The sequence below is a fragment of the Puma concolor genome, chromosome D1 (genome assembly GCF_028749965.1).
Source record: "Puma concolor isolate L17-30 chromosome D1, mPumCon1.1.hap2, whole genome shotgun sequence".
NCBI classification, from domain to species: domain Eukaryota; kingdom Metazoa; phylum Chordata; class Mammalia; order Carnivora; family Felidae; genus Puma; species Puma concolor.
In genome coordinates, this window is record NC_141676.1 from 38,066,952 (window position 1) to 38,139,040 (window position 72,089).

Below are 72,089 nucleotides of genomic sequence, written 5' to 3' on the forward strand. Positions count from 1 at the left end.
GTAATGTTAAGTATTGCCTGAGATGAACTGCCAAGTGGAAAAAAATCAGACTCACGAATGATTTGGGATACCAGTCACACAGCCAAGTACACTTGTTTTATGCCCTTGTCTCCAGTGCTCATTTTATTTCTTGCCCTTTGATCTAAGACTTCTGCCATCTGATTCTTGAGGGGATCGACAACGTGTCTTATCAGACTGACTCCTTGTCAACAGAATGGCCGTGCACTGTCTCTGTGATGTCTTCCTCATTGTCCAGGATGCATGTTTACTCTCCCACTTCTGGTCATGTTAGAAAATCACATTCTTGTACATCTTGGAGAGAATGAGGGCAACCAATGCCCACAATAAGCCAAGTACTGGAATATTTTGTAAGACTTTTATTATCCATACTAAAGGGAAGAAACGGAGAGATTGTTAAGAAGAGCTGCTTTGTGGTCCCTAATTGAACAAGCTCTGATAAACTAAGAGACTTTTAGGTTCTCTTAAGCCCAGAGGGATGTTGTTATAGCTTGAATTATGTTCCCTCCCATAATTATGTCCCCCACAGGTTAATCCTAACTCTGAGGACTTTATTTGAGATCAGGTCTTTATAGGTATAACTAGTTGAGTGAAGATAATGTCATACTAAACTAGGAAGAGTCCTTAATCCAGTACAACTGGTAGCTTAATAAAAAGAATGCCATGTGAAGAGACAAACAGACTCACAGGGAGAAGAATGTCATGTGAAGATTAAAGTTATTCTGCCATAAACCAAGAAACTAACCAAAACTAGGAGAGAGGCCTGGAACAGATCATTTCCTAGCAACTTTAGCAAGAGCATGGCCTCACTGACACCTTGATTTCACATTTCTGATCTCTAGAACTGTGATACAATAAATTTTTGTTGTTCTAAGCCATCCACCTTGTGATACTTTATCATGACACCCTAGGAAACCAACACGGAGATGTTTTGGGTTTCTCTCCACTCTGTTCTGTATTAGGTGAGAGGCATAGCTTGGGGACTGTGGGAAAACATGAAGAGAATAAAACAGGGGTCGTTCCTTCAGTAAGTTTGCTGGGGAAGCACAAATAATAAAACAATAATAATAAAGGTTACCTGAAAATAAAAGTAACTTGTCAGTGAGCAAAACAAAACATGGCATACCAGCCTTCCTTTCCTTTTCTATGCCCCTTTCTCCTCATCCCACACAGGATCTTCATGGGGTCACGTGGCTGCTCCTGCCCACCCCCATCCAAGAATGTCCCTATTGGACCTACTCTGCCTAGAGAGCAGCTCTTCCCAGGATTCACTTTACTTGGGCCTATCCCACCCAGAAACGGGTGCCATGATATATCTGACTTAGTACTAGTCCTGGGTTCTAGCCCAACATTCAACAAATCAAAGACTACCTCTGAGTCTTAATTTTTTGTTATTTGAAAAACATGAAAAAAAATGACCCTTCTCATAGCACTGGAGTGAGAATCAAATTTAGGGAGAATGACTAAAGGCATTTAAAAAAAATTTTTTTTAAATGTTTATTTATTATTGAGAAACAGAGACAGAGCATGAGCAGGGGAGGGGCAGAGAGAAGGGGAGACGCAGAATCTGAAGCAGGCTCCAGGCTCTGAGCTGTCAGCACAAGGCCTGATGCGGGGCTTGAACTCACAAACCACGAGATCATGACCTGAGCTAAAGTCAGATACTTAACCGACTGAGCCACACACGTGCCCTGACTAAAGGCATTTTGAAAACCTATAATATATCATAAAATATTCAGAGTTGCTAATATGTTTACATGCAGTTAAATACTTCCCTTTTACTGTGAGCCTTTTGCATAGCTGCCACCTTCCCTGAAATGGAGAAACTTGAAATCCTTTCATTTGCTTAGCACTTTATTAAGATTTACAAACTCTACAAATCAAATCATCCGATTAAATTTCTGCCACAATTTGGGGTGCCTGATTGGCTCAGTTGGTTGACTGTCAGACCTTTGGTTTCAACTCAGGGCATGATCTCATGGTTCATGGGTTTGAGCCCCACATTGGGCTCTGTGCTGTTAGCACAGAGTCTTCTTGTGATTCTCTGTCTCCCTCTCTCTCTGTCCCTGACATACTTATGCTCTCTCTCTCTCTCTCTTTCTCTCTCAAAAATAAATAAATAAACATTTTAAAAAATTACCACAATTTAGTGAGCTCTGCATTTTTACGCCCATTTTGAAGATAAGGATACTGAGCTCAGACAAACGAAATTGTTTTCTCCTAAGTGGTTGGAAATATGGTGTGAAGCCAACTCCAGCATTGCTTTTGGCAATTCCTAGTAAGGGCGATATTTTGGATCACCTATTCCTTTCTATGTTTTCAAAAATAAATTCTTAAGGCAAGCAACTATAATGTCCACCATTACTGATGAAGAACTAGGATTTTGACCTTAAAAGCCCTCTGGTTACACTTCCAGTTTTTATTTATGTTTCCAGACATATCATAAAAGAACCATGCTCTATCAAGAAAAAAAATTAAGGAATACAATGATAAAAAGGCACCAAAAATGATGGAGTATGGTCAAAGATTAACTGGAATCTACCATTTGGATGAGCCTGTTGCTCCTTGAGTTGAGTGCATTCATTTCCTTGAAAAAAGAGACCAACTTGGGGTTACTTCTGAAACAAATATGCTCCTAGATATGAGAGAGAAGACAAAGCAAAATTGGAGACACTTTGTCTTGTCCTTGTGTATAACCTTGAGATCCAGACAGGATTTTTAAAGGGAAGAAAGAAAAAGAGAGAAGTATTATTTCATAAATAATGTGCTTGGTTCTTTCTGTCTAGAGTTGTGAAAGCCAGGGACAAGTGGATCACTCTGCCTTGGACTCATCATGCAAGGTGCGGAAAGCATGAATCATGTATTTGTCGATATATTTTGATTATCCACATCCTGTTCTTGGGTTGTGAGTGGGTGTATATGCAATGAAGGAAACAAGCTTTTACCTTAACATCTGGAAAGACACTACGATCCCCAGAGCACATCATCTTCCCCCACACCATGTCTGCCTTGGCACTCTTGTACCAGCCCCTCCCCTCTCCTATGCAACATCCTGTAAGACAGAAATGCTCATCTCAGGCTCCACTAAAAATTATTTCAAATATAAAATAGCATCTGAACAATATAGTCTAGCACCAAAGACACTGCACAACCAGCCTAATCATCCTATCTAGTCTCATATCTCTTCCTAAGCACACTTGATATTATATTCTCACCACCTTCTGGCTCTTTCAAACACAACACAGTAGTAACACCTCCGTGATCTGCCAGTGATGGGTCCTCTGCTGCTATGCCTTTCCTCCACTTAGAACATGGGCAAACATCTATTCTGCTTTCAAAGTCTAGTTCAATATCTTCTCTCTGTCTCAGACTTCCCTTCTGAAAAGAAGAATTGATTTAACGAGGAGGATAATATTCTGCTTGCATTTCAACTATGACCATGCATTCTCCCATTGATTATTTGTTGAGTTCATAATGTGTATATTAGGCCTTGGATATAGTATGGAGAGCAAAAGATATGCCTCATAGCATTCACAGTTTAGTGGGAAAAATATGTTAATGTTATAGTTATAAACAAACAAATAAATGCCTAATTACAAATTGTGATAAATCATATGTAAAAGTGAAATTATACAGTGGTGTACCTATGTCAGGAATGATTGTAAATATTGACTGATATGCAGAATTTGCTACCCAAATGCAAGAGGTTCTACATACACGAAGTTCTTTCTTTTTTTTTTCTTTTTTTTTTTTTGCTCTGATAACATTCTTTCTACAGTTATTTCTATTTCTATTTGTCTTCTCTTCTAAACCATGAGCTTCTCAAGAGCAGACAATATGCCTAACTCATTTTTCTGTCTCTATAGTTTAGTAATAGGTCTGCACATAGCTTAATAGACGTTGAAGTAATGAATGAGCAAATACTGTAACTCTTGAAAAAATGTTTTAGTATGATAGATTTAAGCTTAGCTGATTAATATTTCTTCCTTTTAAATGTTTAGTTCATTATTTTGAGAGAGAGAGAGAAAGAGAGAGAGCACACACACAAGCAGGGGAGGGGCAGAGAGATAGGAAAAGAGAGGATCCCAAGCAAATTCCACGCTGCCAGCACAGAGCCCAATGTGGGGCTCAAACCCATGAACTGTGAGATCAGGACCTGAGCTGAAGTCAAGAAGAGCTGGACATTTAACTGACTGAGCCATCCAGGTGCCCCACATTTCTATATATTAAATACATCTAACTTGTTCTGTGTGTATACTCATCGACACTTAGGTAGTTTGAGAAAATTTTCTTCCACCCATAGACTAGGTCAAGTCTTCCATTTGAACTTCTCAAAGCACCTATCCATCTCTTTCATAGTATCTGTCACAACCATAATTGATTTTTCTGTTCATTTCTTTATTATCTGTCACCTCCATGTATTAAGAGTTCCATGAAGGCAGGATCCTTTTAGCTCTTTTCCCCACCATATTTCTAGTACCTGCCACATAATACATTCTCAATAAATATTTATTGCTTGACACACTGCCTAACTTCCTGAGTGAAAGAGTGGTTCTTAATTAGCTCAAAAGCTCTGTTGTGAATCCTAAGTTGTAGGCTAACATTACCTTCTGTTAATGACTAGCTTAAATTAAATCCTAAGTTTTGTAAGAGTCAGGAAGAGAGTAGCATCACAGAAAGAAGCCCACCAGGATGAAGCGAACCTCCAGTAACCATCAGGATTTTAAAAATGTCAGATAAGAATATAGACAGAAAGATAAACTTTAGTCTTACATGTAATGGGGTTCTGAGAACAATTACACTTCTTTAAGTTGACTTGAAAAACTCAGCTATATGTCAGTGAGAATAAAGTCAGAAAACTTCAGAGCTTCAGAGCCAGGAGGATCTTTGGAAACCATCAAGGCTAACCAATTCCTTTATTTTGGCAGATTTAGGAGTTCAATCCAGATAATTCTCATTTTTATACTATCCCATTGCAACTGGAATTGAGAATTAATATTCCTTTAGATTAATGGTGATATACTAATTTCTACTCTGCATTCAAGGAGATAGGTACACCCCCCAAAGCCCTTTTTTAATCTTTGAGAAGCAGTCCAATAGACTCTGAGGAGATCTGCTAGAAAGAAGGCTTTCATCTGTGACATTTATTCTCATGCACACTTTTGTTGGCTTTGTACCCAAGAACTTCATTTGGATTCATAAACCTATTCACAAATGTGTATAATTCTACCTTTATCTTGACTTTATAAAATAAAATCATTCCCCGAAAGCTGTTGCATTAAATGCTATTTTGAAAGCTGTCAAATGCTCTGGAATATCATGACAATATCTTCACTGGAAGCCCAGAGATTTAAAAACAAACAAACAAACAAACAAACAAAAACTTGGAGAGAAATAAGACTTGTGTTCTCTCGGGAAAATATCTTTTCTGGTTTGCTTATTTTGTATTTTACAATGCAGAAAATTGTCTGAAAAATATAATAAAAAGTCATATATAAATTCCCAGAATAAACAAATATTGGAATTTTATTATATTCGCTTCAGATCATCTTTGCAAGTTAAAAAATGACAATTTGAAATTTCTCTTATGTTTTTCCCAAATCTATTCTCCTCCTTCCTTTCCAGGTGTAACCACGATGAATACTTTTATGTGCTTCCTTCCTGTCCATGTCTTTATCCTCTTACTACACAGTATATCATCTGATAACTGTATATTATAATTTACATAAATAGCATCCTACAGTGCCTATTATCTGCACTTGTTTTCTGTCACATAAAATCTATAAGCTAGAAATAGAAAAATAATTTAGGTAATCACCCTGAGCCATTTCGTTTTGGTAAAGATAAAAATATCTGAAGATAGTTTCCAAACTGAGGTCATACTTGAAGAATTAACACCTTGCATTTCCTTAGCACAATGGGGAAAGGTGCAAACAAAATGACCCTTGTTAAAAACTAGAGTGCAAGATGCTGTGCTACACGCTTTATATGGTATTTTATGTCATCACAGTCCCAGTTACAAGTTAGGGATTAGAGTGTCATATTATTGGTGAAAAAACAACAACAACTGAGCCTCAGAGAAATTAAGTCACTTCCCCAAATCATACAGCTATTTAGAAGCAATCAACTGTAGCGATCATGAGTACAGGATCTAAAGCCAGATGGCTTGCTCTCATGTTGTTAACTTTACTCCATTAGTTGTATGACCTTGGATAAGTTACTTCACTTCTCTGTGCCTACATCCTCTCATTTACAAAACAGAGTTGACAACAATATCTACCACAAAGGGTTATTTGGAAGATTAAATGAGTTATGTATGCATATATGAAACCCCAAGATAGTGTCTGGAATTTTATAAGCCCCATATAAATGATTCCTAGTATTAATACCATCATCATCATCATCAGATCCCTTACTCACATCCTCCTTTAAAATGTAATCAAAGGTAATAACACCTAAACAAACAATGAAAAACAGAAACTAAATGAAAATGAGGAATGAAGATAAAAACAGCACTGAGTCAAACAGCATGTCTCTAAGCTTCTGGAGAAGGAGACAAAGAAAAGGAGACATGGTGGAGCTCCATGTCTTTTCCTTTCTAATTGCCCACATGCACTAATGCATAGGAAAAGCATTCCTCAAACTCTTGGAAATGCAAGGATCTTCATCTAATGCATATTGAGCAAAGTAATAAAACGTGTCCTCCAATGTGATTTAACAAAACTGGAGAGGTTTCTTCATTTTGTTTGCTCTTGGTGAAATCTGAGGGTTTCATTCAACAAAAGTGGCTGACTTTGGACAAGGGACAGGGTAATAAGTCCAGATTATGCAGCTTTTAGCTGCCTGGCTATATTCATGGGAGAAGCTTGGAGAAGCTTGAGCATTTTAAGGGACTGTATTGCACAGAGCCACCTTCACAAATAAAGTGTTTCTGACAGCAGCTGAATGAAAATTCAGGTTTGAGGTCTTGCATGAGGACGGAGAGCAAAGGATAAAAAAACAACCCTGCTCATTATATCACCACAGTAAGAATGAAATCTCAATCGTCGTTATTTGTCATTAGGACTGACAAGGCAGTATGTGGATGCAGGGGGAACAAATGGAAAGAGAAAATGTACAGGTCATTAGAAACCCAGGGGAGGAAAACAAACAAAAAGAAATGTGAAGGAGAACAGGAAAATGAACATAAGAAGTTCAGCCCATCCGTCTCTTTTCCTGCGGAGACTCAGACCCTGGAGATGGTTGATGTGGATCTTCCTGCACAGCCTGGACCCCATGCAGCGTGGAGATCTCTAAGGCTGAGAATAGCTTCCTCACCTGTAACTTAAAAAAAAAAATTGACATGGTGCCAGGGTTGGTGGCTCTGTTGGTTAAGCGTCCAACTTTGGCTCAGGTCATGATCTCAGGGTTCACGGGTTCGAGCCCCGTGTCAGACTCTGTGCAGACAGTTTAGAGCCTGGAGCCTGCTGCAGATTCTGTGTCTCCCCCTTGCGCTGCCCCTCCCCTGCTCTCATTCTCTCTCTCTCTCTCTCTGTCTCTCTCAAAAATAAACATTTTTTTAAATGTTTAAAAAAATTGTCATGGGGAGCACCTTGAAGGCAGCCCACCTTTGGGAACTTGGGGGATTAAGAAAATATTTTCTCAGCAAAGTCCTGGTGTGCAAAAGCCTTTCCTCTCACCTCTGCGTGGCCTGTCTGGGCATCTGGGCGTGCTGCAGACACTTCAGTGAGGAGATTGGACTTAAGGATCCATGAGAGCAGGGGCTGATTTCTCACCACGCTATGGACAGTGACTTGCACAGTGTAGGTGCTAATAAACCTTTGTTAAATGAATACGTAAATTAGTAAATGAGCCACAGAAAAGCCAATTGTCAGGAGCACTGTCTGTAAACAAACACGGGAATAATAAGCTACAGATAGTAATTTAAATATCCATCACGGTTATAGAGGTTATAAGTGTGTATATGTGACTTTGCATTTCCCCAAATCATCCACACAAGCAGAAAGATAAAGGGAAAAAAAGATGTAAAATTAAAATTTTCATAAATAAGATACTGGTTACGTAGACTAAATATGGCTCATGTTATGTAACAGAATATTAGACTCTAGAACTCTGTTGTTCAAATAGGAGACTATGCATGCAATATTGTTCAGTGGAAAAATTGGTTTGCAACGATAGATCAAGTATGACTTCAAATTTGAAAATTGCAAAACCTTTTTGTCCATTTTTTTTATAAAGATTCCAGAAATGTTAACAGTGCTTATCTCTGGATAGTGAGATTATCAGTTATCTTCACTTTCATTGTTTTCAATACTGTCCTTTACCTAATGAAGCTCCCCTCCCTTATACTACATTTATAATCAGAAGAGTAATAAAGTGATTTAAAGATAAAAATAAATCACTCTTTTGCTGTGGCCAAATAGTCTGTATCTCATTCTAATACTGCCTAGGGAATCTTTAGGAAGTTAATTATGCTGTCTTACACCTGGTTCCCCTACTTGGAAAATACAAATACTAACACTGATATGTGGCATTTCAATTTTACAAGGCAGATAGATGTGTGGATGAAATGGGGTAACACATAAGAAAGCATTTTGCAAATTACAACATACCTGAAACATATAACACTCCACATGGGGATAACCATTGGGATGAGGAGGAAAAGGGGAGAATGAAGAGAAAGGGAAGATAAGAGGTAAAAGCACATGAGGGTGGCCCGTGGTAATATCTGGAGACAATAGAACGCTTCTCTTACAGAACTGTAAACTTTTGTATTACAGAATTGGGGAAATTATAGACTGTTAGGTCCAAGACACTTTCATTCCTGCCAAAGATATGCAAAGATGGCATGTCAGGCTCCATAAAAATTAGTCTGGGTGTCTGGGTGTCTGGCTGTTGTTTCTTTGTGCAGAGGATTTCGGGAAGACACAATACATTCCTTCACTTCCCCCCCCCCCCCCCCCCCACACACTGAGCTTATGTAAGTCATGGATATGGGGTAGTGGTTGAACTGATAAATATTCTCCAATTAATTTCTTAAATTAAGTCCTGGCTAAAAAAGAAGATAAAAATAAAAACAAAGCACAGCTTACTGTGCTACTTCTTTCCACACCCACAACATGCTCTGTGTCCCTTGATCCAGTCAGTTTCATGTATTGACCCTCAGTGTCATCATTAGTTAAACAAAGAGTGTTAACTAAATCATCCCAGAAGTCCTGTTGAGTAGTAAAGTTCTATGACTCTAAGATCCCAGTGCTATATAATTATGGTCTTCCCCTTCCACACATCTGTAACATTGGGAATCAGAGCAAAATGATCACTTTTCCAGTAACACAGACATTCCACTGGCCGCTACCTTGATAAATCTCTCTCACCGCTTGCTGGTTTGGCTGACACATTATACCCTATGATGCTGTTACTCTGTTTTACCTTGGGAAACTTATTTAACCTTTATTAGCTTCAGTTTCTTCCTTTGTAATCTGGGAATAAAAAGAGTAACTACTGTGGGTCATTGTGGAGTTTTGTGAGATACTTTATGTAGAATGGTTAGGACAGTGTCCAGCACAACCAACAAATGCAATCCAAATTGTATAGTATCCTTGACGTGACAACTTTTGAATTTTTTCCTAAAAATTTTTAAGCTCAGCACACATGTTATGAGAAGTCCATCACTGAAAGATAGAGTTTGACTCAGAGAACTATTCCTTGATGTAAAACTCTGTCTAGGGAACCACCTCCCATACAATCTAAAGAATGCCATGTTTTTCCATTAAATCTCAAGTAGCTAAAAAGATTATTATTCTTGAGCCTAGATTTGGCTTCATTGTAGCACACAAAAGTTAAATTTGCATTAATGTTACAAACTAAATAAAATAAACCCAAATTAATGTATTGTATTTTACAAAAGGATAAATAGAGCATTTTATTAACTTTTTTTTTTTTTTTTTGCAGCAACAAAATGATAGTCCACATCTTTTCATTCAACACAACAAAAGCCATGATCACATTACATCACTTTGAGACACAAAGCAAAGGATGTTTTTATTTTCTCAAGGTTCAGGGATGGTTTGCATCTTTAAAACAAATGTTATGTTTTCTATTTGCAGTAGCAGGGGTTTCCAGTCACTAGCACAGTACAATGAACCAATGAACCAATGAACAGATCAAATATCCAGAATAGACAATTAAATACACCAATCATATTTTGCATTGAATTGGGAAATGTGTTATTATCATTTAGAACATTATAAAGATGTCTGATGTCAACTTTTTGAAAGAAAAAAAATCATTCCAACCACCCAGACAGCTACCACAAGCAAAATGAAGATAATATACAGACAGGAAATTGTATGCATTGCACTTATTGCTTGGAACACAAATGTTGCAATTCCTGTTGAGTTATATTAAGAAATGACAAGCAAAATGCCTCTGCCCCCATCTAAAATTCTATGACTCTATGAAAGTAGAAATTGCAGTCCCCTAACCCAACATGAGGTGTATGCTATTTTTGGTTTTTTGTGAAGATTGTTTATTATGTTTTTGTGTATGGATATGTATAAGATATACAGATATATATATATAGATATAATTTTTAATATAATTTATTGTCCTATATATTTAAGACAAAGATCTTTTAAATGGGACTTTAAATAATAAAATTGTCTACTTACAGTATCTCTATTAAGTTTATCTTTTCATATTATATATAGCTCTGTGGCACAAGGTTAATATAGTATTTCATTATTAAGGAAGAAGAATATCTAAACAATTTTCTATTTCTTTTGTTGTTAATATTGCATTTTAAGGGATATATCTCCGTAGTAAATTTCTTATTAGATTCTTTATGGCATGTGTATCTTTTTTTTCTAATGCAAGTTACAACCAGTACAAAGTTGTAATAAAAAATACATTAAAGTCTATTTACTTTTTATATTTTTTTGCAAAAAAGTTATGTGATATGCTACATGAAACGTCAGATTTTGTTGAAGTGTGAAGTGTTTTATACTGTTAGGTAAATGAATGGAAGAACATGAAGCATACCCCCCACTTTACAAGTTCTCTTTCACAGATATAAGTATATGTGCACAAGCATTTCATATAAAACACTGCAAGATATTTCTTTTCAGAACCAACAAAATATTCCACATTATGTAATAACAATAATTATTTAGTACACCTTGCTAGTTGCTAGCCCACAATATTCTTCTCTAATTGAGAGATATATCAACTCTATAATTTATATTCAATAAATGTTGCCAACACCTGATGCAGCCAACATGACACCTTTAGTTTTCTTAACAGGACTTCTGCATGATACCTTGCAATACAGTGTAACAAATATATAAGTGCATTTTGCATGATCAAGTAGCTTTGGCTTCCTAACCTTTGTAGGATGGGATGTGCCAACTGTTTTAGTTGTGCTTTATTAAATGGTGATGAGTTTTAGCTCACATGAATCCAAAGAGTAACTACTTGCTTCTACAATTTTGACCAGTCAACCATTAAATCACAAACGCAAAAATGGATGACCTGAATGGGAATGATGGCATTTCACAACTTCTACAGATTGCACTTGATGGAAACTTCATGAGTTTTTTTCTTTGTTTGTTTTTTTGATTCGTTTTTATAGCAAGAGTTGCCTGGTTGATATGTTTATGTGTTTACATCACTTTTTTTTTTTTTAATTTTTGTGCAATCACAATTAATGTAATCACAAACACTAAAAATAAATCCAGCAATTAGCTTTGTTATGAATAATCATCTCGGTCCTTATAGGTGTATGAGTCTTGTACTTCTTCTTGTACGAATTCCTCTTTCTTTTCCCAACCATTTGGCCAACCTCCATTGGCCTGTGTTGTGGCACCATAAGACTTGGTGGTACCATAATTTATATAATTTTGAGTAATGTCCCCTGTTTCTTCATCAAGCTCATCTTCATGGATAAATCCACATTTTTCTTCACTTGTTTCTTCAGGGTCTGCCCAGGGTTGCTTCTCTCCTGAGGCAAATATTGCGTAAAATATAACTCCGCCATAGTGGACCAGGGCAGCAATCAGGAAAACATACTGCCACTCTTCACGTGACTGTAGTGACAAAAATTGGCATTGTGAGAACAAACTCCCTGTGTTTAAAAAAGCATAACATCTTCTTTGAATTCACCACCATCAAGCTTTTCATACAATGCTATCTTTAGGGGAAACCCCTCTTCTGAGTATATAAAGCAAATACTGTGATAGAAATTTTCCATAATCCTATGACTTTTCATTAATTAACATTTTTTGTAAATCTCAGGATCTGAAATAAAACTCCAAATATACCTGTGGTCTGCTAATTTTTAAAATACCCATAATCTCTCTTTTAATTTCCATTCATGTACTTATATTTTTTTCCTCCTAATTCTTTTGTTTATTTCTTTTTGGTGAACCATAATTTTGAAGCTCTACATATAAGGACAAATACCTGATAATAATATTCTTCCATGATACCTGTGGATTCTGAATTGACATTTCCAAATAAAGCTCAGAAGACTTCTATTTTCATGTTCTAATAAGCTAAGAGAAAAAAGTTTTTTTGTTGTTTCGCCAAACCAGAAATATAAGAAATATTAAAAGGTGTTGGAAACCATATTGTCTATTGGTTGGGAAAGAAACCTTCCTCAGAGTTCCTCGAGAGAGATTTTCTTCTGAGCCTCATTTATCTCCCTTACTCAGAGGTCTGGTGACAGGACCACAAAGAGAATGTCAAACAGAACACAGGAACTTTTTTTTACCATGAGAGAGAATCTTCTAAAACTAACACTTCCATCTTACCTTATTCTTTGTCATTGCACCAACAATGATAGGGCAAACCATTCCTGACAATGTGCCAACACCATTTGAAATGCCCATTAAGATACTTGCATATCTTGGAGCAATATCCAAGTGGTTAACATTGAAACCTGAAACATACACACAAGCTTAAACTCAGAGAATCCTAAACCTCTTAGAAGTGGGTGACTGTAGAATATTCTCTACCACACTCATCGCCCTCTTTAGAAGATACTAGGGATACAGCCTGTGTTCAATAAGTATTTTTTGATAATCTAGCTCAGGGATATAGTGGGAGTATGAGGTATGATTTCTTACACAATACTTAAAATGTGATGCTCACACTACAGAGAGATTTTCTCTGAAGGAGAAGAAAGAGAAGAAGAAGAAGGACAAGAAGAAGGAGAGGAAGAAGGAGGAGGAGGAGGGTAAGCAGGAGAGAAATTGGTAGTAACAAATCCAAATAATTATTTCTAAATGTTTATTCTTTTTATTTTCTAGTGGAAATATTATGAGTAACTTTTAAACAGTCAGAATATTAAAGAGGAAAGGAAAGTGTGTGTGTGTGTATGTGTGTGTGTGTGTGTGTGTATTAACAGCAAAAATCAGGGTGTTACATTTATAAATTTAAAAACATATCTTACCAGAAATAGCAAATCCACTGAATCCCACTGCAAGTACCAAGAATGAGATAGCTACACCTCTAGTATGAGAATAGCCAACAACCAGAAGCAGTGTTGCTTCCATGCCAAAACCTTCAGAAACAAACACATAGAAACACTTCACAAATTTGTGTAAATTTTTCCAATGAGCTAAAACTGCTAAAAACGTTCATGCCTATCTGACATAGCAAACCATTTCAGGAAGTCTATTTTAAAAATAATAAGAACAGTATATGCACAGGGATTACTGAAGCCTTTCAATTTAATAAAAACATTGAAGACAATCTTCAGTTTCAGTGGTGGGCAGGGAAAGTTGGTTATGTGGTTACTTAAAACTAGAAATTATGAAAATTTGAAGATAGAGAAATGACTATAAATGAACAACGAAGACACAAATTGTGCTGCATATTTGATACGCACAGAAAAATTTACTCACTCCTGTAGATCAGCAGTTTGTGAGCCAAAATCATGTCCTTAACATCACTTATGTACTTACCACCACAATTCATGATCTTTCTTACTGTAGTTGTTGAAAGAATTTGCTTGCTTCTTAGAAAATCTGCAATCTGCCCTCCAATGGGTACAATAATTGTCATTACCAAGTGTGGCACAGCAGATAGCATGCCAACCTGAAGGGGAAAAAAAAGAAGAGACATATATGTGACCATAAGTAATATGGGCAACTTAATCGTCTTGGTTTTCTGAATCCATCATACTCTTTATGGAAAAAGAAAGGAAATAAAATACTGTCTCCAAATGACCACTTAGTCCTAGAATAAGCAATAACTTCCACAGAATAAATGAGAAAAGCTAAGTAAATTTACTTTTTGTCTTTTGGAAGAGAATGCTTTTTTTCTGTGTGATGAATCAGTAAAATTTGAGTTTATGAATAAATTATCTTGAATCTTATCACAGACTGATTCACATTTATGTGCCCATATTATATTCTTTTTTAAATTTTTTTTAACGTTTTATTTATTTTTGAGACAGAGACAGAGCATGAACGGGGGAGGGGCAGAGAGAGACAGAGACACAGAATCGGAAGCAGGCTCCAGGCTCTGAGCCATCAGCCCAGAGCCCGACGGGGGGCTCGAACTCACGGACTGTGAGATCGTGACCTGAGCTGAAGTCGGATGCTTAACCGACTGAGCCACACAGGCACCCCATTATATTCTTAAATGTATTTGGAAAACTTCATCATTAGTGAGTGAGAGAGAGATAGAGACAGAGACAGACTCAGAGGCACAAGAAACATATTGGATAAGGCTGGAAAAGGCTACATTAAAAATTTTTTTTTTTTTAATTCTTAATAAGGCTAAAAACCTTAAGTGCAATTTAAATGTGTATCTCTTATGAGTTTCATAGTTAGTTTCTAAGCTAAATTTAGCCCGGAAAATGAAAATAAGTTCTTTAATTTTAGGTATTTTCTATGTCAAATGTCAATCTTTTGGTCACATTGTCCTGCAGTGGTATATAGTTTCTGTATTAATTTCATACGAAATAGCTCGTAACTAACCTAGAAGCATCAATTCAACACACATTTTTTGGCCAGTAATTATGTGCAAGGTACTCTTCTCTAGGCATCATGAAGGCAGGAAGTATGAAGAAAATGCATTTTAATTGTATACATGGACTTAGTAAATTTTGAATATAAACATATAAGGAAGTGTTTTCCCTAAGTATAATTTGAAGTACAGTTCTTGGCAAATTATAAGTACTGGGAAAAAGCCTATTATTTGTGTATAAAAACGTCTTCCATGTTAGATCATTGAAAGTTTGAGACAAAGATTGCTGTATTTTACAATGGCATAAGTATAGTACCACAACCACAGAGTCAGGCTGTTACAATAATTAATTGAGATAGTGAATGACTCCTAAATAGCTTAAATATATGAGTTATTTAATTCTATCTCTTTTATCCAGATGAAAGTTTATTATATTCTCTCGTATTGATGAAGAGAGTGTAATTTAAAAGGGCTAAGTGATTTCCAGAACCAAATATTGAGCCATTTTCACCTGAGTCAAAAAACTGGGCTTTTAACAATTTATGGTTAGTACTATTAACCATCTGAGAAAGAAAAATCAAATAAAACCAGTTAACATGTGTGAATACTTTTAGTTCAGTTCAAAACCTGGCATTTAGGATGGCCAACAGGCACATGAAAAGATGCTCCACGTCACTCCTCATCAGGGAAACACAAATAAAAACCACACTGAGATATCACCTCATGCCAGTCAGAGTGGCTAAAATGAACAAATCAGGAGCCTATAGATGCTGGAGAGGATGTGGAGAAACGGGAACCCTCTTGCACTGTTGGGAATGCAAACTGGTGCAGACACTCTGGAAAACAGTACGGAGGTTCCTCAAAAAATTAAAAATAGATCTACCCTATAACCCAGCAATAGCACTGCTAGGAATTTACCCAAGGGATGCAAGAGTGCTGATGCATACGGGCACTTGGTACCCCAATGTTTATAGCAGCACTTTCAACAATAGCCAAATTATGGAAAGAGCCTAAATGTCCATCAACTGATGAATGGATAAAGAAGTTGTGGTTTATATATACAATGGAATACTACTTGGCAATGAGAAAGAATGAAATATGGCCTTTTGTAGCAATGTGGGTGGAACAGGACAATGTTATGCTAAGTGAAATAAGTCATACAGAGAAAGACAGGTACCATATGTTTTCACTCTTATGTAGATCCTGAGAAATGTAAGAGAAGACCAGGGGGGAGGGGAAGGGGGAAAAAAAGTTACAGAGAGGGAAGGAGGCAACCACAAGAGACTCTTAAAAACTGAGAATAAACTGAGGGTTGATGGGGGGTGGGAGGGAGGCAAAAGTGGGTGATGGGCATTGAGGAGGGCACCTGTTGGGATGAGCACTGGGTGTTGTATGGAAACCAATTTGACAATAAATTTCATATTTAAAAAAAACTGGCATTTAGTAGAGGCTCCACAAATGTGAACGAAGTAAAAGTATAAGCTAAATTGACATTAAAGCAAACATTGCTTTTCAGAACAGCACCTTGAAAAAAGCAGAGTGTTCTTTATTCTTAACTACAGTAGATATATTTAAAGCAACCACTGTGTAGAGAGAAACCATCAGACAAGAAAACATTCTGAAATACACCATGCTGGATTTGTGTAGAGTTGTATGTCGTGTGTCTGATATTCAGAGGCAGACAAAGCCTAAGAGTGACCTGCATTTCTGAAGTCCACACAACTGGCCTGCATCTTGACCAGTGTTTGAGACATCTGAAAAGTTCTCAAATTGAACACCCTTTGCTATTTACTATCTACTCAATAAACATTTTATTCCTTTGGATAAACAAAGAATAAAGCTATGATTATTACTTATTCTTTCAGGAAAACACTGTGGGAAGTACAAGAAGCTAACAATCTCAAGGTTAATGAGACAGAAGTTGAGAATATTTAAGCATGCTGACTTAATATTTGAAGGTACTGAATCTCCAAGTTCCTTAGACAATGTTTATATATTCTGTATGCGACCTCATCAGGGCCAAGTTGCAGAACTTTGAGTAACTTATTCAACTATCTTCTCAGCTTTTGGTGACTTATCATAATTAATCATTTGCGATCACATGTTATCAGAATGATCAAGACTTTTTGGGAGTATCATTATTTATGATAAACACACAGTACTTTGCTCATTATTTTAAGGCTAAATGTTTTTACATCTAAATATAATTAGATATATATACTTAGATAGATAGATAGATAGATAGATAGATAGATAGATAGAGTTTAGATAGTTATATCTATATATAGATATAGTTTTTTATCAGTATATATAGACTATAACTGATTGGTTCTTCATAGAAACTCCAGGTCATTAGACTTTGTGCACCCTCCTCTTTGTGCTTCTCCTCTTTGTGCTTCACAATCTGGATTTCCTCTCTCCCGACCTGTGTCACAGTCCTTGTAGAAATTGGCAGGTTACCACGCAACAAAGAGCAACCACTCAACACTTCTTCTCTGCCCCTAAATGTGAAACTCAAAAGGAATCAATGTCTCCTGTCACCTGTTATCTCTTGTAACCTGACCTCTCAAAGGACTGGTTAATCCAAGCACTGGCCTTCCCTTGATATACCATTTTCAACATACATATGTGTATATGTGTGTGTGTGTGTGTGTGTGTGTGTGTGTGTGTGTTTCTGCCTTACCTGAGTCAGTCTACCTGAATATTAAGCTATTATACTTGTCATTGAGTCTGCAAGATACTCAGTTTAACTAAGGTTGTAGAAATATATATTTTAATATATAATTTAATTTATATATATTTTAATGTTTATTTATTTATTTATTTATTTATTTATTTATTTTAAGAGAGAGAGAGATTGAGAGAGAGAGAGAATACCAATCAGGCCATTCTGTGAGCACAGAGTCTGACACGGGGTTTGATCTCCCCAACCATGAGATTACAACCTGAGCCGAAATCAAAAGCCAGAGCATAACCAACTGAGCCCTCTCCATTTAAATATTTTAGTTTGCTTACATTTTGCTGAGTTCTGAAAGAGGATATTAATGGAATTATTTGTACAAGAGAAAATTGGGGCTGGCAAGCATTCAAACATCAGCACTAGGTTATGTATCAATTGTTTATTGTACAGCTTGGATTCAGAGCCATGCCAGCCTGGATCCAAAACCCATGTTCTATTTATTTTACTACCTCCTTTACACATTTTTCAAGGAAGTCTGTGACTTATTTTAAGCCAGTATAATGAAAATTTTCAAGCCAATCTGTGTGTGTAGAATTTACCTACAATTTTAGTTAAAAATACAGTAAGTGAATCAAATCAACTCATCTGGTTATTGTATTTAGGTTTTGCAAAATATCATTGCTTTTACTCAAGCATTTTCAATTAAGTGGAGCTACAGGGCCAGAATGACCACAGTTTCATTAACATCAGTTGGCTCCTTCAATTTTTCCCCATGAGACCTGACTTTATTAATAGCGTCTCAGTGTCATATTTGTCCTAGATTATGAAAATGGACTCACACCTCCAGCAGCCTTTGTTGAGAAGTATAACACCTCTCAGAGCTTCCAAAGGCTACCCTGCAATGTTTGATCAGCTCTAGAGAGAAGAGGCCTATCTAAAGCAGCCATTCTTCTCAGGAATGGAGGAAACAGTTTCCTTAGAAACAGGGATTACAAAAGAGCTCTTAGAATAGCTTCTCCTAAACTCAGGTTTTCTTCAATTCCAGGCCTCTGATAGTCTTTCAAGTAGAGACATAATATGAATAGCGAGCCCAGCTGGACGTATGTAATGACATGAAGAGAAATGGCAAGTCCATTGCCAGCACAGACAAGTGTATTCAGTACTCGGCAAAGGGCTTGGCAGAGATGGTATTCAACAGATACTTTGCTAAGTGCTTAAATGAACATAGGGTCTACCTGAATTTGAATAGCATAGTAAAGGGAAATGAAACATAAATTAAAGGATCAGGGCTTCAACTCGATCCTGGCATATATTACCAGCTTGGCCGTAGGCAATTTAAATACCTTCCCTAGTTTGTTTCCTCACCAATAGAAATGATGATAGTTATCCAGCTGGTCAACCAAACAAGGTTGTTTATGAATATGAAAGGACCTTGTAAATTTCAAATCCTTCTATAAATATGAAGTTGTATTTTCATTTTCATTTTTTCTTTACGGAATGTCTCAAAATGATTACATTTTCACAGCTACGAACGAATGTCTGTAGCATTTAGCATACTGTGCTGTAACTGGTAACTAATTGCTTTCGTCTATACCACCAAGCTGTGAACTCTTGAGGACAGGAACCATGTTTTTATTTCTGAATCCTACACATCTCATATTCAACAAAAGCTTGTTAAATGAATAAATTGAATAAATGGCACATAAGATTGTTTTCAGCTTTTTTTTTTTTTTTTTTTGCTATCTCAAATCTTTTAGCCAGAGAGATTTTTTTAAGTTTATAAGAATTTTTTTTAATTTTTTTCTTTTACTTGAGTGTAGTTAAAACACAATGTTACATTAATTTCAGGTGTATGACAAAGTGCTTCCACAAGTCTATATATTTTGCTACACTCACCACAAGTGTGGCTACCATCTGTCACCACACAATGGCATTACAGTATCATTGACTGTGTTCCTTATGTTGCGTCATTTAATCCAATGACTTATTTATTCCATAACTGGAAGCCTGTATCTCCTGCTCCCCTTCACTCATTTTGCCCATCCCTTATTTCCCACCCCTCTGGTAACCCCCAATTTGTTCTCTATATTTACACATCTGATTCTGCTTTTTGTTTGTTTCTTCATTTAGGTTTTTTTAGATTACACATATGAGTGAAATCATAAGGTATTTGTCTTTCTCAAAGTCTGACTTATTTCATCTCATATAATACCCCCTAGGTCCATCTATGTTGTCACAAATGGCACAATCTCATCCTTTTTGTGGCCACATAATATTCCACTGTGTGTGCACGTGTGCGCATATGCGTGTGTGTTATGTATGACATCTTCATTATCCATTTGTGTATCAATCAGGACCAAATCAAAATAAACTTTTACATGGAAAAGAGAGCCAGACAGATTTTTGAAAGCATTGAAGAAGAGATTGGTAATTGTATAAATACAATTCCATTTTTTGTTCACTGTAACACTATCTCTGATCTGAGACTTAAAGAAAGTTATGTTTCTTTATAGGGGAAAGGCTCCAGAGCTGCCCACCCCAACTGAGACATAAGCTCCATGAGGGCAGAGACCAGGCTGATTTTGCCTGTATTTCCATCAACAAAGAGCAGTTTTTAGCAGACAGCTGAATGAAGCAGACATTCAAACACCTTACTCAGTCTGTTTCCCAGAAGTTATTTGTTAAATAGATGACACATAAATGAGTAACTTATAAAATTTAGAAGATAGAATGTTGGCAAAGAAACTTAATATTCAGCTGAACACAAAAATAATGCACTAGTTAAACAGGATAATTTGTACATACCTTGCTGATTTCAAATCCAAAGACTTCTTCAAAATATGCCGGCTGACTAATAAGCAATAAGTAAAAAGTCCAGCTTCTGCAGAAGTTTGCAACAATTATTGCATAGACAGGCATAGATGTAAAAAATTTCCTCCATGGAGTCTTGAATTTCTGAAATCCCAAACAGAGAGCCATTCTGACCGTTTAAAATATGTTCTAACTTAAATGGGAATAATAAGTGCTTTGCATTTTCAGGATGTATATGTTGGGGCATGAGTAGGAGGTAATGAACAGTTCATTGCAAGTCTAATTAATCTTTGCTGCATGAATAATCATTGGAATAAAAAAAAGATATCAGCCTCTTCTGATTAGATAGTTTACATTTTAGGAATATGTAAGATCCTATGTTTATAGAAAACAATTCCAAAAGCACAGATCCTAGTTGTTAAGATGTTTTTTTGCAATGACAGATCATGACTTAGCTAAAGATCATTGCCATATCAGTGACCTTGTTAGTATCCAAAATATCTTATCTAAAACATTGAAAATCCAATATAGTTAGAAGAAAAATAAGAAAAATTAAGAGTGCAATATTCTAGACCCTATCTAAAGTCAATAATACGACTACAGATCTATAAATTCTCTTGAAAGACAATGGATTTCAATATAAATTCTGTGATGCTAAAGTGCAAAGTTCTGTAAAACTCATATGGTATACAGTTGGATTAAAGTGGCCACCCATCACACCATGGGCACATGATAATTAGTTATTTGTGATATTGAAAACATTTCAAAATTAACAACCTAAACATGATTGGTTTTGCTTATGATAACCATTAAAAAATTATACCTAATATTCCTAAAGATCCTCTATATGCCCAAACATAAAGCAATTTTCTTCTCCCCCTCAAGACTAATATTTTCAGACCTGAAAATGTCTCTCCTATTCTCAAGCACTTTCTCAATGACCTTATTTTGAATGTCAAAATAGAGTTTGGTGAAGAAACAATAGCCTAAAATAACTCTGTTTAACGCGAGGTTGGGACCCTTGAACCGACCAAATTAGTAAAAGAAGAGACAACCATTTTTTGCACAGATTTGGTAATTATTCCTGGATATAGAACCTTAGAATTGCTAGCCTTGATTGTGACTCTAACTAAACCTTTCAAGATCACTTTAAATTTTTTTTTTTTTTAACATTTATTTATTTTTGGGACAGAGAGAGACAGAGCATGAACGGGGGAGGGGCAGAGAGAGAGGGAGACACAGAATCGGAAACAGGCTCCAGGCTCCGAGCCATCAGCCCAGAGCCCGACGCGGGGCTCGAACTCACGGACCGCGAGATCGTGACCTGGCTGAAGTCGGACGCTTAACCGACTGCGCCACCCAGGCGCCCCCTTTCAAGATCACTTTAAAAGTAATATAGTAAGAAATTATATTTTGTGATCACAAATATATATCAGACAAAAAAGAAAAACAAACAAAAACAAAAACACAGCCTAATAACATATGAGTGCTGTGGCTTTGAATAAACATATCCAGTGACAACATCATAGATGCATTTCTTAAAATTCAATATGCTCTGGGAAAACAATGCCAGATAAATATGCTTATTTCACAGGTAATAAAAATTGTCAAATACAGGGATGTCAGCATTGTATTATTATGTTTGTATGAGAAATAACTTCAGAATATTATTAAAAGTAAATAACTTTTTCCTGCTGGGAAAGTGTTTCTATTATTCAGACCTGGAACATCTCTGCTAAGAACTTTTTTCTTCAGGTTGTAAAATATTTCATCAAATGTAAGATATATCTAATTTTATACCTTAAAAATTGTTAGGGGTCGTAGGAGGGCTTATACCATTTTGATAACAGTGTACTTACTGACCTGGCTGTTTGCTTCATAAGTGTGTTTACAAAAATTAAGCAAGTTGTTTGCTTAAGATTTATGCATTTTTCTGTATGCATGTTATATTTAATTTTTTAAGGAAAAAAAGATTTAAAAGACAATACAGTCAGCTGCAATGTGTGATCCTTAATTGGATGCAGATTCCAAAGAAATAGCTGCACAGGGCATATGAATATAGACCAGGTATTCATATTGGGACTGGGTATTAAAAATTTGAATACGATCTAGGTATTAGGCACTATCAGGGAATTATTTTTAATTGTTTTAGGTATAATAATAGCCTTTAAATTGTGAAAGAGGATTTTTATTTTTTTAGAGAGGTATATGAAGTATTTGTGGGTCAAGTGTTTTAATACATTTACTTTGAAATCATTCAGAAATAAGAAAAGTGAAATAGATAAGGCAAGATGTTAACAACTGTTGCATCTATGCCGTGGAGACATGGATGTTTCTGTTACTGTTCTTTCTGCTTTGCTATATATTAAATTTGTTCACAATAAAAAGCTAAAAATAACTAAAGTCCAAGTACAATAACTGGAATATAATCTCATTTTTAATTTTCTTTTGGAGCTTCAGGAAAGTATAAAACATCAGTAAGAAGTAAATACTATGTTCAGAAAAGCAGTAAGGTAAGGAAATTGGGAGTTTGAGATTATCTATGCTGTTTTATCAAGCTACTAGCTGCTCTTTTTAATGTCATTTCCAGAAATTGGTTTTCACTTACACTAAATTTTTAACTGTTTAAAAGCGTATGTTTGATTTAGACACACAATCTCTCAAGAACTGGTAAGTAAAAGAGGTATATTAAACAATGAAAATATAGGCTGATCAGATCATTTTTGGGCTAGAATTTGAGGCTAAATTCTGAACTCACCATGGATCAGCCTATATTTAGCTTCTGTGCACAGCGACCACTGCTGGTGGGCACCAGAGTGCACTGCCAACACCCACGCCATCCCCACATCACCACTTGTTTCCTAAGTAGCCACCATTAGAAACCATCAGGCCATTTACAGAAGGAAACAGGAAGGGGAAAGTTCTAATGCCAGTCTGTCCCATTCATGGGACTACCATAAGAATACTGTTTTTAAGTACTGAAGTTTCACTTCTGTATGATATCCAATATGGCATTTTTCCTATTCATTAAAGGCCTCAACACTAGTGGCTGATAGACCTTTGAACCTAGGATGAGGTGTCAAAGACAGGCCTTCTCTAACAAATGAAGTAGAGAATCTGCTGGAATAAAATACAATTTGAATGAGGAGAGGAGCCTTTAAAAGAAAGAGAAGCATAATGTTAAGAGACACTGGTTCCTCAGCCATGCATGGTGCCTTCTATCTCTCAGCATAAGGAAATTGAGTTTCTGTTCAGGTGCTGAATTATTGCACCTATCTAAATACGTGAGTTTTGTTCCCCAGTTTTTAATAGTACCAGATGGCTATTTACCAATTAATATTTATGATATATTAATGTCACGGGGACTAAAATATTTGCATTATTGACACAGAATGCATTTCTGTCTCCATAGATTCCATTCAAGAAAGCAAATCAGAATAAGGAAAGGGGTTCATGTTATATGAATACTTTATCTTCATAACAATAATCCTGAAAATTGTAAGATTTTATCAATAACAAGATTGTATTATGCTAAGAATATTTTCATGTCAGCTATTATTGACATTCTAATGATTTAAGATTTCTTAAACCACATGTAGCATAAATAGATATGTGTAAAACCTACATTTAGACAATTCAATACACTAATAATAGTCCTTTTCATGATTGTGTTAGCTGATCTGGCATTTCCTGTGATCTGAAATTAACAAATATTTGTTGAATTTGTTTAAATTATGGATCATATTGAACTGTTTATAAAAGCTTATTTAGGTTTATAGTCCTAGCTACAGCCAAGGGAAAATTTGATGATTGAGAAAAGATAAAGAAAAAAAGAAGTTATAGGTAAAGGAAGTAGTGACCATTCCTAACTCAGAAAATATGGATGGAGGAAAGAAAACAATCATGATTGACACCAAATTGGTTTCGTTGAATTGGGACTCAGAAAGTAGTTTGGTTGGTCAAAGGGAGGTGAGATGAAGAATAAGAACAGGAATATACACCATAATAAAATTCTTACTTCCATTGCACCTAAAAGATTTGCACTCTCTCCAATGCTTTCTTCAATGTACCTACGTTCTTCATCTGTAATGGTAGGATGCTTTGCAGGACTCTCATAAGACACCAAAAGCCAAAACATGTACCAGATCATTCCAAAGCTTCCTGCAAGCAAAAGTTCAAAAGAAAAAAGGCAAAAATCTATCATAAATGTCCTTAGTTAACCATCATTTGCTGGAATAAAATGATAGGAATCTCATGACAGACACATTCTATAGAATGTGATTTGGAGTTTATGCTTCTCCAACTGACTTCAGCCATCTATGCTTGTGTTATGCCACTAGACTTCAACCTTCCTGAAGGCTGGTCCTGTAGTTTTATCTCTTTATTAAATAACGGTGATACACGGGAAACTCACAATGAACAATTATTGAATGGCATGGTCTGGAAGATGTTCATACATCCAACAAACATTTACTGAGCACTTACTATTCCAGGCACTCTGCTAAGTGAGAGGTATTTGGTCCACAAGACAAAATTCCTGTCTTCAAAGAGGTTGAGTTCTTTTCTGATTTGCCTTCCATATGAATATGTGAGTGTATTTCCACACACACAAAAATACTGCTTTCACTCTCCTACTAGCACCTCCAGATCTAGTAAACAGACTATTAAATAAAATCTAGATTATTTTAGCCTAAGTGGCTATCGTTCATTTAAAAAATTCTCTAATTAACGTAGTAACATTTAACACTTTATATGACTATATACCATGTCATTTTCAGTACCACACTGCTGCCTATGGATCACTCTTTGGGCAGATGAAAGTTAAATACAATAAACTGTTTGCAAGTTCTTCTCCATCCCTTTCTTTAGCACTTTCACTATTAAATCATGCCCTTATTGTGCAATGTAAACCTAAAGAATAAATAAAAGAAAAAATTTCAAGTGGTTTATTCTGGTTTCCCAGAGGATGGTCATTTATTTTTGCCTCTTACCGTTCTTTATCCCTTGGGTAACAATCTAAATACTCCTGATCTCTCTAATACTTTTTTCCTGCTTGTTCAATCTCTAAGAATTGTTTCTTAATACCACAGATTTTGATATGCCGTGCTTTTTTTTTCATTACCAAACATGACAGCGAACACAACTGGGGGTTAGATAGTATGTGAACATTTGGTAGAGTGTAGTCGTTGTGGCATATGGGTCTCCCAGATTCAAATCCTGGCTGTGTCACTCATTAGATATATGCTCTAATCAATGATGAAATCTCCGTAAACCTCCACTATAAAATGAGATGACTCTTTTTTTTTTTTTTATAAGACTGTGGCAAAGAAGGGTTAAAGGAGATAATGCAACTAGTAACTAGCACAGTGGATGGCACAAAAAAAAGCACTCAATAAATGAAAGCTCGTGTAATTCAGTAGTAATTACCATTACCGCTAACTGAATGCATCCGCAGTGCCAGACATTTAGCTAATTGCTATATATGCATTATCTGTTTTAATGTAAGCCACTATTCAGTTCATATCATATTAATTTTTAAATTATTAATAGTGAATGTGTGGCTGGCTCAAAGACCTAATTTTTGTTACACACAGTAGGCAAGTGCTATAATGTGATATTTTCAGAGTATCTAATATCTAAATTTTGTACCATTCAATGATAAATATTAAATGAGATACAACTTACATAATGGGATTGATTTTCATGAGTGCTTTGTGGAAATTAATATTCTTCCTTTACTGTCACATCATATTTTCAATTAAGTAATGGGTTAAATGAAGGCACAAATCAGAGGATTTAATGGCTGGCCATCCTAACTTGTACTACATTTGCTTTAAACTATACACACGTGCTTTAAATTTCTTAGAATTATGGACTCTTGAAAATCTAATGAAAGATATGGATTAAAATCTGATAAAAATATCTCCCCAGGAAAAAATGTACAAATGCATGTATGGCTGATAATTTTGGGCATTCATGAATCTAAAACCCATCCATGGCTTTTGAACCAGAATAAGAGCTCCTGCTATATAAAGCATATTAAATAATATTCTGCAAATATAAGAATTTGCTCTGACGAGAACATTCTGAAATGGAAATGGATCATGCCAAATTTGGAAGCAGCCAGATACTGTCCGGTTCTACCTCATGACTTCATTAATATTTCACATTCTCGGCCCACATCCAAAGATGATATTAATCAGTGACATCAGTTGGAATCCAGCTCTCTTATATTTCTCTTTTTCTGATTGTTACAAAAAAAAAAAAAAAAGAATCTAGAGAGAGACATTAGGGGTCTCTCTAAGGACTTCAGACTTAGAGTTTCGGGTCCTTTTTTATTTCCATTTGAAGGTTTCATCGCACTTAATTCTGGAATAATGAAGACGAAAATGTCTGTTGCTGCAGCTGACAGTTAATATTTCATCACAAAACTGCACTGCTGCATTAACCCCACTATTGTTTTCCAGCTTTCTACCCCTATTCAGCCTTGATAAGGCAGGGTCAGGGGAATAACTAAGAAAGCAGTAGCAAAGAAAGAAAAGTGGGTGCTGCCTAGCTCTTTCCTCTTAATTGGCTATGAATCAAGAGCTAACTTTTTTTCATATTCAAGGACAATATATGTCATACCATGTCAACGTTGCCACCAGCAATGTAATTGCTTTTAAAAACAATAAATACCAAGGTAGGGAGAATCATAAAGATAAGACATTTTCCTTGATCTTCCCAAAATATGAAAAAAGGATTATTAATGGGCAAAATGTGAGTAAATGCAGGAGTCTATTCAGTGATCTATCACTTTGTTTTAGTTCACATACATTTCTTTTAACTTTATTGTAGAGAAATGCAACATACCATAGACATAGAATACTGAGGACCAACCAGTATACTGTACGAGAATGCCAGCTAAAGGCATTGCAATCACAGCTCCAGCATATGAACCTAAAGTAGAAGGGAGAATGGGAGGAAGGTAAATGAAATAAATACAAATTCTGACTTCATCTCACATTTATTGGTTGGCTCCCACTAACACATAGTTGCACACTTAGGTACATGCACACTTCTACCCCTGTACCTACAAATACATATATATGTCTACATACACAGCCAGTGATACAGGACTACACAAGTGTATCTGACCTACTTCCCTAAGACACAAAAGAGGTATAAAAATAATAAGACTATAATAAAAAAATAAAGTAAAAAGACTATGATAAAATTATGTATGAATATATTTGAAAACTTAGACGAAATGGATCATCAACTCCTAGAAAAATAAAAAACGCAGAAGAAATAGAGGAATTAAGGAGACCGATAAGAATTAAAGAAATTGAACTGGTGGTCAAAAACCTTTCCTCATGTACACACACACACACACACACACACACACCAAATGGTTTTAGAGATGTGCTTTATCGACTTTCGGTTCTTATCCAAGTTGTTCCTAAACTTTTACCTACCATAATTCCATCTGCATGTGGTACTCACCACAAAAGGAGGTGGTTGCCAATCTACTCCTCTCTAGAGGAGGAGCCCATTTGCTCCATATCCCATGACATGCTGGGTAGGTGACGCCCTGTGATGGGGGAAGATATATATATCACCATTTAGGATGCAGGGTAACTGAAAAATAAGCTCATTCCCTTCTCTGAGGCTATCTCCTTCAAATGGGCCCAAGGTATTAGAGAAAGCTGCTACTCATAGCTCTTTGCTAATTCCCTGAAATTTCACCTTAAAAACTTTCAGCCCAGATCAAGTAAGACATGGCTTTTTAGTGACCTGTCCAAATTCTCCCCAACCCTCAAGTATTACTCCATTCATCTGCAACTCTGAACAGCTCGAGAAATGTGGGAGGCCTTTTCATGAGTCATTAAATACAGGGATTCCCAAATATAAGGAATCCATACAGAAGAAGGTAAAGCTTAGATCCTTGAAGCTCACACTTCCTAAAAGTAGTATCTAGAACTTAAGACCTTTAAAATAATTATCCATTTAGTGTTATTTTGATCCTATCAAGTTTTTCTTTCTTTTTTGGAGAGAAGGGCTTTAATACTTATCTGATTTACCTACTCTCACTATACTTCAGGAGAATTCTGAATTCCCAAAGAATATAGTCAATGAAACATTTTAGTGAAAACTCAGATCATGATTCGAGTCCTACGGGGACTTGGTATAAAACTCCCAAAAGGTATTAATTCAGGTTATCACCAGGAAAGGACAGACTCAAAAATTCTTATCATAGCACATTAACAAAAGTGTTTGTCCTTTTTATTTTTTTAAGTTAAATAGTCATTAAACATTTCTTTAATACCACTCAGTTCTCGAGGAGACGAGCAGTGAGCAGTCACAGTTGTACTTTAGCATTATTTAAACACAAAATATCTGATTGCCCAATTTTCCAATTTTTAAGCATACTGTGTAGACACAACCTTATAAAATGTTTATTAGTAGATCAAGACAAAGATAGCCTGCTGGTTTTGATTAACATGCCAACCTTAAGATGATGTCATCCTGCAGTTCCATACCTCAACAAGTCCCTGCAATATCCTAACAAAGATGACACACCCATAATGCACTCTGGCTGCTGATGGGATGAGCATATTCAGAGTAGAGGTAAGAAGTATGGCAGCTCCAAAAACCCTGAAAAAGAAAAGGAGTTAGCAGATCTAAATATCTCAGGTCAAGTTAATTAAAAGCAATTTTAAGGTACATTGCTTTTTCCAAAAGAATAAAATGTGTTCTGGACTTGATTGACTAGCCACTACAAATAAAGACCTTGACCATCTTGAAATGTTGTATTATTAAAGCACAAGAAATAAAAGAAAGACTCAAGAAATCCAGTTATATTTACTTGTATTTATTTTCTTCATAGATCTAAGCACAAATTGCAAATATTTGACAAATCATTGTACATGTTTTTGGTTTATATCTCAGTCTACGATGTAAGCTGCTTACGGGCAAGAGGATTTTTTTTTTTCAGGTATACTGTTATATCCCCAATACAGCACAGTGCCTGACACATAGTAGATATTCACTGAAAAGTTGTCAAAAAAAATCATAAATGCCTAAATAGGCTTATGTCTCACATTATACAACTATTTTCAACTTTCTTAAAAGCTGCATATACATAAAAATGTTATGAATGGAATTATATTTTAATTTTTTTTTCAACGTTTATTTATTTTTGGGACAGAGAGAGACAGAGCATGAACGGGGGAGGGGCAGAATCGGAAACAGGCTCCAGGCTCTGAGCCATCAGCCCAGAGCCTGACGCCGGGCTCGAACTCACGGACCGCGAGATCGTGACCTGGCTGAAGTCGGACGCTTAACCGACTGCGCCACCCAGGCGCCTCAGGAATTATATTTTAAATACCCCGAGAAATCTCATGATCGGATCCAGCAGCACATGTATTTACAGTGAAAGTAACTATTACTTAATACGTATTTTTTTCTCTCTTTTTTGTGTGAGTGGGGATAGTGTCTGAGGCACACCTCTAGCTGTGTGCATACACACAATACGTCAGAAAAGAATTGCTTTAGCTATGGTACTCACACCTTCATCTATCTATAAGCAAAAATTCCCCTTTGTTTTCAAAATATCTTCCACAATGTTCATACTAAGTAAGAAAGATATTCCCTTAACTGGGTAGCTTTAGAAATATTCTCTTGCAGAGAAGTATGGGAACACACTATCTCTAATGAGCTAATTTGTGCATCCTGTGCAAGTTTTCTCAAGTCGACCACTGAGCCTTGAATTCAGTGAAGATTGTTGCCTCATAGAAGCTCTGATTCTTCCATGGGGCACATTTAAGTGTAAGAGCTAAAGCCTGGAGTTTCTGAAAGGGACCTTGGTCATTATTAATCAGCTACTGAAATTTGAGAAATGACTTTATGAAAGGCTAAAGTGGATCAGCTGTTTTTCTATGAATCATAGATCAGGTCAAATACTTTTGTTTACTTCATGTAACCTAATATCTGCCTGTCCTCAGTGGCTTCTCAGGAGGTAAATATCCTGTTCCATTCTTCCTCTCTGCTGTTTGCTGAATAGGTATCTTTAGGTTTGAGTCAAAGAATGACTTATTTCCTAAATGTCTGTCACAAAAGAGGAACTTTCTATTTCTAAAAATGATTACCCTCATTAAGATGCCACCCATCCAGTGACATTAAACTTCTGCCAAACATGGATTTATTTTTTCAGAAAAGAAATGCAAAATCCCAATGACCTGCCTTTATAAAATAAGAGTCCAAAATTGGTATAAAAATTGATTTAAAATGTATTGTCATTGATTATTACCTTCCAGCTGAAAGAATTTCAACCTCTCTTAAAAATGCAATCCGAACGTGGCTGTGTGCAAACCCCAGGACATTTTGGAGGCTTCCTTTAAGGCTGATAGGAAGCAAGAGAAAAGGTATAGGGCATGTTTCCTGGACCTAGTGGTAAATGGTGCCTGTTTCCAAAGGCCAGTGTGATGCACATGTTTCTACTGCTCTGGAAGTATGAATGTTTTACCTGTGTAACAGGATGAAGGCAGGAAGGGCAAAAGACACTGAAGTTTTTGTCATGTGGGTAGGCTGTCTAGGTCCTGCCAAACTCACTCTCCTGTATCCTGTAGCTGTATCTCACTTTGCTTATTATCCTCCATACTAAAGAGACTGACCCTGCTGCAGGCTTTAAGGATAATGAGAACCAGAGCTACATAATGCAACGGCACTTTTGAAGGTGTTTGTATGAGTTATGCATCTACCCCATTCAGCCCTTCAAAAGAATCCCTTCAAACTGTTGTCCATGAACCAGCTGCAGATTTAAAAATGCAGATTATTAAAATGCTTATTAAAAATGCAGATTTTTCACACCAGAGTTTCCAAATCAGACTATGCTGGGAGTGAAGCCTGAAAATCTGTGTTTTAATAAGAAATCCAGGTGATAATTTTGCATGCTAAGGTTTGCCAAAAAACAAACCAACCAACCAACAAACAAACAAACAAAAACCACCATAAGGTGTATATCCAGGCTTATCTAATATGTGTGTCTTCTTTTCCAATAATTTTTTGAAAGTATGATGCATGAAGTTTACTTTTTATGAATATAACTTTCAACCATCACTTTCTCCCCATTTGAAGTGTTTTTTTTTTTTCACATTTATTTATTTTTGAAAGACAGAGTGAGACAGAATGCAAGCGGGGGAGGGACAGAGAGAGAAGGAGACACAGAATCTGAAGCAGCCTCCAGGCTCTAAGCAAGCAGTCAGCACAGAGCCTGACACAGGGCTCGAACCCACAAACCATGAGATCATGGCCTGAGCTGAAGTTGGACGCTCAACCAACTGAGCCACTCAGGAGCCCCATGAAGTGTTTTAAAATATGGCTGTCTCTAGACATGTCAGGAGAGATGACTTTTACCCATTCTATAGCTCAGGATTCCTCAACCTCCACACTATTGATATTTCAGGACGGATGCTTCTTTGTTGTGGGACACTGTCTGTGCATTGTATCATGTTTAGCAGCATTTGTCCCCAAGTTGTAGCAACCAAAAATGTCTACAAAAATTGCAAAATGTCCCTTGGGGGACAAAATCACCCACTAGTAGAACTGAATCAATTATGAACTGTTCATTAAGCATCCATTATAGTTAGACCTAAATCTAATCAATGCTTCTTCACCTTGCTAAACCCCAGGCTAACACTTCACATGCCATAAAATCCATAGCCACTTAACAACCCAATGACATGGATATTATTAATATACCCATTTTATAGATGACGAAACTAAGCCTCAGATAAGTGAGATCATTTGCACAAGTCACTAATCAGTTCCAAGTAGAAGAATGCTGGTTCAAATCTAGTCTGTCTGATTCCAAAGCCAGTAGGTTTTACCACTAGGGTTTTCATCTGATTATGCATACATGTAGTCAGTAATGTGTTTCAGGATTCTAAGTGTAAATTTAAGTAGTAATCTTCACAAACCTACTTGAACTCACGCTGCTATTCCTGAAATAAAACACCAATAGATCATTTTCAAAGTTTACTTCTCACTCTCACCCTGAAGAGTGTTTGTAATAATATAATCATGTGGCATGTTTAAATGCTTCCCACTTGCAAGTTCCCATACTATTCCTTTTTCATTATAGTTGCTATTGGATCATGAAAACACATTGACTTTTTTTCTATTTAAAAATGAAATCCAGGGGCGCCTGGGTGGCGCAGTCGGTTAAGCGTCCGACTTCAGCCAGGTCACGATCTCACGGTCCGTGAGTTCGAGCCCCACGTCGGGCTCTGGGCTGATGGCTCAGAGCCTGGAGCCTGTTTCCGATTCTGTGTCTCCCTCTCTCTCTGCCCCTCCCCCATTCATGCTCTGTCTCTCTCTGTCCCAAAAATAAATAAACGTTGAAAAAAAAAAAATAAAAATAAAAAAAATAAAAAAAAAAATGAAATCCATCAGACTTTTCAGAACCTCATCTTCTTTTTAAAATTTTATATAGTTGTTATCCAAATCAATATCCAAGTACTTACAAATCTATCAAAATTCTTGCCCAGTATGAGAAGCTTTCACACCTTCTCTTCCTGTGCTACACACAGCCAAAATTAAAGCAGCCACTTCACTCAACATTCATTTATGCATTCACACTCCAATTCTTTGTGAGACTGTATTTAGAGTAGGGTACTGTGCTGAGGAGGAAAAGGAAGCTAAACCTTACAGAACAATTACTATACTCTCCCCCTACATTAATTCATGTAATCCTTACCTCTCTGAGTCACACTTTCTTCTCATTTTACAAATAGGAAAATGGAGACCAGAATTGTGTAAGATAAAAGCAAGCAGTAGAGTGGAGATTGGAATCTAGGGCTCTCTGACATGAAAAGCAATGCTCTTTCACCAATATGGTGCTACTACGCACTCAGGAGAAAACATAAGAATGGCCCTTGGTGTAGTAAGAGAAAGAACGAGACAAGTAGCAAGAGGCAGCTTAAGCCAAAGTTCATAACAGCTGTACAAATGAAAAGCAAAAGAGGGAAAATACCATTCCAGCTGGGGTGACCAAGAAGCAAGCCCTTCGTAGGGATACTCTCAGGTTGGGCCTTGGAAGATGAATTGTTGAAGGAAGAAGGAAGAAGGAAAAAGGAAGAAGGGAGAAAGGACAAGGAAAAGGAGAAGGAGAGGAAGAAGAAGAGGAAGAAGGTGGAGGAGGAGGGAGAAATTCCAAAAAGAGGAAATGGATCAGCAAAGGTTCAAAAACATGGAAGAGATTTCATTGTATATCAGAAACTAGAAACTATTTAAAATGGCTGGACATGGTGGTACCCTATAGCCTGAGTAAGAGAAGTAAGAACATCAAGGGTGAGTTTATGAACAAGGAATTAGTAGAGGGTGTGAGGAAATGCAGATTGAACAAGGAGGGGAAGAGCAGAGTCTGTAAGTCCATGACATCTTGGACATAATGTAGCTTAGAGTGATTAGAGAAGATAATTGATGATCAAGCCCTTAAAGTGAAGTAAACACAAAAGCTGATCAGAATTAAGGGGCAAGGGATTGTTAAGGCCAGGGAGACATAAAGTGATCAGGATCCATGTAAATTTAGGCAAGATGATGGGTTGCAGAGGAGCAAGGTGCCAAAGTCACTAATGGTGATAGGAGAAATAGTGACATAAACATGGTACAGAAATTTTTATAAGACTCCAGCTTTGTCATTCAATAACTATGTAACTGGAAAGTTATGTAACTTCTCTGGGTGTCTGATTCCTTGTCTATAAAAAAGGGCAGAGCTGTGTAATGGTCAAGAGCACAGATTCTAAGGCCTGGGTTTGAAGTTTATTTCTGTCATTTATTACTTGAGTGATCTTGAGCTGTTTACTTAACTAACTATGCTTCATTCCTGGTCTACAAAATGGGGACATTATCAGAACCTATGTATTATTACAAGTAAAGCACCCAGAAGAATGTCTGGCATATCATAAGCATTTAAGGGGTGTTAAGATCTGTACAAAGAACTATTAATAAATTACATGTCATAGGACTGCTGTCAGACTAAAAATAATGCACTTAAAAGGCTTAGGCTGGTGCCTGGCACATAATAATAAATCCATAAATGTGAGTCAGTCAAGTAGAAATAATAATAAATAGCCAATGGTTATTGAATTGTTAGTGTATGTCAGTCAGTGTTCTAGATTCTCATTTTAATTAACAATAATATCAGAAAGCTGCCACCGCTATCCTTATTTCACAATAGAATAACTACATGCAAGTGAGTTTAAATAACTTGCTACAGTCACATAGATATAAGTGGAGAATTATGGTTTATATTTACTCAGTCTGGTTGTAGATCCTAGATACTTAACTGCTAAGTTCTACCTACTCTAACAGCAGCATAACTAATACTTACACTGTTCTGGCAGCACCAGATAGAATAACAACAACTTTGAAGGACAAAAACTTGCTGAATAACGGATGATAGCAGCAGTGAGGAGGAAAAAAGGATTCTACTCCTGTCCTATTTTCCAAAGTCATTAAATTGAGAAGCTTATTTAGAGAGGGTTTTGTCTTCCTATGAGCAAAGTCTAGGTTTTAACAGAGAAATGGAAGAAATAGAAGTAAGTATGGAATACAAGTTCCAGAGTATAAAATAGTGATTTTCAGATTTCATCATTCATGATCATCACCTTAGATGGCTTGTTAAAACACAGATTGCTGGGTGCCACAGCTTCTGGTTCAGTAGGTACATGCGGGTCCTGAGAATTTGCATTTCTAACTAGTTCCCAGGTGATGTTGATGTTACTTTTCCTGTCTTGAGAGTCTTTGGTTTAGCAGGACTATGCTAGCTATTCCCCGAAGACATCACAAAAAGGACACATCTGGGGCAGAGGTGGGGGGACAGGCTTAAAATGGACAGAGGTAGACATAGGTAGAAAAGGGGGGGTTGCCTTTGACGACAGAGGGGAGTGGCAAGACTGGAATGGAAACACCTGCTGATAGAAATGATATCACTTACAAAATATAAATTGTAATTTGATGGCGGGATCAAGACCAAAAGTGAGGTTCTCTGGCCTAATTTTGACTGCCCTCACTGACCAAATTGACTGAGCAACTGCCATATTTTTCTTGAGGACATAAAAACAGCACAACATAATACTAAGAATAAAAGCTGCAGTTACGGTGCGTGATTTCAAATTCCAACTCTAATTTCTTTCTAGTTATAACTTTGGACAAGTTATTACTTAAATTCTCTAAGCCTTACTTTTTCCATTTGTAAAATGGAAATAATAAGTTTTCACACTTCAAAGGACTATCATGGAGAGTAGATAAGTCAATTATGAAAGAGGACAGTGCCTGGTTCATAGCGTGTGTACGGTTTATAAATATCATCTATCATTACACAGGAATTTCCCAACATTCGATAGAGTTTCCAGAGAATTGTTATTCTTTGCCTTTTTTTTCCAGAATGTTTTTGCCCTAGTTAAATAGTATTATTTCTATAACAACGGACCCAGAGTTGTTCCGTGTCATCTTGAAATTCTAGCAGCTTAAAGTGTATGAAGACATATACTGAAAATTCCCTCTCCCCTTCTGAAGACATACAGAATTGATTGAACTGCATCAGCCTCTCATTCTGTGCCTCAGTAGTCCATCTAAAATATCTGTCAGGAAACAAAACATTTTTTTAATGTACAGCATTGTCTAAATGAATTATACCTGTCTTAGTATCCCTCCACCCTATCCCTAGTAACCACTGAACGCGCGCGCGCGCGCACACACACACACACACACACACACACACACACCTCTTTTTTCAGCTAATCTCCTCTCAGATATTTCTCAAGCACTGTAGATTGCTTTTATAAGACTTAACTCAAGAGATCACATGTTCCCTTACCCCCTGCATTATTTGTGTCTCTTGGGGAACACAGTCAGGGTCCTTATCTCACGTCTTCAACCCCTATGATGCTAGCAGAATGCTTTGTAGATAACATGCTCTTAAGAAGTAACAATTCAGTTACTTTTGTAGAAAGACTGTAAAGAGAAGGCAATGATAACTTCCCTTCCTGAGATGTGTGTGATAACAGATTCTTCTTTGAACCTTTGTTATCCCAATATCCTTTTCAATCAATTGACCATTTGTATGTTCTTGAGCTTTTAGTAGGAATGAACTGCTGTTCTTGGTATCTTAATAATCCTAAGAAGCTGAGTTACTCTCACAGAATAACTGTAGGATGGCAGCAATGGACTAGAATTTAGAGTATTCCTGTGGATAAATCCTCACTTGAGATAGTTGCTGAGTTCAAGTATGTGGCCCAGCCTGGCCTCATCCTTAAGTCTTCTAAACAACACTGTAGAATCTCCTGAAACCAACTGCCATTATACTTTATTTATTACAGCATCCTCATCAGCCTTTGAAACCACTCTTTCTAAAGCTCTGCTTTCATAACTAAATTAGATGGTGATGTTTCAGAGATGACATATTGTCCTCCTGAAGAATCCTACCATTTTTCAATATTTAATATAGTCGTGTATATTGTATGGTGCTTGATAATCATTGGTTTGTTTGGCTTGATGTTCCAAGAACAAACAAAAGCATCGAATATATTTTTGGTATCTCAACAGAAGGAAATCTATACACGTAATATTCATGTGAGTTTCATGATCTCTAGCACTGGTTTCAACTTTGACACATAATTAATTGCATCTCATAGTACTGCTGCCCTGAAAGCAGTTTCCACCATAATAGGCTTTCCAGATTTACCCTCTGATTAGAAGACTTGTGTAAAAACCAAACTCATGCAAAAAAAAAAGCTTTAAATTATTCCACAGCCATGTTCTTTCCTATGGACCTAGCCCAGCACTAAGTAATACAGTGAAAATTTTTAAGACACTGTTAAAAAAATGTTTTAAGGAACACACGGCAAAGGTATTTAACAGGAGAAATGTGTTTAGAAAAGCAGCACATCCTTTGAAATTAGACATACTGGGGTTGATACCCCAGCTCTTCCTCTTACCAGCTAGTAATATTTGAGGAAACAATAGCTATTTTGTGTTCAGTCCTCTCACCCGTAAAACAAGTGTTAAGAATGTCTGCCTTCCAGAGTCTCTATGAGGAAGAAAGATCATGTATATAAAAAGTTTAGTGACACATGTATTTAGTATTCTATTCAATTTCAATTTCATCTGCCTCCTGAAATGGGGAACTAAGGCAATTACAAAAACAATTAATAACTCATATCCTCTCTCTTCCTACCCCAATACAAATGTACTATTTAGGGAGAGGTTGAAACTTTATCCCTGAATGATCTACTTCACATTGATGGAAAAGCTTTTCTGATATTCACTCAGGCTTGTCCATTGTACATGGTTAGAGTGTCTCTTCCATATTTCCATTCAGTTGGGCTGGTTTTATTTTTCCCCACATTAATCTAAAAGCTAGATTTCTAGACTCTCTTTACAGGGAAGGAGAAGGCTGTCCTCTACTCCATCATTAAATTAAGCAATCGTGTTACTGCTTGACCTCAGTAGGCCTATGCTGCTTTCCAGGTTCATTTTTACAATTTTTTTTGTCTTTTGAAATTTCATTGTGGGTTTTTTCAGGGACATTTTCAATGTTTCTCAATAGGTTAAGTGCTAAATTTAATGACATCGAATAGTAATGTAGTTTATTTGAGAATGTTTTAACGAATGGCAGTTATAGAATAGAAATGTAAGACTCTATTCAATATAGGTAACCAGTTACACATTTGTAAAAGTAAGCTGATTTCTCATTTATATTGTCAGGTTTGTTTTGTTTTGTTGTTTGCTTTATAATCCATGTCAGTCAAGAAATTCACTTAAGGTCTGATGCACCATTTATTCCAAGTAAAGGTGAATAATGTATAGGCAAGTAAATATTATACTTCACATCAAAAAAACAATTTATAGAAATAAATTTCCCCAAATAAACATTTTCCATGTTTAATATATTATTTTACTTTCTGAATTATAAATCTAGGTTCTATAGAATATCACGTAGTATCTATATCAATATATATAATCTCAGGCAATATATTCATGTCAGTACTACACCTAAAAACTAAATCATCATTGAAAATTCTGGCAAATTACAAAAAAATTTTCTGCAATAAACTAAACCATTTATTTCACTTAACAAATAATCAAGCCATAGAGTTATTAAGTAGATAAGTATTGCCGAACTTTAAATTCTAAACAGTAGGCTGAATCTCAACTAGCATATTTCATTTTGCCTAAAGTCCTTCTCCTTATAATGGACAGTTAAAGTCCTACCTGAAAAACCCACTCAAGTGTGAATATAAGTCAGAGATGGGCATCAGTAACTGGGCCAAGAAAAAAAAGGCAAAGAAATGAAAAACCTGAACATTTCAATGCCTTAAGAACAAGATTAGAAACTGATGGGTGCTCTCCATTTCTCACAGAACATCTTTATAACCTCTGTGAAATAAAATAAGGGCCATTTGCTTATTAACATTGTTTTTAGGGGCGTCTGGGTGGCTCAGTCGGTTGAGCGTCCAGCTTCAGCTCAGGTCATGATCTCATGGTTTGTGAGTTGGAGCCCCGCATTGGGCTCTGTGCTGACAGCTCAGAGCCTGGAGCCTGTTTGGCATTCTGTGTCTTCCTCTCTCTCTGCTCCTCCCCCACTCGTGCTCTGCCTCTCTCTCTGTCTCTCTCTTTCAAAAATAAATAAACATTAAAAAAATAAGATTGCTTTTAAAAATGATAAACTACTTGAAAGCTACTTAAAATTGTTGTTTTCCTCACGATTTCCCCTGCAGCAAATGACACACTAAAATGAATTTAATTTGCCTATTTTCAAGTTAAAACCTAATTTCTACTTGTTTTTCCTCTACTTGTTACAACACATACACACACACACACACACACACACACACACATTTCTTTGTCTTCCAGTGTGAAATGATCATATTCTCTTACACAGAATAATTTTAAGAACACTGGTGTGTGTGCAAACATGTGTGTGCACAAGTGAGCACATACATGTGTGTATGTATGTGTGGTAGGAGGCTCTGCATTACTAAACAGATTCCCCAAATTGAAAAGCATATAGTACCCCGATACAGAAATGTTTGGAAAAGCAAATGCATTTGCTGAAAACGTGCATCACCCGTTGTCTGATGATTAACATTCAGTGTGGTCCAGAGTGAGTTAGCTGTGAAATCCTCAGTCATATTATTCTCTCTGCCCTCCAGCCACAAACACCCTCACCTACCGAGCCCACCCCACAAGGAGTTTCCTGGAAGAGATGACAGGAACACTGGTGACCTGTCACTCCTACAGATGCTATCCATTTTCCCGGAATCAATCAATCCATTTCCATTTGGGCAGTGGCTTGTCCCTTAACAGGGAACTAGTGTTCCTCACCCCAGGTGTGGCACTAATCCTTTCCTAGAGGGTCTGTAAGAATAGACTGATTCAGGCTGTTTAATCTATTTAATATAATCAAATCAGGGCTCAGGCGCCTCCCTTTGTCACATCTGATGCCCCGGTCCCATATTTAAAAAGGAATACACAAGCACAAGCCAGCCCTCTGGGTCCCTTGGTACATCATTAAGTTGTAAAAATGACTTCATCACTCATGACAGAGAAATGAGACAGCCCCAACAGTGGCATATGGCAGCGGGAGAATCATTCTACCAGCTGCCCACCTGACTCTCTCCTCCCTCAAAATCACGTCCCTCCCCTCTAGAGGCTGCCTCTGCACTGCAGTAGGTTGGATGTGGCAGCCGCAGGGGAAGCCAGAGCTAGAAAGGGTGAGAGGAGAGAATAGAAGGAAAGAGAAGCTCAAGCCAGCAAACCACGTGCAAGCTCTTAGGGACCCCTCCCCCTCTCAATCCGTCTATTTGTCTTGTGCAAAGGGTATTTTCTTTTGTCAGAAAAAGGAAGGTCTCTTCCGTGTTGTCCCAGACACATAACCTAGAGAACCCACAATAGGAAGGTGGCGAGATGCTTGATAGGCTGCTAAATGAGTGAAATAGAGTCACCTCTGGCCCTAAAGGACTGGATGATGATAAACCATTTCCACCGCAGTAGGATGGTGGTTTCTTGCAGCAGCTTTATGTTCATAGTCTGAATTATTTTCTTACACAAAAGGAATTTGCAAATGTTTCTCACTGGAAGGGTTCATGAACCCCTGCTTGCAATAGAGGTAGCAATGGACAGGTAAGTAGAGAAGAAAAAATGGTGATGGATGATAGGTAGACAGAGAACGTTTGTATATGTGCTTGGTAATGATGCTTAAGAATTCATTTCCAATGCTTATTCCAGTAAATAAAGTACATGTTCAGTGTTTTATTTCTGTGAAAGAAAAAGAATAACACCTGTAAATTGTTCCTTTCTGGGCTTAAAACATGAAGATGTTGAGTTTAAAATATCTTCACTCCTCTTTTTCTGAAAATCCCTCCCACATGAGAATTTTTCAGAATCAGGCCAGTCAGAATATTTACCTAAAGTATACCAGATTTCGTTTTTATAATTGCAGATTCAACATTAGGTAACAGTTTTTAAATCCATGCATTTGAATTTGTAGATTGTTTCAGTATAAACCACTCTCTCTTTTGGTATGAATTAAGTTGTATCAGTCAAAATCCCAAGGAAAAATCCCTTCTTTTTTGCAGACAAAAGGTCTAAAGTACCCCACCTCTCCCCCCACCCCCAGTCATGCTCAAACCTCTATAATCTTGCAGGAGCCCACACTGCCAAAGGGCTAGGTAGGGAGAAAAAGTTCTAAATACTGCTTTCTCCTATAGACAATCACAAGTCATTTTTTTAAGTCGTAACCAAGTTTGGGTTTTGTCTTTTGCAAAGAAAAGAACAGAATCATTCATATGGATTCGGGAATCCATACACACACACACACACACACACACACACACACACACACAAATACAGTATGTTTTTCCTACCACCAAAATCTAAGGATCCCTTGGGCTTGCTAAAGACTTCTCCTTCTAATTCTTGGATTTCTGTCCTGGATTTGGGGCATTATAGATTGTAGGCACTCACTGAGAGAGCAGATGGCTCAGCTTGCTGCTGAAAGTGAACTTTGTGGTGAAGCACAAGGTATCAGGCAGAGATGTTAAATTTCAGTGTAAAGATAGACTGAGGTCATGCATTCCTGGACACCTGAGTTTTAGTCCCAAACTCTTGGTGATCTTGTGATCCCTGATTCTCTGTGTCCTTTCCTGGTCTCTAAATGAGAAGATTGGATTAGATGACCCTTATTCCGCTTTACTATGGGCTCTTTCTGTTAGCCGAAGTCCACTGTTCAATTTCTTAATTCAACTAAAGAGCTTTTTTTTTTTTCCTTAGCAAAAGTCAGGCTAGAAACCCAGGAAATACCTGAAAAGACAGTGTTGCACCAGAATCAGACACTATTTAAATAAAGGATAGGCGTAGGGGAAATAAATTGTAACTATCAACAGAGAAGTCTACCCTCAAACTTAAATGGATTTCTCTAAGTGTATTGATAATGCCTGACTAGAATTCAAAGACTGAATGCGCTGAATTACTAGCACTGTCTATACCATTGGCCGAAAAGCTCTTTTAAGAGAGTTCTTCAAATGAGATGTAAGGCATTTTCAGTGAACAATAATTTTAGCTGTAAATAATGTGTATGGAAAAATAATTTTAAAGGTAGAACCTAACAGTGAAAAGATACATTGTATCACAATAGAAATAATCCTTTTGCATTACTAATGCTTAAAACAGATTTAAACACGAGTAATACTGAATGGCCATAAGACATTATTTATTCTTTCATTTTCTTCTGAAGTCAGGACGTTATTAATAATAAATGGTAACAGCCAACAATTACCTCGGGCCAGGCACTTCTAAGAACATTACATGGATTCTCTTACTTAGCGGTCATGATACTCATATCAGGTAAGTAGTTTGATTAATCCCCTTTTACAGAAATATAAGCTGAAGCTCAGAGTTGTTGAATAATGTTTTATGTCATTCAGTTATTAAATAGTACATTCAGGAGTCTAAACCCACATGGTTTGTGCTTAGAACCTGTATCTTAACCACTATACCATACTGCCTTTAAAAAATTTTTTAATCCCAAACACTTTTATTCAACAAGTGTCTGTCATGGGCCAGGCACTCTTGAAATGCTAGGGATATAGCAGGAAGAACTACATGGACACAACAGCCTGCTGTCATGGAGCTTACATTTTAATGGAGAAAACAGATAAGTAAAATACCTGTATGACTGCTGGTAATAAGTGCTCTGTAAAGAACCAAATCAGCATTGGAAGATCAAGAGGACAGGAGCAGGAGAGGGAAAATTTTTAAATAAGCTTAAATAATATTGCCCCTAGACAGAAAGGATAGCCTTTGTGAAGACAATATCGGCCATGAAAAACATAACATTGACCAAATATTCTTTGGTAAATCTGGCCATCTTTGGTTATGTCTTTGGTCAAAATTCTGTTGTTTCTCCTGTTAAGTACTTGACTAGGTTCCTCACCAGTGCATATGCAAGATAAAAAATAATCCTTAGCAATTCCACATTTGTAATTATCCGGATTACTGCAAGACCATGTCGTGGACTGTTTAAAGGTAAAATGAATTTGTCCCCGATGCATTTTTATCCGTGTAGTAAGTATGTTCTCATCTAAAAACACCACAGATTTTGTAAGGATTCCTCCTTGGCTTCCTCACCCCAAAGCCCTCCATGGAGGTGACTAAATTTTCCTGCCCACAATGTGCAATAGCCCTTTAAGACAAAGACAAAGGAAAACATGATGCAAGAGTCCTTTCTCTCCCCTTGACTCCCCTGGCTTTGTCTCTCAATGAGGAGGAAAACAGGAATACTTGAAATTTGACCAGAAAGGGACCAAGTATCTGTATTCTGACCAAGGGTGTTGCTGCTTTTGTTTAAAGCACAAAATGGAGAGGCAAAATCACTGCTGTGGGTTTTTCATTGAGAAATTTGCCAGGGGGAGTAGCCAGGAGCTCTTCTCTCTAGAGGAGCAGTCTCCACACACCTCAGTTCCTCTACTCTAGTCCTGCCCATGACTGTGATGACAAACACTTTCCAAAGGGAGCTTCTTTTATACCTAGACAGACAGGACTCTATCCCTGTACCCACCCCCCCAAGGGAAATCTTGTTCTACTATTAGATGATCTATAGGGAGAGGCTTATTTGAATGGGCACATGATATCTGTAGGTGGAAAACTGGTCTTGCTGGGTTGTTTTTACTATTTTGAAAAGGTAACATCATAGGAAATGTACATCTTTCAAAACAATTATAAAAGTCTTTCAGATTTTATGTTTAAAAAAAAATTTTCCAAAATAAAATTCCATGTAGCATATATAGGACTACGTGGACATTTACCAACATATTAACAATAGGGTCTTGGTGTGATTAAATTATTTATGATTTTTATTACATTTTATTTTTTATATATTTTTATTACCTATTATACAGTAGTTTTCTCATCAGAAAAGAAAATGTTATATATCTTTTAGACCTGTTTTCACAGAAAATTTCCACTGTATTTGTAATGTTTTGTTATATTTTTTAAATGAAGCAAATATGTCAAAATCCTAAGGTCTGATAAGGAAGTTACTCTATATTTTCCATATGTTTGTAGTATTTTACAATAAATTTTAACTTAGTTTTCTCAGTCTTGGAGGACATAAGACATTGAAAATATTAAGTTTCTCTTCCTTGAACATCCATTTCAGATCCAAATAGGACTTCTAAAGTTCACAATTGTTTCCTTTAAGGAAAATCTACCAAGTCAATTAGAACCTCAGTTAGCATTAGTCTTTAATAAACATAACACAAATGATAGCGATGAGCTTGTTTTTTTGTTTTTTTGTTTTGTTTTGTTTTGTTTTGTTTGTTAACCAGAAAAACCTGTTTACTGACCTCCCAGTGTTACAACGAGGGAAAGCTGGGGCATCCCTGGTGTTTTTTCCTGGCAGGAAAATGTTAGCATTTTAACAATTGGCAAGCTGAAGGTTTTGACTCTAAAAAAAAACTTAAAGGCACAGTCATAATATAGTTTCACTTCACATTACATTGAGTTTGCTGTATCATGTGTGTGTGTGTGTGTGTGTGTGTGTGTGTGTGTGTGAATTTTCGGTTGTTTTTTCCCTGAAGTGAAAATACTTATATATCTATGTTTGAATTATCTTTCTGGGAAGTTTATATTGTTTAAAAAAAAATTTAGGGGGAAAAAAAAGATTCAAGACATTATACATTAGGGATATGAAAGCCAAAAATGTAACATGCTCATTACTACATTACCAGTACTATTTAATGACATATTTTCTTCAATTTGATTTAGCTCATCTATAGAATTGGGTTTTGTAAATAGTTAATGATTTTAACTTTACACTGATCCCTTTTTTAAAAGACTGGTTTGTCTCCTGTTGGGTCTGAGTGCTAACCATCGTGGTGTCAAGGTAAAGATGATATTCAAAAGGTACTATTCCTATTCTTTTGCCGTCTTCTTTTGACATTTTGAAAAAATGTTCAAAAATTCTGGTCCAAGGATTGCTAAACCTAAAATAAATTTCCAAGAATTCTTCCCTAGGCTCTGGAGCAGACTGAAAAGTCTTGGGCAGGAAGTCACAGCTGGTGAATGGAATTGGAGGTGACAAAAGCCACTAGAAGAGGCGTGGGAGATTTTACTGAGAAATGAGGAGGGACCAATTTACAAAAACAAAGAAGAGATCAAGACCGGAGAGGTGCCCCGTTCAAGATTTCTTCCTCAGAAAAATCTGAGTTTGGAGGGGAGGGAGAAAGGTGAAGTCATAGATACAAGGTCTGAAGAAAGACCGGAAGTCTTTACTTGGAGTCTTCACGAAGGGATACCTGAAAACGTGAGTGCTTGCGTTGTGAGTTTTCCAATTCAGACTTAGGGAGCATTTGGTTTTATTCATCTTAATATACACAAGGAAGCAAATAAAGCTGCCTTTCACCCTCCAGTGGCCAGGCTGTGCTCCTTGGTATCCCAAACCTTATCAGTCCTTATGCCCCATATTTTGGGGTGTCTCTGCAGCTGACCCCGACGGCATTCCCAGAGCTGGCGCTAGGAGCTCGACCGCAGCCACCGCTGCATTGCTGGAGGCCGAGGGACTCAGCTGAGCGCCCTCCCCACCCCCGCCCCTATTCGCTGGAGCTCATTAACAGGTGGAATCGCACCCCCGGCGCCTGAAATCCCGCCTGCCTCCATAGAAACAAATCCTTCAGACCCAGAGCACCATCTGGGCGGGCTCGGTGGCCCGGCGTTCGATGCGCCCTGCCGGGAGGTCAGCACCACAGGGAGCCGGGGCACCCGAGGGACGCCCTGCCGAGAGCGCAGCACGTGACGCCCCCCAACACACTCGCCTTTGTGCACCCAGCCGCTCAGTCCCGGCCCGGCCACACCCCGCCTGGCCTCAGCTCTTACCAGGCCTTAAGGCACGTAGACCATTTGGCGAAAAGCTGGCTCAGCCAGGGCAGAGATAAAGCGGCAACCAGGGCCCTGCCTGGCGATCCCAAATCCTCTTGGGTGCCTAATTCTGGAACGAGGTACGAACAGTTCCAGCCCGGAGAGATGGGGTGCCAGCGGACCAGAAGACCTCGCCCAAGAGTTCCAATCCCCGCGGGGCTGTGGTCCCTGCCCCCAGCCTCTGATGCCCCTTGTGAGGGTACCAGCCCCATTACCCCCCGCCCTGGGGACGCGTTACCTGTTGGCTGCCAGCCGAGACGCGATGTAGCCGCCCGGAATCTGGGTGATGATGTAGCCCCAAAAGAAGGAACCGTGGATCATCCCCACGGTTTCTGGGTCCCAGTTGAATTTGGCCTTCTATGGGGGGTACAGGGGAAACGGGGTGGAGGGAAAGAGGAGAGTCAGTGTTTGGGCTGCAGACTCACGCTCAGGAGCCCTCAATCCCCGGGGTGCTCCCTGCATTCTGGGGTTGGAGGTGGCTGAATTTTCGTTTTCTAATAAAATTGAATCTATACCTTCTTATAGAGAAGAAATGCTTCTTTTAACTGAAAAACTGTGTTCGTTTGAAATGTATTGCAGTTAAGGGCGAAGCTGGACGCCCTGGCTTTGCTCCCCAACTACTGTCAGCCAGATCTGATCACCTCGATGAATGAGGAGTCCTCCGGGCTCCAGTTTTGAAAACTAGAACTCCCCAGGAAGAGATTCCATTTGCTGGCTGGGGACAGAGACCCCCTGACCGGGGTCCGTTTAGCCGATGCCAGCCAGTACTAAAGCAGTAGTGGGGTCTCTTCCAGAATGAAATCCAATCAGGGAAATTCTGAGGAAGGAAGGTGGGGAATTTGGGACGGAAGGTGAGGAGGCGGAGGAGCTAGAGGAAAGGATCCTCCAGGCAAAATGGGGATGGGCGTAGGCGGGCAAGATTTGGAGTAGCCTGGGGAATGGGTGGGGGTGGTCAGTGGAGAGGAGGATTTCCTCGGGGGTGTTCAGAAAAGCTGGAGAGGGGTGTGTGTGAAGGTCAAGGCCTAACTCCGCCCTTGCCAGCCTGGGTGAACCTTTAAGTATCTGCATCGGAAAGGCGGAGGAGGGCTTATGCCTCCTGAGGAACTGAGGATCCTTTTCGTCTCTTTGAGTAGTATTTTGAAACTAAATCTGGGGGCGCCTGGGTGGCGCAGTCGGTTAAGCGTCCGACTTCGGCCAGGTCACGATCTCGCGCTCCGTGAGTTCGAGCCCCGCGTCGGGCTCTGGGCTGATGGCTCGGAGCCTGGAGCCTGTTTCCGATTCTGTGTCTCCCTCTCTCTCTGCCCCTCCCCCGTTCATGCTCTGTCTCTCTCTGTCCCAAAAATAAATAAACGTTGAAAAAAAAATTAAAAAAAAAAAAAAAGAAACTAAATCTGCTTTGCGGGGTCTCTGGGAATACCCGGGGACCAGCGGCGCTCACAGCTTCGCATCCACAGTGAGTTCCCGAATTTCTCTCCCCCCTACCCCGGCTCTGCCTTGTTAATGGTCGCTCAGATCCCTGAACTGGACGTCTAGACCCACAGGTTTCAGTGACTTTGACATTGACCTTCCTCTCCCTACCCATCACCCCAACACACCCTTCAGGAGATTACCGGACTGGATGACCGGTGACCTCAAGGCACTGCTGAGCTTGGCTTTTCTCTCCACCAGTTAAGTGGACAACTCCTAAAGGCCCTTCGGTGGAAACTGCCCATATGCTCACAGTTGATCTGATTTCGGTTTTGTTTCATTTTTATTATTAAGACTGTTTGGCAGGAATTGGAGGAAATCAGGGAGACATTATCACCGATATGCTGCCTTACTCCTTCCTCCGAGTGAAAGAAAAATATTTCGATTTAAATTTAGCGTACATTAGTAAGCACCAACTTCTGGTATGGAGCCACTCTTGACAAGAAGCTAGTGAGCTACATGCTATTTTCCACTTTGCAGGTGAGAAAAGGAAGGCCCAGAGAGCGGAAGCGAAAAGGGAGGCCTTAACGGCTATCGCGGTCTATTCCTATTCTAGAAGCGCTAGCAGGGGCCTGGCGAGCCTTCAGGCCTTCCTCTTTCAGGGGGGAAATGGAGCTCAAACAGGTGAGGCGGCTTTGCGAACCCACACGGCCAGCGGCTGCCCACCTCCTTGATGACCTTGCCCCCTCGGTGGATGGTGCTGTTGTTGACCATGTCCACGATGGCCACGCCCAGGTTGCAGCGGATGCCGAAGGAGATGCAGAAGCCCAGGCCGCTCATGATGGCGATGATGTAGCGGCGCGGCAGGCCGAAGCAGGTGCAATCGCACAGTGGAGCCTTTTTCTCGGGCACCTCCAGGGGCTTCCCATCCTCCGTCAGCTCGATGGTCTCCCCAGTGTCTTGCTTCTTCTCCAGCACCCTGCGTGGCAGAGCGGGGGAAAGGCAAGGACGCGGCGGGTTAGGCACCCCCGACGCCGACCCATCCCAGTTCCCAGGACCCGTCAGGGCTGGGGGCGGGGAGGGGCGCTGCCTCGCTCGACTCCTTCAGGAGTTAGGGTGCTAGGGCGCCACCAGGCTTCGGGACCTCCCCGGCTCTCCAGCCTCCTGCTAGCCCCCCTCCCTGCCGCAGCATCTCTTCAACTTTAATGCCGTCTGGCCCGTGGCACCCAGCCCGCATTCCCTCGGGATCCACCCCGCAGCGGGTTGGATTAACAGACACAGGCAATTGGGGCCTAACTTTCTCCGAGGGTCTGTGGTTTGGGAGGGAGTGGGTTACTGGAGCGGCGCCTCGTCAGCAACCGTGTAGACTTCTCCCACCTGCAGTGCTTTACCCCCGGCGACGGTCGGTTTTATCCAGCCACTAGCTTCCCGAGGGTCGGTGCTCTGCAGGCCAGCCCAGCTCAGACCTGCACCCGCGCTACCCCTTCCTTCCCAGCTAAGTTGAACCTTCTGGGTTAAAGACACGCGATCCTGCCTCTTAGCTGAGCGCGGGGACCCCCAGGGACTAAGGCCGCTCCTGACCGGCGCCCACGCGGAGAAGGTCTTGTGAGCGCTCTCTGAGAGTGTCACGCACGCATTCTATTGCCCATTCCTCCAGTCCCAGGGTGCCTGTTCACCGTTTACTCTCCCGTTACACATCTTACTTTCTTCTCCTTGTTACTCGAGTTTGAAACAAAGGCCTCCGCAGCATATGGCCGACACCTAAGCTTCCTACTGCCAGAACATGAATAATTAATTATTCACAATCTTGCGTCATTACTATCTCGGTTACAAACACCGAAAAATGTCTTGGGCACATTTCCAAAGACGTAAAATGCGACTTCCAGATACACAGACGTGCCCCAAATCAACTCTGGTAAGATGTCCCACACCACAGTAGATCTCAAATTTTTGCTTTGTTTTGTGTTTTTTAATCTGCATAGTATTTCACAAGATTTCACCCTTAAAATTCAGTTCCTTTTAGGTTTTCGTCCTTGAGGGGAGGAGGAAGGGAGAAGGGGAATGGGGAGTGATGGAATGGTTTTGCTAAAAGCTGAGGGTGTTATGCTAGTCCACGATATATCTGTGAAATGTCTATTAAAAAGAGAGAGAGAGAATGAATGTGAACAGTACAATTACTGTGGACTCTTGGGATGGATACTTTCGATATTTAAACAAAGAACCTCTCCGTTTACAGTTTGCAGATGTTTTTCAATCCACTGTATAGTTCATTTTTCTGTGTGCCCTTTTAAGTGATATATTCACACACAATTATTTTCATACATGGGAGTAAAGCAAATGAAATTTTAAGATCAATTCCAAGAATGCACAGGTTGGGAGCTGACTGCCAAACAATTTGAGGCTACCAGAAAAAAAAAAATGTCAGACTTCCAAATTTTACAAAATACCACCTGGGGAATAAGTCATAAAGGTTTTTGCAGCTATGTTAATTCGTATTTTTAAAGTTCAATCCCAAAGTCAGAACACATGGCAATTTCTTCTGGGAGAAAAAATTCAACTAATGTGATTTCTCTCTTTCTTTCTTTCTTTCTTTCTTTCTTTCTTTCTTTCTTTCTTTCTTTCTTTTCTTTTCAATTTTTTTTGTTTACATTGGCTTCCTAGGCTGTTATATGCAAAGTTGGACTATGCACCTGAACTCCCCACCTGATGGCAATTGAGCTGGGAAAGAAGAGCTTTTTTCCAGGGCAGCTGCGGGACTGCAGGGCCCTTGCGGTATCTATTGCCGCATAGGTGCATGATGGGGTGCCTACATGAAGCCCACCAGATCCAAAGAGATTTGGAAAATCAGGAAGTGCATTGGTCATTTTGTGTACATTTTCTCTACACTTCTAAGGGCTTCATTTTCCCAAATGTGAAAATTAGCGCTCTCTTGGAATCGTTTATCCTTCTGTTTCTGCCCTCTCTTATTGATTTTGCTCATATTATTAAGGAAAGTGTACTCATATAATATTCTTAAAATAATTTAAAGTTGCAAAATTTTCAGCATAATTAGTACATTGACTAAAGGGACGATAAAAAATTAAATCATTGCCAGTACTTTCAAAGTCATTATGCTTTTTCTTATAAACACTGACATTTGCCATGCAAGACATAGACTTCTCAGAAAAGTCAAATAATTAAAGCACATATATATTGTTTTGGATTTGGGTAGAGGAAATGCTTCAGCTATTAATTATTGATATATTTTGATTCTTCCTCCTTCAGCACAGAAGGAAGATTCCACTGGGAGATTATCTACTTGAGTTGTTTTAAAGCTGAGGTCTAAATTTCTTTCTGCCATTACTCTTTGGAATTTCTTGGTTGATTTCTTTGAGGGTTGTATTTTCTAAATTCATGTGTCTGCATTAAAGGAATTTGTTGTCACTATGAGCACCAAAAGAAAGATTCTTTGAACAGGTGCTGGTCATTTCTCAATTGTAAAGAGGGTAAATCCCGGGTAGGAAAGGATGAGAATCTGCAGGTACCAAAACAAAAACCACACACACACACACACACACACACACACACAGCACACAGGTTCATTTAGTGCAACATTCCTGAATTAATAAGCAGGTTTCCAGAGCAGCCCCGCTTGAGCAATAGCAGCAACCAACAAAAAAAGACTTTCCGATCATATTACAACCTCTCAAAGCAAGCAGGGTTTACGGAAATAGCCCTGCAGATTTTTTCATGCTGAGCCCCAGGCAAATATGGGTTTGCCCAGGCAAATATGGGTTTCTCTTACCTGTAGATCTGGCCAAGGGATTTTCCAGCAAAATTCTTTAGCCCCTCTTTTCCTGGGGTCAAAATCCTTTGTTTTACCGACTCCATTCTTGCAAAGACTGGTGTTGGCTCTTGCCAGATTTGTATAGTGATCGCTATGAAAGGCGAGAGATGCGCATATTGTCTTAATCGCTTAAGGTAGTTGTGGGCTTTTTCTTCTCAGCAGAACGGTATTGGTGTGCCTCCAGCAAGAGTGTGAGTGAGAGAGGGGAGGGAGTGAGAAAGAGAATACAACAGAATAGCTGCATGCAACCCACGGGTTTCCTAATAGGAGAGTTGGTAGACACAATCAGAAAGTCTCATTGGAAGGGGAGGATCCGGTGGCAAAGGGCGCACGCAGTGCCATGGTATTTGGGCGGGTGCAGATGAGTCCTTGTCCTGGAAGTCAGTCCACTGAAAAACAATGCAAATTCCCGATTTTGAAAACCTTATTGCTGCCAAATCTTCTGGCTTTTAAACGAAAGGCGGAAATACCACAGAACCTTTGTGTAAAAGCAAAGTCAGAAGAATAGTATTTTTTTTAATGGTGTCTTTGCTGTAGGGAGCAGAGCACTTCCAAACTCATGGGAGCATCTGAGGTCTCAGGTGAGCAATGCTGATGTTAGTTTTTCCTCCTTGCCTATGATCTCCTCCTATCACGCCGGCGCAACTCTGCTCTGCGGTAGTGTCGAATTAAGATGGAGAAAGCTTGCTGCTCTTTGAGGACGTGAGTAAATAACAGATACACAGTTCTGATTTGGGCAGCGTCAGGGAAGATTTTTTCAGCGCGGCTGACAGCGCTCCTCAGGGCGCGTCTCGGCACAATTGTTCAGCACCACGGACAGAGTAAGTTTCCGGAAAAGGGAAAGCTGCTTTTGGCTGGCCAGGTTGCCAACTTTTCTTGGGGAGCTGGGTGGTCGCCCTGACCAAAGACCATTCTGGGGATCTTCAGGAATGGATGCTATGGAAACCAAGTGGAAATATGTCATCATCTCCAGAGTTTTCAGGGAGAATGGTGCATTTGACTCTTCAAGGGAGGAAGACTTAATTAAAAATTGACAAGTTACTTCTAGTTTCCTACGTTTTGCCCAGCACACTACCGCCAGCTCTGACAATGTTGCAGGGAAGGAAGAGTACATGTTTCATTTATGTTTGTGGAATTCTGGGGCATTTGGGCTCCCTTGGATATAAAACATATGCACACAGAATGCATAATTACATTGTTCATGTGTTGTGTTTTGTTTTAATTCCTGATAAGAAGGAAAGAAGGAAGGAAAGAAGGAAGGAAGGAAGGAAGGAAGGAAGGAAGGAAGGAAGGAAAAGAGAAAGAAAAACAGAAAGAAAAGAAAGGAAAGAAAAAGAGAGGAGGAAAGCAGAAAGGGAAGGAGGAGGGGAGAGGAAGAAAGAAAAGACAAGCTGCAACCTCATTGCCCTTGGTTAAATAAAATATAGGCAGTTTAATATAAATTCCTTGGAATTTTTTGATTCTTTGCTTAACTAATTTGCAGCACACGATGGAAATATCAATATACTGACAAAATTTGTGGCTGTATCTTGTGCTTGTCAACAAATTATCATTAATATTTTCATGATTTATTTGAAATTGCTTACATTTCTTTAAAATGTGATTTTTTTCCTTGTACCACCTTCCCCTAAAACAGAATTATAGAGAGACATTTATGTAAGACATTTGTTTTCACATACATAGGTACAGCATCAATGAATCTATTTCATTAAGCAAAGCCAAAAAGCTATGCTAGCTTACTGTTAATTATTAATGCATTTAACATGAATCACAAACCTCTTAGATGCAATTCAGCCAAGTGATTACAAAACTGATTGCCCTTGAGTCACATTGCCAAGGTCAAAATCCTTGGATTTTATTTAGGCCAACAGGGGGAGTAGATTTTTCTTAGGGATTTTGGGACCAAATCTCAAAAGTATGGATCTAAATAGAGAATCATGTAAGAATGTTCCCTGAATAGGACAAATTATACTATGGATGTGTATACACTGAATGGATAGCCAAAAAAAAAAAAAAAAAAAAAAGATTATCAAAAGTAGCTAAAACCATCTGTCATTATTAAATTTGATAGTTGTCATATTATATTTCATTATGAATTATAATGATGAAAAGAATATTAGAGGCATCTTTCTCTCATTTTTATAAACATGTATTAAAATATATATCCCTATAAAACAGTGGACCAGATTTTTCTTAAACTCCAGAATGCCTCAAGATAGTATCTATCCCTAAAGATGATCAAGTATAAGAAGGGGGAAAAACCCCACTAATCTACCTCCTTCCAAATAAAAGATTCAAGTTAATTAGGATCTTACTCATCTAGGGTGCTTTTCAAAATATGTATGTTTTTCAAATCTTTAGTGAACAAGTTCAATAGACCAAATTCATTTAGGGATATCCATGATTTTGAAATTCTGCGAAGTGATGCAAAAAATAGAAGTTAAATAAATATCTGTGAAGCTAGGAAGGTGATATAAAACTGATTCTCCTCAGCACTCCTGCTTACATTTCACCTCAAATAACTAGAGATCTAAACCACCAATAAACTTAATTGCTAACTCTGCACTATAGATTATCTGTGGGGCACCAAGCAATATAAATCCAACATGAAAACATTGTTTCTAGAATAAAATAATTACATTCACCTTATTGAAATTAATGTCATCTGGCTCCTCCATTCTCTTGATAACAGGGCAAGAACTTGAATCAGAATTATTGCTAATATTGATTTATTCATTCTAAAAATACTCATTTAGTGCCAAGAATTGTACTAGATTCTGAGAATATTCCCAGAAAGATCTCACAAGCTATGGGAAATAGACACATAAATACAATTACAAATAATTATGGATGAAATTGGACAAGAAGATGACCCAGCCTGGGAGTGAAAGTATATGGAAGAGAAACCAGGAAATGATGTTTCCTTGTCTGTCTTAATACTTTAAGAGAAACTTAGCTCCAAGAAGGTGATGATAGCCTAGTGGAATTGGGTGAGGAGGGGTGGTGATACTTGGAGAGCATCCCAGCCAGAGGGGACATCTTGAGCAAAGTCATAAACAAGGGAAAAATATTCTATGTGGAAAATTACAAGAATTGTTACTAGGCCACCTGAGACCAAAGAATGCCATATAGGCTTTTCTTGAATTAATAGCTCCCAATATAAGAGACAAATATTCAGGCACTATTTACATATCTAATAGATTCTCTTCATGTGTGATCCCCAAATTCAAACACTGAACATGTACTTTTGTGACCTTAAGATCACCAGATTTCTCTTTATGCAAAAATAGTAGTAGTTACACATATGGTATTAATTTAGTCATACGGAAAAGACTTCCTTTTTGTGGACACCCCCCTTACCTCCTTACTCCCTTACCTCCCTTACCTCTTCCATCTTCTTCCAGCCAATTTTAACAGTGCTTTAAATGGAATTATTAGACAAGTCTTCTTATAGAGGAATTGTCCCCTCTACCCAAGCACTCTTAAAAATAAAAGCTTTCGGGGTGCCTGGGTGGCTCAGTCGGTTAAGCATCCAACTCTTGGTTTTTGGCTCAGGTCATGATCTCACAGTTCCTGAGTTTGAGCCCCACATTGTGTTCTGTGCTGACAGTGCACAGCTTGCTTGGGATTCTCTCTCTCTCTCCTTCTTTCTGATCCTACCTCCCCCTCAAAATATATAAGCTATGAAATATTATTAAAAATAAGAGATTTATTTGAATTTATTTAATGTGTGTAGCATGTTACAAATTATGAATGACTTTGATTTACATGATCTCATTTATTCCTTGTATTCTCCAGACTAATTTTATTCCCATTTATTGAGAAGAAAAATTAGATTTAATGAATTGCCTGAAGACATGCAAACAGTGATGAAGAAGGAGCATGAGTTAGTGTAGTTTCTTGCAATTTAAGAAAACACAGATTCTGATTCAATAGGTCTAAAGTGGAGCCCAAGATTCAGCAGTTTTAACAAGTTTTCAAGACTACTTGCTGATAAATCACACTTTGACTATTGACAGTGTAGAGTATGAAAGGTGAAATGTGCTGACCTGGGTTTGGGTCTTGATTCTGTGGATTATCATCCTTGTAACTTTTTTTTTAATGTTTATTTTCGAGAGAGAGAAAGAGAGAGAGAGGGAGAGAGAGAGAGAGAGAGAAAGCGAATGCACAAGCAGGGGAGGGGCAGACACACACACACACGCACACGCACACACACACACACACACACACACACACACAATCTAAAGCAGGCTCCAGGCTCTGAGCACAGAGCCCGACGTGGGGCTCCAACTCACAAACCACGAGATCATGACCTGAGCTGAAGTCAAACACTTAACCGACTGAGCCAGCCAGGTGCCCCTTATCCTTATAATTTTTAATCAATCATTTAATTCAATAAATTTTGGTTCCTTAATTGTGTAAATGAAGGTTTATAGTAAGTGGTTTCTATTATACCTTCTACTTGTAAAATTTTATGACTTTTTTTGTTAATTTATTCATTGATGTAAAGCCACAATTCCCTTGTTTATTCCACCATAAGATTGTTCTATTGTATTTGAGCTAAATAGTTAATAATGAAAAGAGAAAAATGCCAATACTATAGAAAACCCTACTTCTTTCTGAAAGTTGTATCTTCTTACATATTGAAAGAAGAATAAATTTATTGCTTGTTTTACTATGACTGGTTATTGAGTTTTATATGCAATTGTTTAAATAATTGTCTTTATAGTATTCTTTAAAATTTATAGAAGATATTACCCAATAACAATGTGATAGGTTTGCATTTGTTTATATCCTTGTGAGGAAATACATTTGAGAGATCCTTTAAATGACTTGCAAATGTTGCCCTCTGGTGGAAGGATATACAATTATTTTAGAAGCAATTGTCCTTAATTATGTCATTAAAACTACTGTTTCCTTTCTTTCTCTCAATCTCTTTTTCTCTCAATTCTCTCTCTCTCCTTCTCTTTTCAGTACTTGTTAAATTAATATCTACAACTAAAAATATGAAGTCACTTTTGTGCCCAATATACTTGCAATTGCCTGAGCAAGTATACATGTCTTTAGAAATAAGTTGATTATGTAAGAAGAATCAGTTAACCAAAGAGTTATTATAAGGAAATTTAACTCTATTAAGATTTATATATGGTATGGTAATCACACAGGGGGTAAATGAGTTAAAATTCTAATCCCTAGAATTAATTGTGATAATCTTATAAATATTTTGGAATAGTAATATAAGTTTGATAAGTTTCCTTCCCCATTACCAAAAAAATATATTTTAGAGGCATCATATTTAATGCTATTCATAAATTTTGCTAGAGCACTTTCAAGACAATTTTATTTCAAAAAATTCTTCAAGGTGTCTAATTCTGAGGCTATTTTAAATACAACATTTTGTATTTATTTTTTTACAAATACTCATTTAACAGATAATTTGCATGTCTGGTGGGCTAGGCCCTTTTCTGCAATATGTAACCCAATGAAGTAAGTATTATGGTTTTTATAATAGACATAGGGAGTATATATGAAGAAAAAAGGTGCTTTGAAAAGCTTTTTTCTTTTTTTTTTTTTACAGTATCACTTATTATTTGACTTGAATTCCTAAATCAACATTCATTCTAATAATTACACACATCTTTCAGGTTGAGGCTATACAAATAAGCTCTAGGATTCATCTGTGACTTGTTTCTTATCAAGGCTTCTTAAGTGGACAGTGTTTTGTTCAGCTTTATTTGACTTTACTTTGCAGTGTTAGCCTCAAAGATATTTCCAAGAAATTATGATTATACAATTTCTTGAGTGCCAGAGATAGAAGATATAATTTAGTTTGTCTTATCCACATCTGTGTACATAACCCAATATGTTGCACTGCTATATTTAGTGGCCTAGTATAAAACATCTTTTGATTTCCCTGTGATCTGTTTGATTAAAAAACTAGAAGCTGTAAGTTTTAAATAAAACAACTTGTAATCTTAAATATAGATTTTAACTACCAAAAATGTATGTGTATAATCATTGATGCAATGTGTTCTTCTTTTTGTGTGCATTTTACCCTGTATAATCTACCATTAGAAAGATTTATACATCTTAGGGGCGCCTGGGTGGCGCAGTCGGTTAAGCGTCCGACTTCAGCCAGGTCACGATCTCGCGGTCCGTGAGTTCGAGCCCCGCGTCGGGCTCTGGGCTGATGGCTCAGAGCCTGGAGCCTGTTTCCGATTCTGTGTCTCCCTCTCTCTCTCTGCCCCTCCCCTGTTCATGCTCTGTCTCTCTCTGTCCCAAAAATAAATAGACGTTGAAAAAAAAAAAATTTTAAAAAAGAAAGATTTATACATCTTTTCCAATCCTTTCTTTCTGTACTCAGAGAAAACAATTCTTATACACTACACATCATTATGTCTTAGGGAAATCCAAGCTTAAAGTAATTGGAGACCAAGTACTGTTAGTCTAATGCCCCAAAAGTATTTCTAATTTTGAATCCCATACTCTAGATCTAGAGTAATGTGATAAATTATAGAAGGGCTTTTAACTCTCTTTAAACTCTCAAAAATATTTTCTTAAAGTAAAAGTGTGATTGTATAAAGGAATATTGGGAGAAATTAGGACAGAAAAGAAATGCAACTTGTAAAGAGAATAAAGGAAATAAGCACTTCAATATAAAGAAGACCAAGGCAGAGATCACCATGACTCAAGATATTTTACAGATAAATAAATAGATTAAGTGATGAGTGATATGTAACATTCTTAGAGTCTGATGAAATCTTACCTAATTGAAATGTCTTTCTCTCTCTTTGGATCCTATAGGGATCATCAGCCTAGGTTACTGATTCCCTCCCTTTGAATACCATATGTTTGTCATTCTAGATTGTGGAATATTATCTTCCTTCAAGGAAAGCATCTAACATTATTGATATCTTCCACGTGGCTTCAAACATCTAGATATTTTGTTTTTAATTATTCATATTTTCTAAGTGACTTAAGCTAACAGAGGCAGAAGGTAGGGGCATTTCACTTCTAGAATATGTAGAGTGACATTTTCCAAAATAAGGATATGAGTACATAGTTTTTAATAGGACAGAATATTTAAAATACAGAATATTTCATTGTTGTAAGCATACCCTATCACAAGTTTGGAGAAGTAAAAACAACAGCAATAACAATAGCAACAGAAATGTAAAGAAATACAGTGGGGGCTATTTTTCTAAGCTCTGCCCTCTAGTGGTGAAAAAGAAAAAGATTTCTTTGAGTTAAAAAGGCTAACCTAAAGCATGCTGATTTAAATTATTTTAAAATCAGCCGGTAAACATGTCTTAAATAACATTAATAGTATTTGTGTGGGGGTTTTCCCTAGCACAAAGAGTAAAATGGCACCGATTAGCTAGCACTGAAAAATTGTGTCACAACTTAAACAACATTTTTATGTCAGCCTATGGAAATATGGTAATGGTAAAGACACCATTATGCTGTGGTGAGGACGGTGGTGAGTAGATCTTATTGTGTAAAAAGAAGAGGCTACGGTCATTTGCTGACACTTTGGATATTGAGTGCCGATCCCTTTGCTCATTCATTGTGGAGAAACAGAGTCAGAGATCTGATCAAACCACACCTGAAGCCTACTCTCTATGTAGACCGACTTTCCAAAATTTGGAGCCACTGAGTTCCTTTTAATTAATATTTAAGCCAGTTTGAATTAGGGTTTTCATTACTTGTAACTGAGAGAATACAGTTTAAGATTTATCACCTTAAAAGTACTTCATAGATAGATAAATAGATGAATAGGAAAAAAAAAAGGATGAATAGATAGATTTGAGGTCTAGAATATAAATTAAAAACACTGGAATGAGAAAGGGGTCATATAAAAGTAATTAGAGAACAACATATTAGAAAGGCAGAATAGGGTCGGCTTTAGCTCAAGCGGTTACTTCGCATGTGGTTACTAGAAAGGCAGAATAGGATAAGACAAAAAAGTCTCGCGTTTCAAGTTAATTCCATTATATTTTTATTCAATATTTCTAAGTTATGATTATGTGCTAGGTCTTTTGCTGGATACCAGGGAAGTGGAAAAATAATACACAGATCTTGCTCTCAGAGAACTCAGATTTTAATTTAAACATTTGTGGTTTTTTTCTTATAAATAACCAGGGTAACATTCTTAGAAGTTTAATCAGGCAATGATGTGGTAAGCTGTGGAGGGAAGAGGCAGGTAGCATTCTCAGTTCAGAAAACAGTATTGCAATAGTGTATCTGGTGAAATATTCTAAAAATTAGTCTTTTTTTCCCGATAGCATGATCCAGCTGTGACTAAAAATAATAGCAGCCAATATTAATACTTTCAGAAGGCTGTTACTATTTTTAGTTTTCTCTTTGTCCTTGTTTTTCTGTTAATTTCCTCTTTTTCACTCTGTTTTAGACTCTTTTAGACTCTTTCCTTAAACAGCTAAGGGTCACCAGTGGTCCACTTGTATCCAAAAGTAAGGCACTGTGGGTATGGGGCTTACCAACTGAGTTCACACAAAAACTCCCCCCTTCAGTTGTGGGTTCTGGATAGCAACAATATGCCTTTTTTCTTGCTTCCATGAGCTTCTCTATATAGGAGTCCTACAATATTTTTCCTAAAGAAGATTATACATCTGGCAACCAGTATTCTAGAAGCTGAGTAGACAAAGGAGACAGATATAGAGTCTTGTTATTCAGTATGCAAACTTTCATCTTCCTCCTGATTTTTATAAGACATTTCACCTCAGATCTCAGCTGTGCCTGCCTTCACTGAGGCACAATTCATACTGCAGAGATAAATTTCCATATTCTGAACAGGTGAGGTATATTTGCTTATCTGTACAGGCTGCGGTAGGTCTATATCCTCTTTATATGGAATTGCAGCAAACCATCTATTTTTAACCCTAGGCCCAAAATCCTGCTTTCAGAGTTACCTGGTCACTCCAATTCCCAAGTTTTTTCCAGGGTTTGCCTCCTGTTGGCTTCCCAGGGAAAGACATTTAAAACTTCATCTTTCCCCACTATCTGGACCACTTTCCAATTGTCCATCAGCTTTCCATCTTCTAAAATCTTGTTAATATCCCCTATCAGAATTTCATGTTTCCTTCTCCTTCTTGGACACCTTTAAAAAAATGCTTTACTATGATTTCAGAGAAATCCTAGGAAAAAGAGGACATAAGCTATATGTTCAAGCATCTAGACTTAAATGGAAATCAGTGTCTATTTTATAGTTTTTAAAAACTCAATTGGAAACTTATGTCCACACAAAACCTACACATGGATGTTTATTGCAGAGCAATTTATAATTGCCCAAACTTGGAAGCAACTGAGATGCCTATGGTGGGTGAATGGATCACCAAACTGTGATACATTCAGACAACAGACTATTATTCAGAACTTATAAAAGAAATGAACTATCAATCCGTGAAAAGACATGGGGCACTTTAAGTGCATATTACTAAGTGAAAGAAGCCAGTCTGGAAAAACCACATGCTGTATGATTCCAATTATATGACATTCTGGAAAAGGCCAAATTATGAAGAGAGTGAAAAGATCAGTGGTTGCCAGGGGTTGTGGGAGGTGCAGGGCAGGGAGGGGAGGGATGAATAGGTGGGTCGTGGAAGATTTTTCAGGCAGTGGAAATATGATACCACACTGATGGATACATGTCATTATACATTTGTCTAAACGCACAGAATGCGTAAGAGCAAGAGTCAACTCTAACATCAACTACAGACTTTGGGGGATTATGAGGTGTCCATGTAGGTCAGTTATAACAAATGCACTCCTCTGGTTGGGGTTGTTGATATCTGCTGTGGGGAATGGGGGCATACACGAGATCTCTGTATTTTTCCTCAATTTTGCTATGAACCTTAAACTTCTCTTAAAAAAATAGGTCTTAATTTTTTTTAAAGAGATTATAGTGTAAACCTTGAAGCAGGTCTCATGTTTCTCTTGTTCAGGAATAGAAAAAACATATTTATCATGGAAAAAACTCTAATATTTCAATTTATACCATTCTGATAAAGATTAGCTGAATCTTCCCCAGTGAAGCCTGTCTCTCAACCTTCATCTTAACTAATCTCATTCTTGTTCTATATGCACCATGAACACAGTGTAACACAAGTTACATAAGTGCATTTTTGTCTTAGGGACTATTCACTGGCTTACTATCATATTATCTTTTTTTAAAATTCTCTTCATTCCTGATCATATCACTACCAAAAGCTATCTTACTTAATTTTCTGCTTACTCTCTGTGTTTTTTTTAGTTCCCTATTACCACTGTAACAAGTGACCATAAGCTTAGTGGCTTACAACAGCACACATTTATTATCTTAGAGATCTGTAGCTGGAAGTCTGACACAGATTTCACTAAGCCAAACTCAAGGTGTTAGGAGAGCGGCATTCTTCTGGACACTATAGGGGAGAAGGCATTCCTTGTCTTCTCTAGCTTCTAAAAGAAAACATATTAACAAGTTCTGTGGATTTTGACAAGAACATCTTTCAGTTGGCCTGTCATAGTATCCACTGGTTCTTTGTTTTGTGTTTTGTTGTACCTTTCTAAGCCAGCTAGAGAAAACTCCTAAATGGCAGAAACTATGCCTATTTTATTTTCAATTCTATTCCTGGCAACCAAAATACTCCTGCCACAAAGAAGGTCCTCAATAGGTTTTTTTGTTGTTCTTGTTATCCATTGTTTTTAAAAAACATGTTTAGTTGGCGAGGATGCGGAGAAAGAGGATTTCTTTTGCATTGTTGGTGGGAATGCAAGCTGGTGCAGCCACTCTGGAAAACAGTATGGAGGTTCCTCAAAAAACTAAAAACAGAACCACCCTACGACCCAGCAATTGCACTACAGGCATTTATCCAAGGGATACAGGAATGCTGTTTCGAAAGGGCACATGCACACCAATGTTTATAGCAGCACTGTCAACAATAGCCAAAGTATGGAAAGACCCCACATGTCCATCGATGGATGGGATGGATAAAGATGTGGTATATATATGAGTAATACACACACATATATATATGAGTAATACTCCATTGTGTATTATGTGTATATATATGTGTATAATATCTATGTGTGTATATGTGTATATTTATGTGTGTATAATATATGTGTATAATATAATGTGCATAATATAATAATATATATATTATGTGTATACACACACACACACACAATGGAGTAATACTCGGCAATCAAAAAGAATGAAATCTTGCCATGTGCAGCTACGTGGATGGAACTAGAGGGTATTATGCTAAATGAAATTAGTCAGAGAAAGACAAATATCATATGACTTCACTCATCTGAGGACTTTAAGATACAAAACAGATGAACACAAGGGAAGGGAAACAAAAATAATACAAAAACAGGGAGGGGGGACAGAATATAAGAGACTCTTAAATATGGAGAACAAACAGAGTGTTACTGGAGGGGTTGGGGAGGGGAGATGGGCTAAATGGGTAAGGGGCATTAAGGAATCTATTCCTGAAATCATTGTTGCACTATATGCTAACTAACTTGGATGTAAATTTAAAACAATAAATAAATAAAGAGAAAGGAAAAAAACAACAGTATTTATATTCAGTCAACCACATTTTTATTTTTCTGCATTAGAGCCTATGGAAGAACAGCTTAAGACCACACAGTGCTGTCCATATCCATTCAGTGGCCTACAGACCAGTCCCCAGTGGCAGGCTGAACACTCCAGTCCTCACCAGGGAACTGCTTGATAGGCACAGAGGGCACCTGGATGCCTTTAGACCTTGGGTTGAATAGCAGTAAACTCAGGAGCTGGAGAAGCACACTCACCCTGAACTTCCTCCTTGGGCATAGCCTTTTTAGCAACAACTTGATCTTCCTTTTCAATCTCTTCAGGATACATGTAGAAGTAGGGATCAGGCATGACCTCCCATGGGTTCTCACAGGGCACTACATGTACTTGGAATTTCCTGGGTCAGCATTCACCACATCAGAACTTCTGTTGTTGCACAGAATGGCATGTCCACATAGTGCAGAGGGTCATCTATGTTGCATAGAGTGATGTAGACAGGTTGGCATACACATGTCTTTGAGAAGGTGGTGGTCATCCCTGGGATCAGTAACCATCAAGACGACTTATCTCCTGGGAGGCTGCCTAGATCTGGTTTGTGAGGTTCCAGAAGCCAAGCAGCCAACAGTAGAGTGGCTGCGGTAGCAGCAGCAAACTTCAGCCCATCCCCCTGGCCAGTATTCCTGGAGGATGTGACACCAACATCAGCCGGATTTTCAATGGCAACAATGGCATGAGCCATCAGCAGACCTGTTTCCAGGTCCTCTTCAGATTTATGATATAGATACCATCACATCACGTCATGAATTTCTTTCCATAGATGTATGGTTATTGGAAGTCAACATTGGTGCCACTGGAGTGGGCTCCTGCTGCAAGAAATTTGAGGACATCCTTCTTCACTCATAAGCTATCTGGGCTCCACACATTGTGAACATTTCCCTTTAAGTGGGGACGGAAACCCAGGACATTGCCATATAGACAGAGTGCTGTTTGGATAGCACAGAAAGATTTAGCCAGTATTTTTGAATAAGTGAGTAAATGGTGTTTGAACTTAGAGTTGTTTTCTGAGGAATGTGAATGGATTCTGCCCTCTCTTATAACATGGCTCCTAAATGGATCCTTGGTCACTATTCTTTCTCGGTCTCCACTCCATTTTTCACACTCCTATGGGACTTACCTGCCTGAAGCAACACTCAGAGCTTTCCACCTGTTTTAGCAAAATCTTTCAGAACTTTAATTTCTTTTAAAAATCACTTCATAGTTCCTCCTGAAATTTGCTCATTAGTCAATAGCTGGTCTGAATCTGCCTTTCCAAACTGATTTCCCACTTTTCCTTTTTAGTGTTCTACACACTCCAACAAATTGAAGCCCGCTATTACCCACAAGAGCCCCACTGCCTGCTCTTCTGGCTATATGCTCACTCCCACTCATTCATAATGCCATTTCCCTTGTCTCCATTCACCAGTTGCCCAGCATGGTTCATCATTCCACACCCAGATCAAATGCATGCTTTTTAATGAAGTTCTTCCTTTCTCCCCTAACTGGAAAGTGAGATCCAGCCCTGTCATTGGAAGAAATGAACAACCTCGGAGAAGGCAATTAAAACTCATCAAGCCTTCGGGTGCCTGGGTGACTCAGTCAGTTAAGCATCTGACTTTGGCTTAGGTCATGATCTCTAACTCTGTGAGATCGAGCCCCACATTGGGCGATCTCGCAGTCTGTGAGTTTGAGCCCCACAATGGGCTCTGTGCTGACAGCTAGGAGCCTGGAACCTGCTTCAGATTTTGTGTCTTCCTCTCTCTCTGCCCCTCCCCCGCTTGCACTCTGTCTCTCTCTCTCTCAAAAACAAATAAATACTAAAAAAATAAAAAAAAACTCATCAAGCCTCGGTTTCGTTATCTTTCAAATGGAATGAGCTATACCTGCCTTTTGTAAGTGAAATTAAATAATTCATGTAAGCCATCTCTCACAGCACCTGGCACATGAAAGTATTTATTAATATGGTGATGACGATGTTGTTGATGATGATGATTTATCGAAAACTCTTATATGAAATGTCATTTTCAACCCCGCAGTCTTTTGAAAATGGAGCTCATATTTGCATTATATGCATTTTCCATAACTCTTGCCACACAGGCAAACAGTAGACAAGGTTGAATAAACATATACTCCTAAACTTTATTACTAGGTTCTGCCTGTGGCAAAGGTACTATATTAGTTTCCTAGGGCTGTCATAACAAAGTACCACATACTGAGGGGCTTAAAATTACAGAAATTTATTCTCTTACAGTTTAGGAAGCTAGAAGTCCAAATTCAAGGTGTCAACAGGATTGGATCCTTCTGTGAGGGAGAAATCATCTCGTGTCTGTCTCCTAGCTTCTAGTCGTTGGTGGCAATCTTGTACTTTCTTAGCCTGTGGATGGGTCACTCCAACCTCTGCCTCTGTCTTCACAGTGCTTTCTTCTCTATGTCTCTGTGTCCTCTCTTCTCACGAGGACTTTGGTCAGTGGATTTAGGGCCTACCCTGAAGTCAGAATGATTCATCTTAAGGCCCAAATAAGGTCACAGTCTGAGGTTCAGGTAGACTTGAATTCAGAGGAGACACTATTCAATCCTTCACAAGTATGTTCAAGTCTCATTCTTTTTTATAACAAATTTTAGAACCACGCTGCATTGGCACAGGCCCTGTCCTTTATGGGATATGTGGCTTTGGTTACATTACTTAGCTATGCCAAGTCTCATTTTCTATATAAGTGAAATGAGGATAATAATAATATCTATATTAAAGAGTTTCTGTGTGAAATAAAATAAAGAATCCTTACAAAGGGCTTAATATAGTCTGGTTGTCATTAATCAATCAATAAATGTTTGCTTCTTATTTTACTGATCTATTCTTTTAGTTTTATAGGGCATGTCTCTGCCTGGAAGGCTCAACCACCTTGCCACTTTCTACCTAACTTCTAAACACTCGTGTCTCAGCTTAAGGTTTACTTCCATGGGGAGGCAACCTCTAACATCCTCAATGGAATTCAATAGCCCTCCTTTTCTCAGACCTTATTACAATCTTATAATGATTTACTATTACAAACAATAGTTGAATGCACTTTAGGGAATTAACATTTGATAGCTGGCTTCCCTTGGAGGTATATGCTCCACAGAGACAAGAACTCTGTCTAGTTTGATAGGGCCTCAGATTGCCTGGGATAAAGATCTGGCCCCTTCACTCTTCCTTCTTGGCCAAGCTCTTCCATCTGCCCAAGTGTTTCCTCACATGAAATGACTTTAACAACATGAATCACCTCAAGTAATTGTTGTTGTGAGGTTTCAATGAGATACTGTATGTAAAACACATAGTTTATATGCTAGGTGCTTAAAAATTGCTAATCAGTATTTTGTTTTTTCAGCTTCTGGCATTTAGTTAAATGAAAGAATGAGCCATGAGCCAAGTTATTCATCAAATCTAGGAATACAATCTGTGCCACAGAATAGTGTGGCAATTCAATAGTTTCCAGTGACCTTGTCTTCATTAGAGATTTTCTCTAACCAAAGGAGCTAGAAAGCCCAAGGGAAGGGCTGCCTAACATCACTGCCCTCAAATAATTTCCTCTCTTATAGCCTTCACAGTCCCATTTAGAACCAGAATTAAAAAAAAAATGTTCAGAGAATCCAATTTCTTTCTAGCCCTAGGGTGGTCTTTTGGAGGTGGAGCAAGGCCTCTGGAAGGGCAGTGAAAACTCAGGGTAAAGCAAGCCTAAAGCCTAGTTCCTTATCAGGTGAAGGGAGGCTGGAGGCAGCAATGCTTTAGAGTAAGGAGGAACAGAAACCCATCAGGACCTTGCAGCTTTTAATGTGCTTCTCTATAGTCTAGGAAAACAACAATGCTGTGTGAACGTAAAAAGGCAGCTTTAAAGTTTTAAATAAGAGTAGTCACTACCCTAAGAAGAAATTGGCCTTTCTCAATGGATATGCCCATTGAAGAGTATGCAGTATTATTTTTGCCTTGCCTTTACAGCAGTGGAGACAATTTAGTGGTACAGCTTTGCCATCAGACTGGCCTGGTTTAAAACTCTGATGGAAATATCACTTTTTTTTTTAAAGTGAGTCATGAATCACACAGGTTTTAAATCTACTTTTTAGGGGCTGACAGTTTGATGGCTGAAGTCATTTATATTTCCTTAAATAGAGGGAGCTGAAACAATGACAATTCTTTTTGCTGAGAAATGTAATTTTAGAACTTGAAGATTGTTTAGTCATTTTCCAACCATTCATTAAAATGTATTTTTATGTTCTGACTTTAAATGCTATGACCTTTGCTAAATTCAAGTATTAATTTGTTGGCTTTTTTGCATATTCATTAAGTTGTTCTACATACACAATCATGCCACTGACAAATAAATACAGTTTTATTATTTACTTTCCAATCTCTATTTTCTTTATTTCTTTTTGATTGCCTTATACACTGATTAGGATCTTCGGCACAACGCTGAATAGAAGTAGATTAAAGCAAAAACCCTGGTTTTGTTCCCAAAATTTTTCCCAAGTTTGATGTTAGTGTAGTTTTTTTGTTGATTCCCTTTATCAAATTGTAAAAATTCTCTTTTGTTACCAGTGTGCCGAGTGTTTTTGTCATGAATACATATTGAATTGTCACTTTTTTCCCCTCCAGAATTTTAAATAACATGATTGCCTGATTTTTCTCCTTTATTATTTAAATGTGACCCATTATTTTAATTAAGTATCGAATATGAAACCAAATTTGCTTTGCCTCTGAGATAAACCCCATTTGGTCTAACATCAATTTAAAGATTTTTGTGTTTAGCTTCATGAAGAATATATGCTTGTGCTTTTACTTTCTTGTAGTATTGCCTTTTGATTTTGGTATCAGAGTAACGTTGGCCTCATAATGAGTTGGAAGCAGACTCTCCTTTAAGTCCTCGGATGGATGGATGGATGGATGGATAGATAGATAGATTAATGATAGATGGATAGATATAGATAGATAGAGAGATGGATGGATAGATACTAGAGATATTAGCCATTATAAAGTCAATAACCAATAATTTATTCATCTGCATCATTTCTGCATCTGTTTCTGTTGACTAGGTTGACTTTTGTTATGGATCATAGTTTCCCACTTCATTACATGTCTGATCATTTTTTATTACATGCTGAGCTTTGTAAATGTTACACTGTTGAATGTCTAGATTCTTCTTTCTTCCTTTATAAAGTGTCTTTGAAATGCAGTTATTATAAATCCATGTGATTCTTTCATGACTTATTTTTAAGCATTGTTAAGTTGGCTTAAGAGTAGCCTATAATCTAGGGCTAATTTAAATCTGTCTCACACGAGACAGCTCTAAGGCATCCTAGGATCTCTACTGATTGCCACAGGTGTTCACAAATTCTTTCCACCCTACACAGAACTCTGCTATCTCTCATGCCAACATGAGCTTTGAGAACTGTTTCAGTTTGCAGTTGTCTGGTAATTATTTGCCTGATCTCACACACAATTTTGAAGTTGGCAACAGAATCAGGCGAGTTCCGGTACAGATTTCTGAAACTCTTTCTCCTACATAAATCCTTCATTTCCAGTATTACATCCTACAAATATCAGCCTCCCAAGCTCCCTGGCCCCATCTGTTGCCTCCACTCAATAAGCCAGGCCCTGCTTGGGCTTCCTTTTCCTATTATTCAGCTGTGTAAGTGCCTCCGGGTGGACAGCCCAAGTGATAGGAGGGTTGTCTCTATTCCTTCCCCTTCTCTCAAGAAGCCCAAGCCAGTGAAGTCTAGTTGTTTACTGTTTGCAGACAAGTCAAGGACCAGTCACTCTGATCTGCCAGGAGCAGAAGTGCACCTCATAGGGTCTTAATTATATGTGAGTATTACATTGGAATTTAATACTCACACGTGTGAGTCTTCTAGCATAAAGTCATGAATGGTGGTGGTGATAATTACTGTTCTCCCTCACCTGCCCACCTTTCAGTTTGCCGTGGCCATAATTCAACGTTTAGCAAACTATTCAGTCATCATATATCTGTGAATGTACTAAAAAGCACCGAACTGTACACTTAAACGAGTTGTATAACTATATATTTATGTTTCAATAAAACTGTTTTTTAAAAAAAATAAACACATTTGTCTTCATCGGCAAACCAAGAGCTAAGCTTAGAGGTGTCACCCATAGAGTTCTTCTAGTGCAAAGAAAAAAGTCTCTGTTTGCTATTTTAAAAAATCTTCGACAAGAATGGATTTAGAACTGGGGAAAGGCAAGGTATGACAAGTGGGAAATCTCACTGCTTTGGAGGATCGTGACAAAAGGACGAAATCAGAAGGAGGAAAGCATATAAATCAGACATGAATTTCAATTTCCTCTTCCTAGGCTTCAGTCCAGATACAATATAAATACTGTATTCTAATAAAGTGAAGGGATGCAAGCAGATGCCACTGGTACCCCACCCACTGTTCCTCACTCACCTAGAGTTTACCTGCAGCTTCAGTGGACAATTTCCATATTGTTGGCATCGCACCCCCAATGCCTGCATCTCTTTACTTTTTGCGGAATGATTTTCCTAGCTGCGGGAGTGTTCTCGGCTTGCAGAGGCAGGTAGAACTTCATAAGAGTTATTTCTAGAAGTAACCTTTAATCAACGAGCGATGGGAGTTGGTAGAGAAAGACCCCATCTCGTCCCTCCCTCAGTGTAACAATTCTGAGCTTTGTTTTCAACAGTCCCTCTGAGGATTCTCAGTGAGTCTGAACTCTGGTTTCTCATAATGGTAGCCCACTGATAAACATATGCTTTATCCCCAGTCTTATCATCTCACTCCCTCGAATCACATCCTAAAGACAGTACGTCACCCAAATCCTTATTGCATTCTCTGCAATAAGCAGGGGAACACTGAAAGCAGGAAGTGCTTGCCCTGATAGCCAGTTAGAGTCTCCAGGAGGAAACTAGGAAGTTATATAGTGGACTCTGCCCTAATGTGGACCAGCCCAACATAATAACCAAGAGTGGATAAGCGTGATCAGACAGCTGTCCTCCTCAAGCCTCCCTCATTTGTTATGTATAGTGGATCCTAAGCTGAGAATCTGTGAAGCTGCCATGTAGTGCACCTGGAAGACTGAGGGCACTATGCAGCAGAGGTTAGTGGGCCCCTGGGCCAGGATCTAGAGGGCACTATGACAGAAAATGAGAGGCAGTTAGCCAGCAAAACCTGAGAGCAAACAGAGCTGGCAAGTGTAAGATAGTTGCTCCTCCTGAGGTGTATTATACAAGCCAATATCACAGGTTTACTTGCCATAGGATGCCACCAGTGCTCCCAGGGGCCAGACCTATGAGGTTTATTTGCCAAAAGACAGTAGAGAGCAGCGCACACACTCCAAAATCCGTGTGAGACCAGAGACACTTCTCCCATGCCACATTTCCTTCCATGAACAAACTGGGACATCATCTTTGCTGTAGAAATAAGAGGGAAGACAGGCTCCCTGAGAGGCTGAGCATTTTTATCCAGGAACTACTGAGACTCACCTAAAGGTACTGTTTACTTCTTTGGATCCAACTAAGTTGGAAACCGGATACTGGTTAAAAATTATATTTCTCCTTGCTACCAGCAGGTGGCGATCAAGCTAAGAGTAATTACAGACAAAAACCATATTCTTGTTGCTTACCTCAGCTTCTAATGTGACTCAAATTGTGAACTTAACTGTATAAAATGAAAATACTGTTTTGTAGAATCTCCATATTAGTTTTAATATAAATACTGTGCTATATCCCATAATGTTAACTCATTTAATCTTTACTAACTACTTTCAGGTTATTTCTAATTTTTGCGTCTCATAAACAGTGAATTATATTATCACATTATATTTCCCAGTGAAAAGAACATACTTGAACTATCAACTTTCGAAAAAAATTTCTCTCTCTGCAGTTTACAATTTTTTTGTTTTGTTATTTCTGTACATAAATTTCTAGAGTTAAGTTGCTGGCTGGACAGTTTGTAGTTTGTTGTTTTTGACTGTTAATTGTGAAAAATTTTCAGATATATACCAAAGCAGAAAGAAGAGCTCTCAAAACATGTATGTTCTCACACCTGGCAATCTTGTTTTACTTATATCTCCTCCCATTCAACTTCCCCTCCCCCATCAAGGATTATTTTGAAGGATATAATCATTATGTCATTTCACCCACAAATATTTAGGATATTTCTCTAAAGAATATATACTCTCAAAATTATAGAAATAATATCATTATCATGCCATATCATCCATTTTGAGATGAAAAAGGTTTTCTGAAACTTTTTATTATGAATGGGTATTGGATTTCATCAAATGCTTTTTCTGCATCTATTGATAGGATTATGTCATTTTTCTTCATTAGCCTGTTGATCTGAAGTGATGGATTAACTAATTGTTTGTGAAGATTGAACCAGTCTGGCATTCCTGGGAGGAGTCCCACTTGGTTGTGGTGTACACAATTTGCATCCTAATTTTCCTGCATAATAATGAAGTTGAGCACTTTGCCACGTGTTTATTGGCCACTTGAAGATTCTTTTTATATTGTGTATTCAAGCCTCTTCACCATTTTCAATAACAGGTTGTCTGTCTTTCTCTTATAAATTTGTAGCAGTTTCCCAAAATATTGTGGATATGTCTTTGTCAGAAATGTATGTTGTAAATATCTTTTCCCATTCCATGGTTACAATTTCAATTTTTTTTATTGATGTATAATATTCATAGAATACAGTGAACAAGTATATACAGCTTAATGAATTCACAGTTATGTATACACCTGTGTAACCACAACCGCAACCACAATTACAACCACAGGTGTACTCTGTATGTACCTGTGTAACCACAACTCGAATGAAAATAGAACACATTTTCAGTAGCACCGGAAGTTTCTTCATGCATCTTCCCAAATGACACCTCCCCCCAAAAGTGACCATTATTCTGAACTTTCTATCACAGATTCATTTTACCATATTTTTAAACTTTATATACATCAAAAACATGTCCATTAGACATGCAAGTGTGCTCCTTTCGGTTAAGCTTCTTTTAAGCTCTGTGAAATCTAATCAATGATACTGCATTATTTCATTGTTGTTAGTATTCTATTTAATTAATATAGCATAGCTTAATTCTCCATTGCATTGTAGATTTTCAGATTATAGCTAGTTTGGAATACAATGAATAAGGCTGCTGTTGGCATTCTTTACATGTCCTTTGATAGACAGAAGTGTTTAAAAATTGTTCAGTCATAGGGTAAGTCATAGCGTAATGCTTATAAGGTTTCCTCGCTCATGCTGAACAATTTTCAAAGTGTTGGTAATAATTTTCAGTCCCATCAGCAATAGATGAGAAT

The 72,089-nt window shown here is 38.0% G+C and overlaps 1 protein-coding gene across 2 annotated transcripts; it reads right to left on the reverse strand.

Annotated features, from left to right (window-relative positions):
• Positions 1–9,914: 9,914 nt before the first annotated feature.
• On the reverse strand, positions 9,915–52,104 carry SLC17A6 (solute carrier family 17 member 6). 2 transcript variants are annotated; one of them, XM_025928101.2, is made up of 12 exons: positions 51,135–52,104; positions 48,077–48,329; positions 46,182–46,300; positions 29,005–29,119; positions 27,968–28,055; positions 27,335–27,421; positions 24,501–24,643; positions 20,477–20,626; positions 13,983–14,115; positions 13,469–13,579; positions 12,828–12,955; positions 9,915–12,101 (listed from the first exon to the last, which is right to left on the reverse strand). In XM_025928101.2, the coding sequence occupies exons 1-12, from the start codon at positions 51,218–51,220 to the stop codon at positions 11,766–11,768; spliced, it is 1,749 nt and encodes a 582-aa protein (XP_025783886.1). In that variant the 5' UTR covers positions 51,221–52,104; the 3' UTR covers positions 9,915–11,765. The 2 variants fall into 2 exon arrangements, with proteins under 2 accessions (XP_025783886.1, XP_086533934.1); XM_086677808.1 differs by lacking the exon at positions 51,135–52,104 and adding an exon at positions 48,728–48,817.
• Positions 52,105–72,089: the final 19,985 nt, after the last annotated feature.

Bases quoted from the DNA above. Each gene is read 5' to 3' on its own strand.
- SLC17A6 (XM_025928101.2), bottom strand. From the start codon at position 51,220: ATGGAGTCGGTAAAACAAAGGATTTTGACCCCAGGAAAAGAGGGGCTA. The intron at 29,120-46,181 runs GTAACGCGTCCC...TTTCTTTTTCAG, and splicing joins TCTCGGCTGGCAGCCAACAG to GGTTTTTGGAGCTGCCATAC. The intron at 14,116-20,476 runs GTATGTACAAAT...TTTCCCCTTCAG, and splicing joins TTGGATTTGAAATCAGCAAG to GTTGGCATGCTATCTGCTGT.